Source organism: Strix uralensis, chromosome 1 (genome assembly GCF_047716275.1).
Source record: "Strix uralensis isolate ZFMK-TIS-50842 chromosome 1, bStrUra1, whole genome shotgun sequence".
Classification (NCBI taxonomy): domain Eukaryota; kingdom Metazoa; phylum Chordata; class Aves; order Strigiformes; family Strigidae; genus Strix; species Strix uralensis.
In genome coordinates, this window is record NC_133972.1 from 120,222,360 (window position 1) to 120,294,448 (window position 72,089).

Genomic DNA, 72,089 nt, shown 5'->3' on the forward strand with positions numbered 1-72,089 from the left:
CTGCTTGAGAAGCATTTGGGGCTGCCAGATAAGACTTCATCTTCTGCAGTGTTGATATAACTGTGTGGCCAAAAACATCAGCAAAAAGTGGCATCTCAAACAGCTTTATTGCTAGTGCAAATGAGTTGCATCTCAGAGTTGCTTGAAGGCAACATGTGGGGCTTGTTCTTCTGAAAGGGAAAGGTTGTAAGCAAGAGTAAGCACCAGAAGAACTTCAATTTCTATTTCTACGTTTGCTATTATGTTACGTATGTCTGGCATGAGATAGTAATTAGAAGCAAGCTAGTTTGAATAACTGACATTACAGACCACTAGAGTTAATTCTTTCTGCAGGACAGTTAATGCCTGCTTTAACCAAAGAGACTGTCAGTTCAGGGAAGAGGATACCAAAGTTATTCCTTCTTTTTCTGCACTTTTAATGACTGATAATGAAGATTGTATCTTTGTCCATGGGACTGAGAAAGTTGAAAAGCCAGTTCTTAACTCCTTGATGTTGTATGACAACAGGATAACTCTTCTAGCTTTCTAGGACCATTTATTCCCTCAAAATGAATCAAACGCTTCTCCAATTATCTAAATATTTCTTATTCTTGAACAGGTTACAGTCAATGATATTTAACAGTTCTGACAGAGCCCTGAGCTTTTTTTTGCCTCTAGCTGGAACCCAGCTCTGTTCAAATGTTTTTCTGTGGTTATGCTTTTTTTGGGTGATGTGTTTTCTGGTGATCTTTAATGACTTCACTCTTAGATGAGATGAGTTCTGAATTCTACTTTCGTTATCATAAATTTTTTTCCATGCTTTCCACAAATATTCAGATTCAATAGTGAGACCAAAAATGCAGGTGCTAACAGGCTAAAATCTTTCTGATCTCCTTGGGGGAAAGTGCTGACGAAGGCTTGAAATGTGCAAACTAGAACAGTCAGCGAATGTGCTCCTCATTCTAAAATTTGCACTTTTTAAAACTGAATGTTTATGGTTATTAGTAAATGATGTGCAGAAAACCTGATTACCTTTAAATAAAATGTCACACATAGAGCTGCGCAACTTGTTCATTGTATAAAGCTCTCCAGCTCTCTTTGAGCATGTGAATGCCAAAATATGCTCAAGTGCTTAGAAAAATGTCCGCAAATAAGTGTCTGCAATCAACTAGTGAAGAAATGAGCTGTATCGTCTAGTAGGAGCAGGCAGCTGTCTATCAGCAGGGCTTGATTCCTCTCTACTGACAGCATTTTGTGAGAGGTTTATGAATGCAGGAATCCTGGTCATTCAGTCTCAGCTACAGAATTTCAAGTATTTTGTGTAGCATGGAAAAGGCTCCATTTCCTTCTGTTGTTGTACGCTGTGTAGCTAGCTGATGTGAAACTATCAGATTAGTTATTGCTTTTAGTTTATTTATAGAGCATTAAATAACAAAAATAGCAATCAAGAGTTTAATGAGTTATTCCTGCTGTAAACAATAAAACTCTAACTTTCAGGATTAACAAAACATGAGGTTGACAAACAATGAGGTTGGAGGGAGACTGAGGGCTGTAGCTGTGAGACAACTGATTTTTCAATTATAGCCTATACAAAATTATGAGGAGCAGTTTCCAGTATTCAGACACAAGATAAAGCCTTGGGTTTTTTACAAAATAAATACATCACAGTAAACAGTACTTGTTTACATTTGGCAAGCTTGGCTCCTTTCAGAAAACGCAGCAAATGCCACGTCCAAAAATTCACATTGGAATAAAAATTAGTTTTGCATAGCCATGACAAGATCCATGATACCTGTGTAATCACAACTCCACCTCAAAGAAGAGTTAAATTGTTCTGCTCTGCCCATTCGCTCACCGGCAGACCACTCATCCAAAAAAATTTGTCTGCCCTACTTAGACAAACAAACTGGACATCACGTAAATAATTCACAGAATGGCAGTCTCTTCTATTAACTGCATACTGAAAGACTCTGCCTTGAATATGAAACATGGCTGAAACTGAAATCACCATCTTATAGAACCAGATGGTGTATGTGCTCTATAAATCAAAATTATACCTGACCTGTGAATAAGAAATCTGTTATTTTTTGATAGATTGGGCATGAGGAAGCTGTTATACTCTTGTGGACCAGTTGTTTCTTAGGAGAGTGTTCATAACAATAGGTAGGTCTGCAATACAAACAGGAACCAAGCACAGAAACAGCTCTTGTCTAGAGAATATTAACTAATTCACCAAAATGTCTTCTATTCCTCAGACTTAAAAGTCAAGAAATAGCCAGGTTAAGACTGAATCTCTAATTTTAGGCTTTTGTTCATTTGATACCACCTTTACCTAGGATGAAGGATCCAAATATACACGGCACTCTGTCTTTCTCCTCTGCGTCCTGTCAGTGTCCTCTTTGGGTGCTGTGGATGCAGTAGACATTGCTGCTCCCTAAAGCCTCTACCTGCAGCACTTCTTAGCTTCAGCACCAGAGTACAGGAGCACAACTGAATAAGGCAGGAAGATAATGAGTAAGGAAACAGAGAGAACACTGCAGGAGAGGAAGAAAAAGTGAAGTTTCATGACATTCTTCCGACACTTGGCATTGGAAAGTGACATCCATCCTTCTTCACTCACTGTCCATATGGTTCCAATCAAATAAGGATGTCAGACAAAATCAAGAACTGGGTCTAGAGCAGGGTAATTGACAGTGAAAGAGAAGAAAGAAAAGGAAAAATGAGAGGATGGTGCAGATATAGGGAATAGAGAAAAATAGTAAAGAAACGGACTGCAAACCCCACAACATAAAGAAATATACCCCAGAAAAGGGGGGAGGAGGAGGGAACAGAGACAGAGAGACCATCTGACAGGGACTGTAATAAGGTGTGTAAAATTATGCAAGTTACAGCTAGACCTGACAATTTTGCTTAGAAACAAAAAGAATATGGAGTGCCTTGTGCATGCACAGAGTGTGAACTGCTGTGTTCACATGGCCACAGCTCCTACCTACCATAACTTTTGACAAACGTGTATCATCATCTATTACTATATATGACTGTAGATAAACGCATCACAAGGTGTACTAGAATTAATTGGTAAGAAAAGTATATCATTAAAATGCTGTTCTACTTAGAATAGGATACCATTAAATAAGATTTTAGAGATCAGGGTCTCTAGAGAGGACTCGTGTCCCTTCTGGCAAAGGTGCAAACTGCTGAGTGCTGTTCAGTCATTCGGATGGTGAGATGGCCTCTCGCCATCTCTGTTTGTACAGCTTAGCCAGGGGTTGTGCCGCCGACCTCCACCACCTATGCTCTGCTCCTCCTCATTTGTCTCTACTATTCTGTCTTTTGTGGGGATACTTGAAAATACAGAAGTGAGTAAGTGATGCAAAAACATGACTAACTCACACACAAATTTCTGCTGGGAAATCTGCCAGGTTGCTATGGGAAACACACACTGCAAGGAGCATCTGCTCCCTGACTGTCCTCCTCTGTCCTAGCGCCATTCCCTTACAGTCTCGGGGGCTTACATAGACTGTCCTTGCTGACACGTGGGGATATGCTAACAGGCTCTGTGATTCCCTTTCACAAATATTGGAAATTTTGTATCTTCGCTTTCTTTTGCCCACTCAGCCTGACAAGAAATCCGACCCATCAAAAGTGAACACGGAGAATCTATGTCCTTAAATGATGACCGTTTCTGCAAGGCCAAGGTACAATCTGAACACATGAAAACTGGCCATAATATTGCGATGTGTGTATCATCACTTGAAACTCATACAGACTTTATAAACCTAACCGTCACAAACACACAAGAGCCCACTGACACTTAATATATGTTTTAAAACCCATCCCCACTTACAACATGTTAGATGCAAACCTTGAGCCTTTCCTGCATGCCAGCTCCGATGCCTCACACATGGTTGCAGAAAGTGGCACTTGTCATTCTTCGCTCCTGTTACACAATTTTCTAAACAAACAGGCGCATCCTACAAAGGTCTCTTTTTCCCCACAGATATTCTTGCAGTCCAAACAGTCTGGAAACAGCCTGTTGGTTCAACAGTTCCACAGTATCTACCGTCTGGTTCATCAGATAGAAAAAACTACTTCAAAGCCTGAATGTTAATCTGTGTTAGCTGGGTACAGGGTAATTTCACAGGAGGAGTGCTTCAGTCAGATATGTGATGGGGACATTCTTTCCTCCTTTTTCTGCAGAAGGGTATTTTCCAGTAGATTGAAAAAAATACTTGCTTTTGGCACCTAACATGACTACATATATTAGCCCACAGACATGCTAGTGGACATGTGTTTCCTTACTCTAATGCTTCACCTTCAGTAATACTTATTTTCAATCCCAGGTCTTATCAGTGGAAATTTCTGTGACCTTTACATTTTGTCTTTTATTTCCAAAACCTAGTGCAACATGCCCAGATTCAGACCTGTTGTCATGCTTCAGTTTTATCTATGCAGCTATTCTACCTGTGCTTTCCACACACCAGCACTTGAGACGACCTGTAGGCTCCTGTTACTCTTCCGCATAGGGTGCTCGTGAGGTGTATAGGGTACATGTTCATAGGTGCGCTTTAGACAAGCAGGTTTCACCGGAAACTTGGATTCTCATGTAACACTGGTTTCTATTTCTTGTTCACTTCAGTTACTTAGCAAAAGTAGTCACGGGGAAATGCGTAATTGTCTCACATGCAATAGTTTAAATAAGCCATTTATTAGGAGCTGCTTGAACTGCACCTGCAATTTTATTACTATTACCTGGTACTACTAAATTTTAACAGCCTTTACTTCTACTGCTCACTGTACACACTTTATAATACTATCTACAGCATCTACAATCTAGCGGTGTTCCAGCACTTCCACAGAGAAATGCAGAATTGTTTTTCTGTTTGCAAGATCACCAAAGAGCACTGCCAAATTCAGACCACACAGCAAATACCTGGGACATTACATGTAATGAAAAATATGACACAGTGTATTGGGTTTACATGGCAAGGTTTGGGTATCGGGAGGCTACAGGGGTAGCTTCTGTGAGAAGCTGCTAGAAGCTTCCCATGTGTTCAACAGAGCCAATGCCAGTCGGCTCCAAGATGGACCCACTGCTGGCCAAGGCCGAGACCATCAGCGATGGTGGTAGTGCCTCTGGGTTAATGTATTTAAGGAGGGGAAAAAACCTGCAAACAGCAATGGCAGCCAGTGAGAGGAGTATGTGAGGAACAACTCTGCAGACACCAAGGTCAGTGAAGAAGGAGGGGGAGGAGGTGCTCCAGGCTCTGGAGCAGAGATTCCCCTGCAGCCCCTGGTGCAGACCATGGTGGGACAGGCTGTGCCCCTGCAGCCCGTGGAGGTTAACGGTGGAGCAGAATCCACCTGCAGCCCGTGGAGGACCCCACGCCAGAGCAGGTGGATGTGCCTGAAGGAGACTGTGATCCCCTGGGAAGTCCACGCTGGAGCAGGTTTGCTGGCCAGGACTTGTGACGCCATGGGGGACCCACGCTGGAGCAGCCTGTTCCTGAAGGACTGTACCCCATGGAAGGGACCCACGCTGGAGCAGTTCATGAAGAACTGTAGCCTGTGGGAAGGACTCACATTGGAAAAGTTCGTGGAGGACTGTCTCCTGTGGGAGAGACCCCAGGATGGAGCACGGTAAGACTGTGAGGAGTCCTTGCCCTGAGGAGGAAGGAACAGCAGAGACAATGTGTGATGAACTGACCACAACCCCCATTCCCCATCCCCCTGTGCCATTCAGGGGAAGGAGGTAGAGAAATCAGGAGTGAGGTTGAGCCTGGGAAGAAGGGAAGGGGGGGGGGGGGGGGAGGTGATTTAAGATTTGGTTTTATTTCTCATTATCCTACTCTGATTGGTAATAAATTAGTTTCCCCAAGTTGAGTCTGTTTTGCCTGTGACAGTAATTGGTGAGTGATCTCTCCCTATCCTTACCTTGACCCACAAGCCTTTTGTTATATTTTCTCTCTCCTGTCCAGCTGAGGAGGGGAGTGACAGAGTGGTTTTGGTGGGCACCTGGCAACCAGCCAGGGTCAACCCACCACACACAGTTAGACAGTAACAATGCTTTATTCTTCATTCTCCACAATTCATAGTTATCTAGTCTGGATATCAAACATACGCTTCCTCTACTTTAGTATCTCAGTGAGAGCTACTAATGATACAGTTTGAAACATGCCCTACACATTCAGAAATAGCCTATGCCACAGAAAAGCAGAGAGAGAAAATGGATAGCCATACCTTTCCTATGGTACCATGATTTTCTCCCCCAGGAGTTTAATTCTGATTACTTCCATTGCAGCAGAACCTGGCTCTAGATATTAAGCATATCCATACTGTGACAGGCACTGTACAATAGAGCAGAAACAGGGAGCGTAAGAAAATGGAGAGGCATGATTTGCTGTTCAGCATGGTAAACTCAGCAGTTACATGTTTCTCAAGACTATTAATAAAGTTATTACAAGGCTATTTGAGGCACCGTCGAAGAAAAAAACTGCATGTCATGAAATTGCAAAAGGGAAGCTCCTTCCACACTGGAGGGAATTCTTGTACAGGATTCAGAAATACTTAACAGATTTAAGTCAGATCTGTCCTCTGAATGCAAATGTTACTATAAAAACAAGCCTGGCAGTTTTGACTGCTCGGGCAAAATAGGGATTTCATTTAATTATATCTAAAAGTGGGAGGAAAAAAATAAAATCTTTTAATTAATAGTTTAAAAAAAAAGAGAGTGATCCAGCTGGAGAGCGATTCACTACATATATTAGGGCATTACACAAAAACGTCACAGGGATGACTCAGGAAGGGACAGCAATTATCAACCTGATGAAAAAAAAAACTCACTATGTTGCTCCCAGAGGATGATTCCACTACTCCAGTAACTTGTTTATAATGCTGTAATTTTCAACACAAGTAATATTGAGACAATTTTTTTTCCTAGCAGAACTGCTGCATTTTACACTAACAGCAACATTTTAAAGTTTTATTTATCCACAAATTCCTTCAGTGAACGCTGTGCCATCAGGCTAGCATCTCAGGAAATGTTTTTGAAAAGAAAAATCAGAGGTGGAAGACAAGTCGTACAATATTAGCTTTTATTTCTTTCTAGCGATCGTGTTATTTCTCTAAAACTCAACCCCCCAGATGTTTAAACGAAGACTAAGTGATCGCCTACACCAGATTTCGGTAGGCAGCGTGCTTCCCGCTCAATGACGCGCGGAGGGCACCGCAGCCGCGGAGGGCCAGGAACGCTCCCCGAGCCTTGAAGCACGGACCCGCGCCATGTGCAGCAGTTGCCCCACAGGGATAAAGTGCGTGTGGGCACCCGAGAGCCGGGGGGGGGGGGGCGGGGTGGCCAACGCACACCCGCCAGACAACTCCTTTTTAAAAATCCCGCCTAAACCGCCCCCAGCCCCGCCCACCGCCGCGGGGCCCTGAGCAGCCGGCAGCCGCGCGCGCCCCTACCGCGCCTCTCGGAGCCGCGACGGCGGCGCTGCGGGCGCGGGCCGCGAGCGCCACCCCCGCCGCCGGGCGCGAGCGCCCCTCCGCTTCCCGCCCGCCGGGGCGTGCGCGGCGCGCGGCCCCGCCCCTCCGCGCGCCGCTCCAGAGGCCCCGGCGCCGGCCGCCTCGCGCCCTCCCCTCGCTCCCGCCCAGCCAGCCGGCTCGCGGCCGAGCCCGCGCTGGGGGCGCCGCCGCGCGCCGTCACGCGGGGAGGAGGAGGAGGAGGAGGAAGGGGCGGGGGAAGCGGCGCCGCCGCCGCTGGGCTCGCACACGCGGGCGCAGGCGCGGCGGGTGCCCGCGACGCGGCGGGAGCGGCTCCCCGGCACCCGTTCGGCGCGCGCGCCGCCGCTTCCCCCCGCCTTCTCCTCCCCTCCCCCCCAGGCCGGGCGGGCGGCCGCCGTCGCGCGGGCCCCCCGAAAAGGGCGATGGAGCCGGCGCGCTCCCCCCGCCGCCTCCTCCGCCTCCTCCACGCTCCCCGGCACAGGCGCGCCCTGCTCGCACCGCGCATGCACGTACCCCCGCCCCCGGCGCGCGCGCGCGCACTGAGTGCTCGTGCAGGAGGCGGCGGTGACGGCCGGAGAGACGCGCGCAGACCCCCCCCCAGCCCCCTCCCCAAATTCCCCCCTCCTCCCTCCCTCCCTTCCCCCCCCCCCTTTTCCCCGGCCCCCTCCCGCGCGGCGGCAGCGGCGGCAGCGGCAGCGCCCCGCGCTCCCCGGGAAGTGCGGCTCCGCGCGCGCGCGCGGGCGGCAGGTAAGCGCGAGCCCTCTCCCCATCCTCACTCCCCCCCTTCCCCCCCGCCAAGCGGCACGGCCGCCGTTGCGCTGCGCGCGCGCTCTCCCTCGCGTGCCCCCCTCCCTCCCCCCCCGCTCACTGCCGCCGCCGGCACCCCGGCTGCTGACGGCCACGGCCGTTACAGCCCGGGCAGCTCGCGCGGGGTGAGATGGAGGCGCCGCGGGCGCGCCCGCCGCCGCCGTCAGCAGCAGCAGCAGCCGCACGGAGCCGTCGCGCGCCTGCCTCCCGCGCGCGCGGCGGGCGGGCGGGCGGGCGGGGGAAGGGCGAGGAGGAGGAGGCGGGAGGACGCGTCCGGCGACGGATGCGCACGTTGGAGCGCGCGGGCCCCGCGCGGCGCCCGCAACAAAGGGGCGCGCGGCCGCGGCCTGGGCGGCGGGAGCCTGGCGCCGTCTCGGCCGCCGTCCCCGGCAGGGCGGGCGCCGCGCGAGAACCGTTGGGGCGAGGGGGCGGGGGGCGCCGTCCCTGCGCAGCCCCGTGAGGCGGCGCGGGGCGGGGGGAGCGCCGGGCTCGCTCCGGAGAGGGGCCGCCTGCTGCTCGCGGGCGCCCCCGACGACGGGCCGGGAGCGCGGGCGGCGCCTCTCAGCCGCAGGGCCGCGCCGGCAGCCGCGGGTTCCCGTGGCGGCGGCGGCGAGCGGGCCGCGGCGGCCCGGCAGGGCTGGTCCCCGCCGGGAACCCGCCTGCGCCGCGTCCTCGCCGGCGGGTTCGTGGAGCCGGCGTGCGCCTGGCTGCCTCTGCGGGCACGGGCACGGCGGTCAGCGCCGCGCCGCAGCGCCTGCGGAGCCGCGGGAGCTAACGTGGCGAGGCGCCGGGCGGCGGCAGGAGCTGCACCGACAGTTACAACCCCAGACATACCCCCCCGCCCCCTTCCTGCGGTGGTAAAAAAGTGTGTGTAGGAATAATTAGCCTTACCCCGAGGAGTCGGCAACCCAGTTGGCCATGGATTTCCCCTTGCCTTTAGTCTGTGCTGGAGGGACTCTGGTCAAGTGCCTGCCGTGCTCCACGTAGAACTTTGTTTCTTTCACCAATTCCACACACACCCCTGTGTACTCAGCAACACTGTTTTCAGCCAATGACTTCTGTGAGCAGTTCTTGCTTAGGAAGTCTCAACAGAATTGCAGCAAAATTGGGTAGTATTCAACAAAACAGGGTGGGTTTGCTGTTAGATTATTAGCAGTGGCGTTTTGCTGTTTGCTTAAAAAGAAAGCAGCGTTTTCCCCAGCTTGCAAAGAACTCTAAACGCGTCCTGTTAAAACAGTTGTTTGTCCTGCCCTCTTTGGTGCCGCACTGATACGTTTTCCCGGGACTGTAGACGCAGACAGCCCAGAAAAATACACACAGTGTTTCTTGGGTTTGTTTTCTTTTGTGTTTTTCAAATATTGATGCACCTCCTATATGGCTATCTTAACATTTGATTCTTTAGGACAAATACAAGAATTTTGGCTTTCCTCGGGTTTTTTTGTAGCCAGGGGCACTATATGCTGAGATGCCAGACCTGCAAAGGCATTTGTAGGGAGCCAGGTGTTCCTGTAGCATGTTAAACACCGAGCACCGAGTGGAAGTTGCATACCTGCCACCTATTTCTGCTTCATATATGCTCAAGGATAAATTAGAATTTAGGAAAGCAGTTCCCAGTCATTCTGTGTCAGGTGATGGAAGATTTGTTCTGAATCAAATACTAAATTTCCCTCCTCTCTGCAGCATTTCCTGCTTCTCTCATAATTAGATGCCTGTGGAAGATTGGGATTGAATAATTTAAATTAAGTGTTTTGCATTATCCTTCTGCTGTTCAAGTATCTCCACTGTTTGGAGATCTGGTATCCTTGGTGTCCCTTTCCCTTGTCCTGGATGCGCATCCATCCACAGCCCAGTCTGCTGTCCTTTGGGATGCTTGGTCTGCTTGCCAGGCCCTCTGCTAGACTTGCTCAGCTCACTGATTCAGCAGAAGGCTAATCACCTCTTTCTTGGATTGGTTACCGGGTTAACGCTAGTGATTCCTCTGGAGTTTTTTCAGACTTTTACCTGTAGTGCAAAGTAGCAGGAAAGTGGCGTCAGGGAAGTGAAGCAGCAGGATGAAAGTAAACACGGTTTATGACGCAGTGCTATTAGATCGATTTATGCGGTCATCTGTAGAACCAGTCAAAATAACTGGATATTTTAACAGTGCGTTTTGTATCATTTTAAATAATTGAAAGCGCTGTGGTTTAACACACAAATTTAAAACTTATTTTTGGCATAGATGTTATAATTTCTTAAAACGTTATTATCTTCCTGTCTTTCAGGCTGAAGGTGGCCCATTGTAAGGGTTAATCATCTGTCAAATATTTAATAATCATTTGTTCAGAAAATTTCCTGCATTGTTCATGGTAAGGCTTATATTTGATATTTCACATTTAGTTTGATATGCTGACCCATATAGAGTGTTTCTTATACATCTTAATATTAACATTTTCTTTAGCTATAAGAATGACTTCCTCTGCAGTTGGATCATACATTTACTGGGAATTGCAACTTTACAGAGAAAGTTTCCGATTTTGGATAACCGAATCAGTGGATATTTGCATAAATTAATATATTGATACAAGAAATTATCCTCTATAAATCACTAAGTGTCCTGTAAAGTATATAACCTAGGAAAAGACCTTTATGTGTTCACAATTTTAAAAGAAGTTTAAGAGGAATGCTTTTATAATTCTGGTCATATTAAGCCAAAAAAATTACTTGGCAGTTCTTTTAGCATGTAAATGATATCAGCTGTTGGGATTTTATGATTTAGGCTACTTTATAAAAATTGCAAAACTTTCCCGTGTTTTTTACAGGAGTTTTTCATCAGTATGTCTGAAACCATTAAATATAATGACGATGATCACAAAACTGTGTTCCTGAAAACATTAAATGAACAACGTTTGGAAGGAGAATTTTGTGACATAGCTATCGTGGTTGAAGATGTTAAATTCAGAGCACATAGGTGCGTGCTTGCTGCCTGCAGTACCTACTTCAAGAAGCTTTTCAAAAAACTGGAAGTTGATAGTTCATCAGTAATAGAAATAGATTTTCTTCGTTCTGATATTTTTGAGGAAGTTCTCAATTACATGTATACTGCAAAGATTTCTGTTAAGAAAGAGGATGTAAATTTGATGATGTCTTCAGGCCAGATTCTTGGTATTCGATTTCTGGATAAGCTCTGCTCTCAAAAACGTGATGTATCTAGTCCTGAAGAAAACACACAGCCCAAGAGCAAGTACTGCCTAAAAATAAACCGTCCTATGGGGGAGCCGAATGACACCCAAGATGATGAGGTGGAGGAAATTGGAGATCATGATGACAGTCCATCAGATGTGACGGTGGAAGGAACTCCCCCAAGTCAGGAAGATGGAAAATCACCTACCACTACCCTGAGAGTGCAAGAGGCGATTCTGAAAGAGTTGGGAAGTGAAGAGGTTCGAAAAGTGAACTGCTACGGCCAAGAAGTAGAGCCTATGGAAACAACCGAATCAAAAGACTTAGGATCTCAGACCCCTCAGGCTTTGACATTTAATGATGGCATAAGTGAAGTGAAAGATGAACAGACACCAGGCTGGACCACAGCAGCTGGAGATATGAAGTTTGAGTATTTGCTTTACGGTCACAGGGAACACATTGTATGTCAGGCTTGTGGTAAGACCTTTTCTGATGAAGCGCGATTGAGAAAACATGAAAAGCTACACACTGCTGATAGACCATTTGTTTGTGAAATGTGTACAAAGGGCTTTACCACGCAAGCTCATTTGAAAGAGCACCTGAAAATACACACAGGTTACAAGCCCTACAGTTGCGAGGTATGTGGAAAGTCTTTTATTCGTGCACCAGATCTAAAAAAGCACGAAAGAGTTCACAGTAATGAGAGGCCATTTGCATGCCATATGTGTGATAAAGCTTTCAAGCACAAATCCCACCTCAAAGACCATGAAAGAAGACACCGGGGAGAGAAACCTTTTGTCTGCAGTTCCTGCACTAAGGCGTTTGCTAAAGCATCTGATCTAAAAAGGCATGAGAACAATATGCACAGTGAAAGAAAACAAGTTACTACAGCCAATTCCATCCAGAGTGAAACAGAACAGTTACAGGCAGCAGCTATGGCTGCTGAAGCAGAGCAGCAATTAGAAACTATAGCTTGTAGTTAAAAACAGAAACTTTATCAGAAGTAATATAAGAAATTAAACTGAACAAAATCTATTGTTGGTATATGTTTAGACTGAGAATTATCTTTTCAAGAGAACATATTTTTAGAGGATTTGAATGCTACATAGGAACGCATAGCATTGCTTGGTTAGGTATTTTAAAATATTTCAGAGAGGGGTATTCTTAGAATATGAAATAGTTTTGTTGTCATTAGCAGTATCATGCACTAATACCCGATTTAATTTGAGAATATGATCAAGTTCTCTATAAAACAGGGATCATCACCAGCTGATGTTTTGTTTTATCCAGTATGGAATACTGCATACGACGTAGATGTCGAAAGCAGTGAGTTATATTTGAAAATGCTGAGATCTCAGAAAGTAACAAACATGGAAAGGAAATACTTGGGTTTTGTAATTGTGGAGGTGTTATACCTATAATTTTTGAGAAACAGACGTTGATTCTCTAAGCTTTTTAATTCTTCCTTTTTTCACCTAATGTAGGTGCTGGAGAGTGGTACAGGAGTGTAAGGGGGGGGACAGTGATCAAAATGAAATTGCTTCTTATTCCATGCCCTCAGCTATCCTCTTATTTTAATCAAGGTGGCAAGTTTAATGAAATACTTGCTTTCCTGAAAAAAAACGCATTGTTCGCAGTGGCCCTGGCTGGCAAAGCAGAAGGGTCGTGGCATTCACCAGTCCCTTCTGTGGGGAGAAGAGCCTGCCTCGTTTGTTTCTGTGCTCGCTCGTATGCCGGCCCCCGGAGATGGGACAGAGCCACAAAGGAAAAAGGGCGCAGCATGGAAAAGGAGCCATGTTCCTTACTCGGACCCAGTAGAAATTAGTTAAAGCTAATACAGCCTGAGGCTGTAGTTTTTATTATGCAGCTTTCGGTTCACCTAACCTTAGCGCAGTTAAGGCATAGGAGTGTTTGTGGCAGCACAGGAGGATTAGCTGCACTGGCGAGTGACCGGGTGTCACTGCCAGACCTCCGGAGTTGCAGAGCACGGCTGCGGGCTGTCGCGTACCTGCCCGCGGTGTTCAGGCTGGGGCTTGTGTCACGGCTGGTCACACCAGCTCGTCGGTCCTGTTCAAGTTTAAAAACCGCCTTCTGACACACCACCTCTCAGCGAGAGGGAGACTTCAGTGAGTGACTTCAGTCATAATTGATCCAGAATCAGTGTTCACTAAGAGTCTGTTACTTAGAGTTGCCTGGGTCTTTTTCAGACAAGCTGAGGTAGATGCTGCTAATTTAACCATTAACTCAAGGAGTCAACAAAGTAAGTGGTCTTTGGATTGCAGTCTGCTATGTGTAGTCAACAAGGGAAGACACAAAACCAGTGGTAATGTAATCCAAAGGGATATCATGCCTTTATTTTAAATTTGTAAATATTACAACTCTTGTGAAAACTTCTTTTGAAGTTGGAATGGGCAAAAAAACACACTCTTGGGCACGTGGTTGGATAACATTGGTCACCTGCGATACCCATAGCATATGAAAGTGTTAGAGCAGTTTCTGGTAAGTTGCTGTGTGGTAGATCACATCCTGCTTTTCTAAATAGAAATTGAAAATAGTGTTTTGGAACTGTTATATGGAACTTTGGTTATTGGTTGTTTTCTTTGGTTGGGTTTTTTTACAGCTTCATTTTATTCATGTACTCATCAGATTAAGCAGTTAATCTTAAAATGCCAATAATTGTTTGAAGGCTGGTCTGTAAATAAAACACGAACTTAATATTTTAGAAAATGTAAACTTTGGACCTTTACCAATATATTTTTTTAAAATGTTGCTTCATTTTACATTCAGTAATATTAGTTTGTAAACAAACTATACATTTTGTATCTGTGCAACATCAGAGGATGTGAATTCATTGCATTTTATTGGTTCTCTTGAGGAACATGATAAATGACCATTGTTAAAATGTTTTACTGTATATGATCATAGATATAAAGATAGTAGGTCCCAAGCGGGATCTACTTTTTTTTTTCTAAATGTATTAGTCTTGCTATGTTTTCTTATCTAAAGTTGTGTTCACCTTTTCTTAGATGATAAAATTGGGGTTGATAAGACTGTACAAAACAGATCTGTTGTGATAAGAGTTCACAAGTGTAAAAGATGAAGAAAGTAAATTTTCTCTAGGTCTCCTATGAAGACTGCAAAAAGTAATGAGTTTAAATTACAGCAGTGAATGTTTACATTAGAAAAAACTTTTAAAGGGTTGAATGATGAATTATTAGAGCAGAATGCCTGGGGAGGTACTGCAATCTCCGCTAGTGCTGATACTCAGGAACGGGTTAGACAAACATCTGTTAGGGATGGTTTAAATATAGATAATTCTGCCTTGAAGCTGAGGGATAAACTAAATAACCTCTCAAGAGCCTCACTGGGTTTTTTTTTTGAAAGTAATAAATGAAAATGGAGCTCACTGGGACAGCAGGAGCTTGAATGGAAAGGCAGAGCTCAAGACTTACAGTTAAAGAAAATTGCCCTCTGACATTCGAGCACAAGCAGTCAGGCTGTGAATTTGAAATTGTTACAGAAAAGCAGGCTTGCATTAAAAGACACAGTTGAAAGTGTGATAACATTGTGTTTTACATCAGAGTAAATTCTGCTGTTCTTAAAGCTTACAGCTGTAAGAGTTGCATGATGTTTGTAGCTTTATAAAACTGGGACAGATTGATATTATACATACTCTAATACAAAAGTGTGCAGAAACAGGAACAAGTGTTACTGTTGTACATTCTGTGGACAGACATGAACACCTTACATGAGACTTGATCTTAACAGTCTTGTCATGGGAACAAATTCAGTGAAGCCAATGGAACTGCCCACTTGTCAAAGACTTGGAAAGGGGCCTTCACCTCTTACTAGTTTTTAGCTGTTTAAGAGTCAGAAAACTGCTGTATGTTTGTGAGACCAAAAATGACAACATTGATCAAGAAAGCAAAGACTTATTTTTGTGAAGTTGGGAATTATATTGGCAGTTTCTACTACCGCTGTCTGTTTTTACCTTATTTTTTCTTTTTTTGAAAGGCAGTAGATAATTTTTTGTTCCCAACTGTTTTTATTCAAGACAGAGAGGAGGCCTAGAATACTTACCCTTAAAGTTTTGGAAAAGGTTTCAGAAAGGAATTGTGGAGGCAACCTTAGCTGTACGTTATTCTTAATGTGTTCCTGTTCATTGTGTACATTCTGAAGGGATGTTAGCTTATATGTTATGGGGGTCTATCTGTGAAGTTCAGGTAAATCCATCTGCATCTTAAGATGCTACTGCTCCCAGCTCTCTCCTGTCCGTGCCAGAAGATGCCATGTGCAGAAGCAGATGTACGTCAGCTCCAAGCCACAGAGATTTTACAGTGTGATAAACTGTAAGCTATGAGCTGTGTTGATCAAGAGATGGGCAAATTTTTATTTTTGCTTTTACAAGGATGGCAGCTTCTTTCAGAGCTTATGAGACACTGGGTGAGATTCTGTCCAGTACTGGGAATTTTGCTGTTATCTTTATTGGGGCCAGACTGATCTAATATTCCTAACAAGGTTTCCAACAGTGGGGAAATCAGCTAATGACAGAGTGCTGTAGAAACATAAATGGCTAAAATAACATTAGATGTGAATTAATTGTTTTTCTCAGAATTAAGTAGAAAAAATAACATGCATGGAATTAGTCCTAAACATACACTTCTCCATCTACGGTTTGTGAAATTGGAGTCAGTTGTGTCTTTAATATACATAAGTGGAAAAACCAGAGTTACTCTTTTTGGCTTCTGTCCATGTTATGATGTTATGTGACTGAGTGGCTTCAGTGGAACTCTCCATGTATTGGAATTAAGTATATGAATAGGTGTTTGCGTGACCAGGACTTACATGTATATAATGCAGCAACATGTTAGTTGATGTGAAATGAGGTTCCAATGACCCAAATGGGTCTATAAGGTCAACACCAGTTGAGATGCTAAACCAAAGCCTTTTCAGTTGCAAAAAGCTCTACATACTAAGGATATATAACCATTTAGTTAAAAGGCTTTGTGCTTTAAAAGACTAAATAACTTGGGAGTGAGAAGAAATATTTGAAATAAGAACTTTGCTATTCTGCGATCTTAACTGTGTATTCTTAAAAATAGTGTGGGTTTTTTGTAAAGAGGAAAAGAAACGAAGACATTTTGAACTCTGGTATCTGATTAATTTCTGATCCAAATTGTGTTAGCCATGGGTATGCTGCTGGGTATTTGGCACAACTCAGTTTGGAAACTAAAAGTTCAGGAAAGAATACCTTTCAGCCCTTTTCCACGCCCCACCACTTCTACACACCCTTCTTATCCATATTTAAACAAACATTAGAAAATTAAGCAATTCACAGTTGAGTACTTGTGTTTTCATTTTTCTCATTTAATCTTTTAAAAAGGTTTAGACCTGGAGATCAGAGTTTTAAAGGTTGTTGTGTGAAAGAAGATGCCTCATGCCGACTTGAGTAGCAAAAGTTTGAGGAGTTCACCTTCTGTTTGTTCATGTAAGCTACAAAATAGTAAATAGTCCTCAAAATCTTGCCATTTAGGAGTTCTTTTGAAGATCAGACCCCAACTTTCTAGACATTGTCTTCATGATTCCTGTGAGTAAGAATATTTAAATTAAGAGTTGGGTGAGATCAGATGATATCAGAAAGTCTACTTTGAGCTTAGAGTATATTTTTAGGGAGAGATTATCTATTATTAAGTCTTTCATCAATTTAGACACCTCTCTGTCTTAAAGAAGAGACAAAGCATTTCCGAAATACAATTACATCTACCACTAACAACGTATGACTTTCCTGAATGGAAACATTTGCAGATCAATACAAAATAGGTTAATTCTACCTAGAAGGTAAAGACAGATCTAAGAAATTTTCATCTTTTTCAAACAGTTAGTCTGTAGATCACAGTAATATGCCCAATCAGACAGAAACGTGCATGTTTCATCAAAAATTCCATTACGGCAGCTGATCTGTCATTTGTCTCCATATAGATCTAGAACAATTATAATAACATTCTTATTCATTTCAGAACAGATGGAGGATTTCCATGAATAGATTTTGTTAAATATGTGTCATAAGAGTCGAGACATCTCTTCACAGGAATGATTTTTAAATGTAATGCAAGAAACCTGAAATAATATGATAGCTAAAAATAGTGATTTATACAATATTGATATGTTTTTCAATGTATTTCTCTCCACCGTCCCTTTATATTTTTTTGCCCTGCTCCTTTAGATATTTATAGAACTCTCAAATTCTGTGAACCTCAGCAGTTCCACTATGACCAGAACTAGAGCCATCATTTTGAGAGCTCTTTAAAATAGAAATAGACTTTTGAAGTCTTACCATTTTTTAATAATCTGTAGCTAAGTATCTCATTTTTTATAGATAAACTTGAAACATGTAGACCGTATGAATAGAGTTGTTCCATGTCTGACCTGTTTGGCATACGGATATCAAAAAACCATGGCCAAAGCAAAACTTCAGGATATCTGTATCCCATATTCCTTCCTGCATATATGTATATATATATTTTTTTAAGTCCATAGTTCTTGAAAGAACACAAATTTATAAAATGAGTGGTACTAACAAGAAATTGAAATTCTTACTGAATGGAAATTCCAAATGTATTATCTTTTAATAACACTGAGCCATTTTGAATAAGTATATAAGACAATAGCTTCATATTACATATTATGCACATAAATAGATTTAAAGCTGTATTTTAATGCAGAAGTAAAAGAAATTCATGGAAATAATCCATTGAATATAGATTGTCTTTATGGAATCAAAAAATCATGAGAATTATGAAAACATGATTTCAAATTTTTTCCACCAAAACATCAAAGCACTATTCTATTTTAGAAAAATGTATTTTCTGATGTAAAACCATTCTGTTAACAGACACATTCTATTAAAAACAATAACGACAACAACAACGACAAAACATTGCTTGCATTTGTAGTTTTCTGACCTTCTAACAATGGCCTGTTTTTACTTTTAATATGAGTAATCTGCATCTGCAAGCAACTTAGCTGCAGGGAAGCTCAATCTTTAGAATATTTTTAAAGATAAAAATATTCTAGGTTTTCACTCATCACTAATAAAGACCCATTTTTTTTTCAGGGTCAAGGGTACTACAAGCAGTGATTACAGGAGCAAACCACTGTAGTGGCATTGCAGAATTGCTCAGACAAGAGGATGTAGAATGGTAGAGCTCCACTCTGAGATGCAAAAACTTATTTCTTTCTACTCTAGAAACTGGAAATGGTACTGACACGAGATGCTGTGTACCTTCAGGTGGGAGTTCCTCTTCGAGGGAAATTATCAGTTATCTGCAGATGATTTATGGCTTTTTTTACTCATCAGCAGCATAATTGCGATTTACAGACTAGAGTTTTCAGGACTTAAAGATATTAGTTGGTTCTATTCTGCATACTGTCAGAGCTTTTATACATGCTTCTGTTGTGTTCAAGGTTGCATGGACAAAGTTAGGGAGAACAGTTGAAGTAAAAACACGAATATACTGTAAAAATGTTCTAAATGTTGCATTTATTAAACTAATACAAATTACATACAGATTTTTATTTAATGCATTTAGGGCACGCTATATTTCAGAGCATGCTCTCACTTGCTTAAGTCAGTAGCCTCAGATGATAATTTGTTGATTTGTTTTCATTAACTCGACATCCAACATTTAGAATCAGTGTATAGATTTATTTTTCTTGGGTACGAAAGCCGTGAAGTATCTCTTCATACAGCTCTATTACACTAGAAATACTGAGTTATACTGACTGTCTATATCTAAGCAGTATTTAATCCCTTTTTATTTACACTAGGGGGATCCATCTTCTTTGTATCCCTAATAAGCCCATTATCATTCCCCATTTCCTGTTACAAAATAACTGGTTTTTATGAGATCTGCTTAGGACATTAAGAAATGTTTTCTCAGATGGCGGTAGGATTTGATCTGATTATTTTGCAAAGATGTAAAGTGAATAGAAAGTGGCTTCTTCTGTATGGAAAGTTAGTTTACAATGGAATGTTTCTCTATGTTTCTTCCAAAACTTAAGCATTGGTTTTTTATTTGTTTCTGTTTTGCTATAAAGCTTGTTTTTTGGCAATACAGTTTTCTAAAGGCATAGCAAAGTACTTTGTATGGTAAAGCTTAATGCTGCTGAAAGGGTGAATCTTGTTCCTTCTCTCCTCCTTTCCTGCTCACAGAGGTGTCTGGTGAACCTCTATGTCAATGCACGGTAGGCGATGAAGGTATTCAGGCGGGAGCAGGGATGATGGTAAAGGAGGAGGAAGGAGCAGGACTTTCTCATTTCAACTGTAGTGAAATGAGTGACAGCTCGCTCTGTCTTACATGGTCACCCCCTTAAAGTTTGTCTTGTCTGGACAAATGTCATTCCTAAATTATGTTCTTTTATTCTTATTGAATTCTTTCTTTTTGAAGACTTTTCAGGGTGGAGAGGTCTGAAAAGAATTTCACCTATTTGTGTAGAATTTACTATACGTAGAACTATGGTAGAGCTAGTATTCTGATTACTCATTAATACGCTGGATAGTATGTGCTATTTTGTTAACAAACTAATGGCTGTTGGCTTTGATCCAAAGATGATCTGCTGTCGGTGTTCACACAGGAACAGGCTTAGCGCTCTTTTTAACTCAAACCTATTTGTCTATCCTAGGTGATAACAAAAAGAGAGAAGTAACGCACCAAGGCAGTAGGCTTTATGTCCAAGGCACAGCTGAATCATGAGATGTTTCCCTGTTTGCAAGTTCGGGGGAAAAGCTAAATGAGGTCAGGGGATCAGATCCATGGTGATCTAAGACAACCAAAGTTGTGGTTGCTGCAATTGTTGTTCTTTTGCCGGCAGCAGCACCTATGAAATGTCTCAGTGAAGCACTTCATGGAGAGCTGAAGCACCTGAAAACTAACAACCATTTTGAGGCATTTTTTTCTTAACCTTCTTAGCAGCCCCACATGATTAACTCAGTGCTATGGTCAGTGGAAGACCAGCCCCAATTTAGATTGACTTTGGCTGTTGTGGAGCTGACACCTAAGACAGCAGCTTTCTCTTTCGTCTGCCATAGTAAAACTGCAAATTGTTGCTAGAAGGCATAATCTGTTCTCTTCTCTTGCTGTTACCTTTTGCACCTGTTTCTTCCATCTTGTTTGCCTCACATTTAATGGCTTTTATGGCTTTAGGATAAGCCCGTCAAGTGAGTTTCTATAACAAAGCAATTCAGTGCTCCGGTGAGTTAATCTTAGGTTGACCTACCTTGTCAAACCAATTCAGTAGATTTTGATCCAGGGTAAGTGGCAGGAGCCCATAGCTAGAGTTAGGAGAATGAATGGAGCAGGACTTGCCCAACTTTGGCATCACATTAAATACACGGTGACGAAGCACAGCCCTGTTTGCAAAGTGTTTGCGAGACGCGGCCAGGCAACAGAAAGGACCAGACAGAATTCCTTTGTAACAGCCAGTGGTGGTAGACTTGTGGGATTTTGAAGAGGGAGATGTATGTTCTTCATTTCTGCTTTTTCAGGAGAACAAAATTTGGGGTTTGAAGTTGTGGGGGGTTTTGTTTTCTTTTTTTTTTATTATGTACATTAATATGACCTGTTTACCTCTCATCCAACAATCCTATGAAGCCTTGAATGTGGCAAGTCGCTCAGGTTAAGGAGAAAAGAATAGTTATAAAAGACAATAGGTGTTTAATTCACTGGAGGACAAAACTGTAAGCCCAAAATGAAAAGTTATATTTTTGCAACATAAGTTAATGTTTGTAAGTTTTAGAAGTAGACATTATTCACTTTATACATATTTAGGTCTCTTTTAGATCGCTTACTGTGTAAAAAATGTCATGATCTTTGGTTATTGGAAATAGTATAAATCCAAAGTATAGGGATAGATTCTGTATTTCATTAGGTGATGTCAGCTAGGCTGTTTTCATGTTAATTTTTTTTTTTTTTTTTTTTGTCTAGATTTCTAGTTTAGGCTTCCGCAGTAAACTTGAAGTTTTTAGAATGATTGATTTTGATTTCTTTCCAGGTATAAATATGAATCCATTTGAAGGCCTGAATATAAAAATCATAGGTATTTTTAAATTTCCATTTGGTGCTTCAGATTAAGAAATTTTAAATGTAGTTCTTCAGTTGGGTAGCTGAGGCTGCGGAAAGCATTCTTTGTTGAGAGTTGTCTTCTTCCAGTGAAAAGTTCTTCCCTGGAAATACAGTTCTGTTCCCTGATATTTCTCATAGTTTTCTGTGCTTTACTTTTAACAAGACTTTTTTTCCCCAACTGAAGTAACAACATTTGAATATTTTCTTTTTGCAAGATACCTTATATTACAGCTATTATTTTGTTATTTTGCCCAGTAATATTTTACTAATTCATACAGATTTTCCAGTAAGATTTTTAACAATCATGGCCACTATATTCTTGCTCCTAAAGTGTAAAATAAGGCATAAACCAGGACTTTGAGACATAAACTTTGTAATGATGGTGTAAGGTTTCAATCTTTAACTTTTCAGCCCTGTATGTGAAACCTTATAGCCCTAAAAAGCAGTAAGACCTCATTGAATGCTTCTATTGGAGAGACTTGATTTTTTTAAAAAAATAAATATATTCTAACATTGTTTCTGGAATTCTTGATCTTAAATAAGGGAAAAGAGTTCAACTGTCTATTTGGGAAGTAGGAAGGAGCAGCTATACCCCTTTGTATTTCAGATGGGTTAGAGGTCTGAAGATAACTGGTCTTGTTTACTGGAGTAAGTTATGTACAGCTATATACATAGTAACAATTAAAACCTACAGTTTTTAAAGTGCACAACAGGCAAATTTGCTTATGCTAGAGTTTTGCCATTCAGTCTGCAAAAGAACTGCAATACATCAGAAAGTCATGCTTAAAGATGTCATAACTGCCATCATAAATAGACGTATGTTAGACAGAAGTGTTTTAATTAAAAGTCAACAATGACCCATTTTAAGAGTGTTAGTAAATATTTTCAATATGAAACATAGGTTTAATTTTCCACTTCAGTAATTTTTTCTTTTATCCAGTTGTATGACTTCATTGTAGATCTCCCATTGTTCCAAGGATGGATTAAATGCCTCCAGAGAGGGGCAGTGATTTGGTGGATGTGATAAATTCTGCTAGGGTAGGGGTGTCCTATTATAGTACTTTTCAGCTGGACACACAGATCATGCTCTGTGAATCTTACTAATGTAATTTAAAGATTTGATACTCTACTGTTTTAAATCCTTTCTTTTGTAACAAAATTGATGTTTTAAAACATAATTTAAAATTCATATATTTATCTTATTTGGCCAAATTGTTTAATTTTTAGTCATGCCTGATGAAATCCCCATCCTTTTGACTCTATGGGACAAGTTAGGAAACTGCCTTGTGTATTTACTGTTTGTATTTTGTATTGGTGTAATTCAGTATAGTTTCCCATTCTCAGTCCTTGAACAATCTAAGCTGTTTAGTGGAATGTTGAAATGATGATTTTGATATTTATATTTTACGTATCTTTGTTCTCTTCTTTGAGTGTTAAGCATGTAGTTTAATATTTAGGTTGTTTACATTTATCAAAATGTTATAACTGAATTTATTGAAGACTTTAATGAAATAGTATTTTCTTGCAAGTTTGGAAATGTCTTCATTTATTTTAAAGCTGACTTTTCTTCTCCTTAGCTCACGGGCTAGCAGTTTTGCCATGGGTCATACATGCTTCTTTGCTTCTCTCCTTTTAAGTTCTTTGAAGACTTGAGCATATGCCTAATTTTATGACTTGTGTCAAGTTACACCAGTAAGCTGTGGTATGATCGGCGTCTTAAAACCCTTTTTATAGAAAAGAGGAAGGCACATGCTAAAATATTCCTTTTAAGTCTAACAAATGTGTTGTCGTGCTGGTAGAAAAAGTTTGAAGATGAGAATTTTATTTGTGACAGGCTCCCGACCTATCCTATGTCTTTAGCATGGTGCAGAATGGTATGGCCTTGTCCGTGTCACGAGTCAGTGGCTGTATGTGAGGTCCTTTAAAGTCTATTCCTATGTTTCACAGTGTCTCTACTAGATAGAGTCATTAGCCAAGGACTTGACTGGACCAAATTCCTTCTGTGTAAAAAAATTCCTGTGTGATCTAAAGGCTCTGAATTTTGGACTGTGACTCATTCATCTGTCTCAGTGAAGGGACTGGCTGTCTACAGAGGTGTGGCAGGTCAGAGCAGCAATTACTTTGGCTCCACTGATTTTTGCACAGTGGTATATATAGTAATGTTTTAGGTGAATTATTCAGTCTTGTATTTAAACCTCCTAAATTTATCTAGGTCTTTGTTTCTTATAGGTTGGCTTTTGCTTTGGGTTCAGCTTCTCTGTAATTTTGACTCCCATCTATAACATAAAGATACCAATTTACTACTTATGGGACTGTTGGAAGGTAATCATTAACAGGTGTGAGGCATTCAAATATTATGAAGGCGGTGATGTAATCAGCTAGAGAGATTCCCTAGATGGAAGTGGGGCTTTTGGGATCTCCTTACATGCTCTGAGAAAAGTCCTGGGTGGACTCATCTTTGTGATACTTAAGAAACAAAACAAAAAACCCCAAAACTGTGCAGCTGTTTCTCCTAGACTCTATCTAAAATTTACCCATGTTTGTAAATCTCGGCCCTGGACTACGATGCAGCTTATCAGATTAATTAAGAAAAATTAATAGATTAATGTATTGAAATTTATCTTTAATGGCATTCACTTTTTCCTGTCTCTGGAAATGTTGCATGTTCTCGCTGCTGGCTTTCAAGGTCTCTGGCTGCTGGAAATCTGTGCATTGCTATTCTTCTGGAGTACTCACGGAAAGGTAACTGGCTTTTCATTTACTTCATTTTTCAGGGGAATGGTACTTCTGCCAGATTTTGATTTTTTTTTTTTTTTTTTCTTTCTGTGTTTATTCCCTACATCTGTCTGTTAGAGGCATATTAATCACAGAGGCAGTAATTTTTCTAGTCTATATCTGGGACACTGAATATTATCATCCCTACTATACAAGTTGCCATTTGACACTTCAAATATTCGTCTAAATAATTTTAGATATTTCTTGCTGACAGTCACAATTATTTCCTCTAAACGATTTCCTTGCAGTTTTGGATGTAATGCGTTGCACCTTGGCTAGTAAAGATTTTTATTGTTAAGCTTAACCACGAGACAGTGACTGTAATTGCTTTTTGAAGACGATTATGATAGTACCCAGTTTAGCAAAAGACATCAAGTAGTTCAAGCAGTTTACTGATCATATTAATCTTCCCTCCCAAAAGAGCTAGGTTTGATTATTAATGTTGAGGTGTGTGAGGAAATAAAAAAAAAAAAAAAAAGGCTCAGAGCTAATTCATTCTCAGACTTGGGGAGAAATCTTTTTATAAAATATAAAATCAGCATTTGATGTAGACATATGAAATCTTCCTGATTATCTTTTTATACCTTTATGTTATTTTATTATAAAATATTTTAATATATATTTAAGTGATTACTTCCAAAGGATTCTTCCAGAAGAGAGTGTAAAATGTAACATGTAAAATCTTAGCTGTACATTCTTGTTAACAAAACACTGAAACATTATCATCAGGTAAAAATGGCTTCTTCCTTAAAACATGTTTACTAAGCTTCTGCATCTCTGTGACCGAATAATTGTTTTCAGCTCCATTAGAATAAAGGATTTACTTCAGATGTAAAACCACAGAATTACGAGTAGCAATGGATGATTTAAAGTGACATCAGTCAACCTGATTTTTGTAACTGTCTAAAAATGTTAAATTTCTCAACAAAGTACCCTCTAAGTAAGTCAAGAGTTCTTAAAAAAATAAATCTTTGAAGATACATACTAGAGAATTTTTAACTCTCCTCATCTTATACAGAAACTAGTAATTCCTCTCTCAAACAGTAAGAACTTAAATGATACACTAGGTGGGGACTGTATAATTACTGATAAAAATATATACAGATGTTTTTGTAAGTGCTTTCATATTTTCTGTTTCATACAAGTTGATGGTACATCTTTAAATGAACAAGGCCTTGTATTGTATTTTATTGATATAACCTCATTTTTTACCACTGTGCTTCATTCTCCAGGGTTTTTCTTAAATAACTGGGCATAACTGATGTTGTTTTCCACTGATATGAAGTTGAATGAGAATAATTATTAGTGCACTGTTTTGTTTGGTGGTTGTACTGCGTTAACAGCACATTTTTTCTGAGGTGACAATTCACAGAACTGTCTTGTGCAAGTATTTCAGTGATTTTTGTGCATTTGAACTTGTGACTGAATCTGAAATTCAAAAATTAATTAAATGAAAAAAGAAGCCCAAAATGCTTTTTGATAACATATTTTCCTCTGTCAGAAAACATTTAACTGCTGGTAGCTTTTAATTTGAGCAAGAAAACTAAACACTCTAAAAAAAAAAAAAAAGTGCCTTTTTTGAGTAATTTATTAGTTTAAACAGAGATAGCAGTTAAAGCAAGCTGTGCGTAGAACATTATAGTTGACGACCTGTACTCTTTCACCGAAATGGCGTAGATTCTGTCACCAAGTTGCAGATACCCACCTAGAGTTGTACAGGTTACTTACAGACTTTCAGATCACCGAATCATATTTACTGTTTTGAAAATCTTTTGACAAGCTGCTCCGTCATCTCAAAACCCAATCCCTTAGAAACACACACGTAATTTCTTTCGAGGATGTATGTAATAGAGATATATCCAATGGATTTCTTTTTTTTTTTGAGAGAAGTGGATTAACATCTTTTTTTTCATGATGGCTGAATCTCCATTAAACACATGAATCAAGTATGTAGGGGCCACATAAGATACATCATAAAAAATACCAGTGTAAGTTTTCCTACAGTCTTTCCAGATTCAGTCGGGATTTTCTAAAGATTATAGGGTATCCTTCACCTTTCTCTTAAGTATGCTGAATATTGCTGACCATAATCTTTTCTGTATTTTATGTGGAATACTTCTACTAGAAAGTGTTCTAATTCAGTTCATAGGTATCCTGTTAGTTCTCAGACTTAAGGTGAATGAGAATGATGACAGATGAAAAAAGGTTAGAATAAAGATTTTTGAAGTAACATTCTTAGAGGGAACACCGTTTCTGAGCAGCCAGAGGTATAATGGTTGGGTTAGTTAATTCAGTTGCCATCTGAGAGAAGTGAAATTGAATATCTGAAACATTAGACAGGAGAGAGAAACAAATGGCAGTAAAGAAGCTGAAATTGCTAAGGGGAATAGGGGGATTATCCAGAAATCAGATACTAGAAACGGTAGGTGAAGGTAAATCTGGAAAGTATTCCCAAGGAGAAATGATCTTGCGTAGTATTCCAAAAAAAAAGGAAAAAAAAACCTGTCACCAGTTTATGAAGTAGATACCAGTTTATGAAGTATATAGGCAGAATTATTTAAGCAGGTCTGTGCTTTTCTGTATCTGTATTTTAAGAATAAAGCCTTATTTGGAGACTTACAATATTCCAGGTTTAATTGGTGAATTCTGTGTGTATGAAATGCTTGACTATGAAGAGAATGAAATAGGCTTGTAGGAATATCTGTGGGTTATGAACAAGTGATTGGGAAATGTATTGCATATTACAAAAATTTACATGCAAACACTCCTGCTTTTTTTTTTTTTCCCCTTAATCTACTTTCTCTAATTTACAATGATAATCAATAGTTTTCAAAATACCTCTTGCAGGTCAGGTTTAAATAGGAGAGTCGGTTTCTCTAAATTGTGTCCCATCTGGCGGTTGTGCCTCTCACTTCTGTTGTAGAAGTTCAGGGTCCACAGGAGACCTGAGCATGGCTTTTACAAATAAAAGCAAATTAAACATGAAATGTAGGAGCTGGTGGAAAATGTTTTGTCTTCTCCTGCTGCTTGCCCTCCTCTTCTTTATTACTTACTCATTAATTTATTTACCGTGTGGCCCTGAGGGCATCTTTTATGTGCTGAAGCTTTCATGTTCCCTCTTAAATCAAAGTACTTCTGTTCGGTACGGCAGGGTTAACAGGCCTGTGAAGTCACAGGTATAAATTCCTCGGCATTTGAACCTTTGAAAACTGGAATACTGTGATAAAGTCCGGTGTCGCTGGAGCCTATTAGCAGGGCTGTTAGCTTTGTGGGGAAAGCGGCGCTCCCCGACATGTCAGGCAGCGGGGCTGTTGCCGAGAGGTAATTAGGAGCAATTAGCCGGTCTCCCTGCTGGGCAGGTCGCTGTTACCTCTCTCCTCTTTGCCCTTCCCCCTGCTGCCGCTGCAGGGCAACGGCTCGTGGCGGTGACGGTTCCCTGAGAGCGTGTCCCCGGGCTGTGCCTGCGTGTCCGTGCGGGCGGTGGAGGCGCGGGGCCGGGCGCTGCCCCCCCCCACCCCGCCGCAGTGTGGAGGGAGGGACCGCGGCCCGCCGCCGCCGCGCGGGGCCGGGCGCTGTCCGCGGTGCTGGGCCGGGCGCGGCGCTGTCCGAGGTGCGGGGCCGGGCGCTGTCCGAGGTGCGGGGCTGCGCGGCGCCCCGGGGGCACCATGGTGTTCGCTCCAGGTAAGGGCGGCCGCTTCCCGCGCTCGGCCGGGGGGAGCCCCGCGGGAAGGCCCCGGCCGTGCCGGAGAGCTACTCCGGGGGCTGCGGGGGAGGGGGTAACGGCGGGACAGAGCTGCCACCCAGCAGAGACAGGCGGCTTCAGAGAAGGTGGCTTGGCTGAGGATGTGTTCAGCTGTGGAGCCAGAGGTTGTGAGGGTCACCCCTGTGGTTACCGTCAGGGACAGGAGCCTCCTATGCATGCGTGCAGGGGACTGTGCTTGTCAGACTGCACAAAAGGGTGAGGAAGGGGGATGTGGCCTTGCAGTGACTGGAGAGTGAGTGCGTGTGTCCCCCAGAACCCACCCCGGTGGCTGCCAGTGGGACAATCTCTGCAACTCAGGGACATATTTTACAAATTTCCATTCCCCACCCTCTATGTATTTAAATGGAAGAGAACAAAAAGTTTGTTCTGTTCAGTTTTTATTGGAACAAAATTGAAGACTTCAGCAGGAACTTGTGTCTAATGCAGGACCTCACTTTACGAGGGTGCAGAATCTCTGCTGTGTAATATATATGTGCTACACCATAGAAGAAAGGAAGCCACAGAGAATCTGCATTGGTCTTGGTACATTCTGCTTGGAAATAGGCAGTTTGCTGTTTGGAAAGGGATGAGAGACCCAGTAGCTCCAGGATATAAGTGTAAGTCATGCGTGATATCTTCTGTAGTGAAATGACTTGAAATTAGCTTCTTTAAAGATGTATAATTGTCAGTAAAAATATTGGGTCAACAGACAAGGGGAAAGTAAAGGCTGCAGCTCAACAATGAGTAACTATTAATACCTTCGTTTTGCAAAGCTAACAGAAGTTTTGTCTTCCTTTGAAATTCTATATCCAGTCTGTGAAGGGATAAGAATCCAAAAGCTTTATACCTTCATTGAAAAAAAATTATCTTGGGGTTGACTTTGCTAGCTCAATAACTCAACAAAGTCTATTTTTCTGAGAAACTAATACCCTCTTTCAACAATCAGAAGCTCATTTTGTCTCTTTAACTGCCCAGTTGCTATCTAATTTGATACTTTCCCGTACACCGTGTTCTGAAATTGGGACCAAGTTATTTATCTTAATAGAACCAGGCACTCTTTTTTTTGTAGTACACCTTTCAGCATCAGTGGCTCTTTTCTGAACTCCTTTTATCTGACAGTCTGTCACCATTAACTGTACTCATTTTTTGAAGTGCACCATGGGACTGGAGTACTTCAGGAAGAGATTACCTCTAAAATAATGAAAACATGCTTATTTTCCGCAAAGGCTGACAGTGAACAAACCCCAAATCTCATTAATAATTACATTAGTTGTTCTTTTCACAACTCTAATCCGTAAAGAAAAAAAAAATCTGTCTTGTATAGTCATTTTTTTTCTGTCTGCTTTCAGTCAAAGAAAAGCCCATGGTTTCCTTGCAAATGTTGTCATACCATACATGGGGTACCTAAGTGGGAATTTGCAAAAGAGATGATAAAGTAATCAGAGCGGCTTGGTAATCTCTTGTATTCAGACAGAGCAAGTCTGAGTAGATTTTTTTAATCGCTTTTCTTCATGTTCATCAGCCCTGGCCTGGCATTGTCTCTTCTCCAGATACTTTAAAAAAAAAATCAACAGGGTTTTGTACATCTTTAGCGTCTTCATAGTACTTAAGGTTATATGATATAGGAATTCTGTAAGTTTACTAAGAAATTGAGTTTTGTTTCTTGAGTCAACTTTCTGATTTTATCTCACTGTGATGAATGACCTTATTTTCCAGTTCATTGGGGGGGGGGCAAGGAAGAAAAAGATTTTTCTAACTGTAAATGGTTAGACTCAGAATGATAAACATCCTTCCGGGAGGGTGGTAGAGAAAAGAAAAGAAAACAACAACCAGAAGGAAATTCTTCAAGAAAAATAATAGAATTTGTTTATCTGAAGATAAAGATAAGACTTTGCATATAAATAAGATGATGCTCTCTTCCTTACGGCAGTGGATACATTATTGCAGAGTACTGAATTATCGTACTATGTTTATAAACTGTTAAGTAGAAGCTTACCAAGTTTAAATATACTTTTTAAAAGGTGAAGCCGACTGTCTGTTGACTGAATAGTTTCCTCTTCAGCTCTTTTCCCTAAATCTTAAAACCAGCTACTATGTAAAAAATACCCAACCCTACACCTCCCACCAAAACCCCACAAAAGAAACAAATAAACACCATCACCACCACGTCCCACCCCCAAAACAAGCCTGGATATTACTGAACTAGATAAGTCAAAATTGTTACAAGGAGGCCACTATTTCATGTTCAAAACTGGACTTTTTGGTTCATTCTAGACAGTATATTGCTATTTACAGGTATACAAAAAGCTGCTATTCATATGTGATCTTTCTTCATACCCAGTTCAAATTAACTTTGAGTCTGTTTCAGAAAAAGGAACTGAGAAAAGTACATTTTTCCCTACTTGATTTAATTTGACTGGGGCTTGATTGCACTTCCTTGTACTGTCTGACTGATGATAGGCTGCTGTATAGGAAATGCAATGCAAACTCTATGAGATCTCTGGGAGCTCATTTTACCTGGAGGATTCCGACATGATGTGCTACCCTTACAACAGGGGGTGATCCATATGATGAAAGTGCAGACAAAGTACACATTGCAAAATTTAGCTTCTTTACTTTTCCTGAATTGAACTGCTTTAGGCAGCCTGAGAAGTAGGCAAAAAAAGTGTTGCTGGTTGTCGGATGTAAGGATGGAAATATGCAGGGGACTGCAGTAGAGAAGCATCAAAATTGAAGGTTTTTGGATTTGGTCAAAAAGCAAAGAGACGTCATCATTGACGTGGCAGATTTTCTTAGCAGACTTCAGAAGATAGTGTATTCCAGAATTTAAAAAATATCACTGCCAAATTAGCTTATAAAAGATTGGTAACTATAAATAATTCCACAAATTAAATATCTGTCCTTGTAAGGTAAGTAGAGTTATTAAAACATTTACTTGTTCTAAATCATCGGCAAAAACTATAGAATGCAGCAAGCTTTCTTCTGTTACCACATCATTAGTTTACAAAGAAGTGATTGCTTTCAGCATCAGGCTATCTGATCATTAATAATCCTATTTTTTATTTTTAAAGGAACGTGTAAGATTTAACAACGATTTTAAATGTTGCTAATCTATATCATACTACTTCACAAATTACTTTATGTTACTTTTCCCAAAAATTACCTTGGCCATATTCCATGCTTATTTTCAACCCTAAAACTTTTTCAAGTCGAGAGGTAAAATAAAATTTAAAGTAATACTGTTTACTTCTGACTTGCCTGAATAAGCAGGATACAAAGGTGTTTTTCATGCTCCAAGGATTTTTTTTTCTGATTCTATTCTGCACATGAGTCACTCAAACACTTATGTCTTAGACCTTTGCCCTTATGTGTATGTACTGATATAGCACAAAGATGGCCTGCATTTTTAAAACTAACTTGGGAATAAAGTTAGAAACCAGTTAAGGATATTTGAACTACCTAATGGGTTTTCTAAGGAACTCTCACTAGAGTATCAGTTCAGGAATTATTTTAGTATACTTTGAGAATTTTAGTCTATAATATTAGACCATAAAAAATTATCAAATTATAGAGTCTCATCATTGCAGGCCATCATTGTTTCACCCAGTCAGTACTGTACAGAGCTGTGTTTGCTTGAATAGGAATTTGTAGTTTTGGCTAAATAACATCTTTCAGAAAGGAATTGGGTTTGACCTGAGTACATCAAGAAAGATTGCAACATTTACATTGTCAGCTTGTTTCAGTGTCTGAACACTCCCATCCTTTAAGCTTCTATCTGCTTTGAATTGTGTAATTTCATCTTTCAGGTGAATCCTGTTATTTTTCAGTGTAATTTGAAGAATTCCTCCTTACCTGACATTTTCTCTATAACTAGGAACACACAGGCTTTACTCATGACCCTGCAATCCCAAAAGAAGGAGGAGGAGGTAGAACTCATTTTTGTATCACTATGTAAAAAAAGATGTGTGAACACACTTAAAGTTTAAAGATAGACATCAGAGAAGTCAGAATATTCATGGCTCAGCACCTTTTTCTTACAGTAGCAACGCCAATAGCTTTTCAACTAGCTTTTCAGCAGCACAGCTGTTCTTAACATTTTTAAGCTAGGAGCAGTATAGCAGACTTGCATAATGACACTGAAGATCAGAAGCGCATCCTGGACCAAACATTTTAGGAATCTCATTAAACTGCAATTGAAGACTTAGCAGCTGCACACTGAAACAGATGTGTTTGCTTGTCTGAATAGTCCTTATCTCTAGTGGAAAAGTTGGGAAGGCAACAAACCTGTTGTGCTGCGGGATGTGAAGACATGAAATTTCTTTGCTATCTTTTTTGCTAACTATTTTTCTGAAGATAACCTGTTCTGTGATATGTCCAGTGTTTGCACGGAGTGTGGTACTCTAGAGCTCTCGGTTATGAAGTGCATTTCACCCACGAGAACAATTGTAGAAAAGCAGGGCACAGTCCTTGTCCCTGTTAACTGCTGTGCTATGTTCTGCCAGTGCTCCAACTTCTGCAGTACCACCCCACCCCCCAAGTTATAATAATATATACATGTAGGATTCTTTCTTGTGAGCTTAGTGTTGACAAAGACCATGTCATGGACATAATTCAGAGGCTACAGGCAAGACTATTTTTCAGATCTTATGCAGTCTGATACAATGGTTTCCTTGTCTCCCCAGAGGGACCTGGGGGTGTTGATTGACAGCCAGCTGAACATGAGCCAGCAGTGTGCCCAGGTGGCCAAGAAGGCCAATGGTATCCTGGCTTGCATCAGAAATAGCATGGCCAGCAGGGACAGGGAAGTGATCTTGCCCCTGTACTCAGCACTGGTGAGGCCGCACCTCGATCACTGTGTTCAGTTTTGGGCCCCTCACTGCAAAAAGGACATTGAATTACTTGAGTGTGTCCAGAGCAGGGCAACGAAGCTGGTGAAGGGTCTGGAGCACATGTCGTACGAGGAGCGGCTGAGGGAACTGGGGTTGTTTAGTCTGGAGAAGAGGAGGCTGAGGGGAGACCTCATCGCCCTCTACAGCTACCTGAAAGGAGGTTGCAGAGAGCTGGGGATGAGCCTCTTTAACCAAGTAATAAGTGATAGGACAAGAGGTAATGGCCTCAAGTTGCTCCAGGGAAGGCTTAGACTGGATATTAGGAAGCATTTCTTTACAGAACGGGTTGTTAGGTGTTGGAATGGGCTGCCCAGGGAGGTGGTGGAGTCCCCATCCCTGGAGGTGTTTAAGAGTCAGGTTGACATAGCGCTTAGGGATATGGTGTAGTTGGGAACTGTCAATGTTAGGTTAATGGTTGGACTGGATGATCTTCAAGGTCTTTTCCAACCTAGATGGTTCTGTGATTTGTGGTGGCTGGTATGAGTATGCAGGCCACTTGCCCCCCAAATGTATCTGACTGAATGTATCTGCAGCTAAGAGCTCTCAACAATACTTCAAAGTGTTTGCTGCCTTGTAGGAAGAAATGATATAGGAGGAAATTTCTTGTTCCTTTTGCTGAGGAAAAATTGTTTCTTGTGCTGACCTCTCCCCAGTGACACATCAGTCTTTCCCCTGCTGTGAAACTCCACTAGCATATCTCATTAGTGAGGTGAAAGAAAAAGTTAATTCATAGGTATTCAGAAATGTGATGAAATTAGGAAGTTTAAAAAGTAGTCAGCAGTCCTAGGTGCAATATTTCTTTATGAATCAACATAGAGTTAAAAACTGGCACAGAATTTACTTTTTCAAATTATTTTTAACATAACTGAAGGCTTAAACAAGTGAGGCTGGCACCTTTCACTTGCATGTCACTGGGTTGAATCCTATTCAGGTTAGCAGTGAAAAGAATTATGTCTTCACAGTGGCTATGTAGTGGCCTATATTGAAGCAGTTGTTCATAGTTGGGGGATGGTGGTAATGTCATACAGTCATTATTAAAATCCTTACTGGCGCTGTGTATGGGATCCGTGTACTGAGCAGGAAAATCAAATGGTGAATGTGTAAAAAGAATGACTTACACTGACCTCTAAGGTTTGCCTCTCCAAATCATTATTCTTCTGGATTAATTTCTCTGTTGTACTTGTTATAGACATAAACAAGATGATTCCAACCTTGTAAGCTTTATCATGATAATGGAAATTAAATGCACTTACTGTAGAATAGATTTATTCCTATACCTTCAATCTTGTCTATTAAGGTTTTTATGAAGGACACAATCCATGGTATTAAGTTTACAAATACTAAGTTAAGCAAAAATTCCTGGCAAGCAACATATTAATAATTTCTTTATAGGTTTCCTGAAATTATCTGAGTACTGGTTATCCATTTGTAGCATGTTCTTTCCTTAATAATTTGCAAGCTCCTGCAGAACAAGATTTATTATTTTTTGAGGGATTGCAATTGGGGCAGAGTCTTTACTGATGTTAGCAGAAATGAAAAGCTGACCTGAATAGCCATAAAATGCTTCAGGTTCCTTTAGAATGCCTTGCCAGGGAATTCAGGGCAGGTGAGCTCTGTGCTGCTGTCATCTGACCCTGCAAATGCCTGTAGTCATGTTATCAGAAGATGCTGTCTTCCTTCTTCAAGAGAGTCTGCAATTTTCTGCCTGAAGAAGTAAATTGAGCCATATTCTACTCAGATATCTTTCTAATGGTAAGGCAAATATAATCTCCTGTGGATTACTTACATTTGCTTCACTTTGTAGTATGCATATTTGATATGATGACACTGTATTTTTGTACTTTGATCAGTGAATCCACTCACCATTTGTCAGTTCGGAGGGGATGCATATCCATTACTACTTCTGTTAAATACTTGCAGATTGACATTACAGTTTGTTTTGAAGTACATTTTCTTAATAGAGTGGAAAATATTTCTCTGGGAAGTTAAGAGAATTAGCTTCAAGAGGGGAAAACAGCATGTCATGGCATCTTGTTGCAAACAGATTCCATCAAGATTACAGCTATGAAAAAATCCTGGTTTTTACTCTTTCAAAGTGCACTTTAAATTTGTATAATCTTTGATTCACTTTCTCTTGTGAATTTGTGTATATACATACGCATATAAAATCTCAGCTTTAATTACTAATAGCCTCATGTACAGCTTTCAAACTCCGCTCACATTCTAAAATAATCAGGGAAGTTTCTATACTCTTTTGTGCATGTGCAAATATAGGGTTTGGGGGCGGGGGTGTTCTGGTTTTTTTAAAGACGAGGAAGGACTTTAGAGATAAGGAAGGGCTCTGCTTCAGCTGAGGTTTAACGAGACAATTTCTGAAATTAGACTCTCAATAATCTCATATAAATTGAAACACATCTAAAATATAGCAGGATGTTTTCACTGATTTGCTGGCTTCTGACAGGTTACATAACCTCTTCCTTATTTTCTTCACTTAAGAAAAAAAAACAGGTTCAGATATTGCAAATTTTAATTAACCTGTACATAGTTCTTCAAGACCAAAAACCATAAAGCATTGCAGCTAGCAAAATAACCCTTCACTAGTGGAATATGCCCCCATTGAAAACTTTCCTTTCACTTTGCTATAAAGTGGTGGGTAACAAAAGTCTTCTAACACCTAGCAAAGCTAGATATTTCAGTACAAGGTTTTTGATACAGATTCAGAAGGCCTAAATTTTGCCTACCTTTCTGTGCTTTATGTTTTCTTTTTGACTAGGAATCTCTGAGCACCTAACAGTAGAAAATAGAAGGCAGAGGGAGTTAGATGACACGTGGGTCACCTGTATCTGTGCCATTGGAGCTCTCCCTCCATGGGAGAAGCACAGCATTTGGTGCAGAGTGATTCCTTATTTCAGTATTTGAAGTGTGTTCCCTAAAAGAAATGGTGAAATTGTACAGATGAAGAGAACTAAAGTTTTTCATTAACTTCGGAGTAGCTGGTCCCAGATGCTCTTTAGGAAGTATCTTATTTACACTGAATACACTGAACTCTAGCCTAGGAATTAAAAACCCTTCTCTGCATTAATGATAGTTTACAGAATTAGATCCAGAAATTTTCCTTCTGGGACCAAAATCTGAGTATCATGCTTATGGGTTTGGGTGTGGCAGAATTTTCAGTGACTACTACTGTGAACTAAATCGAGTCTTCAAAGCTGGAAAGACAGAGTCCTTAAGGAGTGAATTTATTGCTATATGTGAAAATATCTAGAAAATATATAGATTGAAATGTATAATCTGGTTTTAGTTAATCTTATTAAGGTATGGCAAGAAATCTTGCTAAAACATGTTGAGAAAATGCTTAAGAATAGATAATGTATCTGTAGATTCCAACAACCTCTTAATCTAATAAACTTTGGAAGCTTCATTTTGGCTGGTATATTTCAAATAGTATTAAATAACTCACTGGAGTCTTTAAAAAGATAACTTTTATATAGCAAACAAACCAAAGAGATTTCCAGATATTGTTTTCTTTTAAGAAAGCAGAACTCAGTGGAAAAAAAAAAAAAAGTTTACGAATACTCAGTTTAGATACAGCTAATGTCTGGATAAAAAAGGCACCATGAAGTATTACTCTGGAGATATTATTATGTCCTTTGAAACAGCCTATCTGCATTTCTGCTCTTGTTCTTCACCCTTCCATTCATCCTGGATTTGTGTTCAGAGCAAGGCTGTTCCTGCTTCATTCTTCTAATTTGTTTTGAAGAGCAAAGTAGTCTGTGCTGGCCCCCTTCCTGATACAGTTCCTCTTTTGTGCTGGTTGCACGGCAGGAGTTAAGGAATGAGATTAGGGCAGAAAATATAACTTCACTAGTTTTCTAGTGAAAGTGGGTGTTAAAATTCCCTACACACCTTTACAATCCTACATGAAAGTACTTTTAGCTATTCTGATACATTCAGTGTCATCCCTTCTTCCTCAAAGAATCAGGGCAACTGAGTATTGCCCTCCAATACTTGATCAGTCAGGACTTCACAAGGATCCATTTTAGAGCATGAGAAACAGTACTGGACAGAATTAACTCTAATACAGTTAAGAATGTATTTCTTAATTTTTTTTAAGATTATATTTAAAACTTCGTTGTAGGACCTTTTCATGAGGTCTCTGAACTGGCATCATTACTGACATTGAGGGTCTCTAGTCCTGTAGATAGCTTAATGACACTCATGCGTGAAGTTGGGTTTGTGCATGTGTTGGAAAGCCTTCAGCCCTGGCCGACTGCCGTGTCCATTCATTCTGGATATAATTAACATGACTCATCAACATTTCTTGATTATGGATAATATACAGCCTCATATTTTATATCTCTTCTTCAGATTAGGCTTCTAGTGCTGAAATCCTAGCACGAACCTATAAAGCAAATCAAAGAAGGAGACTTCTTTAACCATTTCAATTCACAGGTTACAAAGTATTTGCCAGAAGAGGCTCACATGGAACTTCCATGCTGTGGCTGTAAAGACGGAGAGATATGTCACTGCCAAATACCAATGGGGGGAGGTTAAAGAACTGAACTTCATTTCTTGTAGTAGAAGAATATCAATATCAATGAAAAAAAATGTTACTGGTAATTACTACAACATATACACATACATTATGTCATTACAAACTTGCCAGGTTCTTTAATTTTTTGAAAGATCTACAGTTTATAAACACAACTTAGGTAATACCCTGTAACTTTTTTCCATAAATACAGCTCCCATGCATCCATACTGGATCTTGTGATGAAGTCTTATCATCACAGTCTTGCTTACTTATACTTCTATTCCGTTTAGTCCTGTGAGTTGGATTATAAAATTCACAGTAGTAATTTTCAATAGAATTGAAATAGATTTACTGGAGAACAGTATTTTCATTGGCTTATTATTAATTTTTATTAATAGTGAGAAAAATAATTCTAATGTTGCAATGCTGCATAAAATAATATAATGGTTAGCTATTTCAATCCAAAGCAATATGTTGATAAAACAAACAGTAAATTTTCTGGTTAAAGGCTATACCTGCATAATCTCATGTAAAAAATGAAGAAAGAATATTTGCTTCAAATATTTGCTTTCAGCTTCAGAAATTTTGCATGAATTAAAATTGTAGCTAATGGGGGAATACATTTTGGGTAATTGTGAGTTCTGTATTTCTCAGAAGTTTGCTTAGAGGAATGTGATTTTTATTGTTAGTTTTAGATATGGTTAAGCTCAAAGCTGTTTACACAAACAATTTTTTTTTTTTTTCTGTAAGAACAACTTTAGTGGTATTATTCATTTTCTGGAATTAAACTGCATTTGTTATTCCTGTGAAGCAGAACATGAACTTTTGACCTCTGGTGCATTGCCCTTAAGATTCATGGAACCTGTCATATAAGCTAAGCTGTTATCTTCAAATGCAATATTTGTATTTTGTCTCAAGACAGAATGAGACCTAACCTGCAGAAAGACATGATGAGCTGCATAAATGTTACATGCTTTGAGGAAAGTTGAATTAAAATTAAAGGCATTCTTTTTCATCTGAGAAAAGCAGTAACATCATACAGGTGAAGAAGCAAAAGGGATAACTGAGGGACAGTAGAAGTTTCCTGAGACTGGATATACAATCATGGTCATGCATGGTCATACATGACTAATGTCTTCTCAAAAGTTATGGAATAAATTATTTCTAGTCTATGTTCTCCAAGAATCTAAAATTCCTTCCTAACACAGCTCATTCACTGTTCAGTCCCTGCTCTCTTTCCATGTGAGAAATTTTGCTTCTGCTTCCTTCTAAATCACTGATTCTGCACCCAATGAAAGGTGTCTCATTCCCCCACAGTTTATTGCCAGCACTAGTAGATCTGGGATGGACTTGAATCTTTGCAAAGGCAAGGTCATGCCTGTGGTAGTTTAGCTTCATGATAGTATTCCAAACAATCCTGTGAAAAGATATGGTAGAGAACTTAACTGCTGATTCAAACAAATGACCTGTTGTTGAATGTTACTTAGTAGGAGTGTTTATAAGGCATATTAAATTTAATGTGTAGCAAGCTGAAAGGGAAGAAGGCACAGGGGATATCAACAGAAAGTGCAGGAGACTACTTTGATTGCAGGCTGGAAAGGAAGTGACTCAGGATGCTTTGAAGAAAGTGTAGTGAGTAAATGAGAGAAGGTCCATGTGCAACTGGAGTGAAGCTCTTCAAGACTTAATCTGTGCTAAATGTTCTTTCTCTATAGCTATCATTTTCCATTTATACTTTTCTAGGCATATTCCATAGTCCAGAAATATCACAGAGAATGTAAAGGCTTTCACACAAGATGTTTTTGGATTTAAACTAATATTAGTTCTAGTAATTGAAACGAATACTTGGAGTCTACTTTAAACGCTTTTATTCTTTTTCCAAAGTGCTAGCGTATTTTTCTTCATGGGGAACATCTTCAAGCAAGCCAAGGGAATTTCAAGGTACTGATACTGGCACTAGTTTTAAATGAAAGTGGAATATGTGACTGATTCCTGCAGTCAGTCTAAGATTTTGAGGTTTTTTTAAATCTCTCAAACTATACTTTAGATTGCAGAACCAACCGGGAGTTTGCAAATTACTTTTCATCTGCTATGTTAGTGGCATAAAACTTAACAAGTGAAAGATAAGGTAATAAAAACATGCTAAAGAGGATTTGTTATGTCTTAATGATAAAATTGCTACCTTGCATTTAACATCACATAACCTGGATTTTTCGGTTCTCTATTTACAGAATTAGGGTGATGGGTTCCTGTATAAGCCAGGTGAGCATTTAAAGATAGAGAATAAGTAGGAAAGATTTTCTGACATCAAGAGAAAGTAGTAGTCATTAGACTAGGATAACTAATAGGCAGAATGCTGTTTCTGCTATCCTGAAAGTTTTCCCAGCAATTACTTCAAGTGACCTTTTGTCATGGAATTTTAATTAAATTAGTTATTCTTCAAATCTTAAAAGAATTGTGGCTAAAAATTAATTGTATCTTGTTACTCTAGTAACTCATATTTTGATTAGGTAAACATCAAGTCTAAGCAAAGACAACAGGAGTGATGTCTCTGTTTTACCTAATTGAAAATATGCAGTTCTTAAAATGCCTGATTAATTCTATAAGCACTCAAATTTCTGCCTTTGTTTATGTCCGCAGCAGTCTGTATTTCAGCAAGGTGGAGTGGTTTGATAGATATGTTCCAGCTTAGTCCCTTTGGGATCCTTGCATGAGTCATCTTTGCTTTCCGTAGTCAGTCCCTCTCTTCTTGCTCAGAGTAGGTCCAGCATATCAATAAATGAGCTTCTCAGAAAACAGCTTTGTGTCAACTGCTTTCCTTGAAATTAATAATTGGAAGAAGAGGACATAGTGGAGATACTATTCAGAGACTTCTGTTTACTCCTTCAGAAAGTGGAAAAATGGGTTTTAGGGCAGTCTCACTGGCTAGAATCACAGGAATGCAGAAGGCTTGAGGTTGGAAGGGACCTCTGAAGGTCATCTTGTCCAACTCCTCCTCAAGCAGGGTCACCTAGAACCATTTTCCCAGGATCATGTCAAGATGGGCTACCTGTGATGGGCACCACACACCCAGGGGAGCTGGATGTTCTTGTCCAACTGCTTGACATGTCTGGATCCTGGCTGGCAGTCCAGCTCCTACACGTAATGGTCCCAGTGCAGGCTCAGACCTCTTCACAGTGTCAGATATCCTCCTCAAAAAGGGCTGTTATTTTCACTGTTGCTTTCTAATTTAGATGGTCAGCATGAATTGCCAATGACCTCATTGGTCACGTCACCCCAGGCCAACACCTTTGACTCTTTACGTTTCCAAAGCCAGTTAGCTGTTGTTACCTGGGTTACTATCACCCTGTGTTACACAGATGTAAAATTATTAAGATTTTGTTTGAGCTGCCTTATTTCCTTTCTGTGCATACCTAAACCATCAGAAGCAGGGCAGAAATAATCCAGAGGTTTTTGGTTCTCTGTTCTTGATTTGTTTTGCCAGCAAATAAAACAACCATCTAATGAGTTAGAGGTCTCACTTATCTGAGTGGTGCTTTTAGGCAGGCATTGCTCCATGATAAACTCAGGTAAAAATTCACTGGAAAACTGTCCTTTTTTTCAACTGGGTGTTGCTGTGGATGACCTTCCGAGTATAAAAATATTTAAAGTTCAGATTTTGTAGATCAAGTGACAAGAACCAAATAAATAATAAGGCATACCTAATGAAAGAAAACTGAGTAATTTTCAACACTAACATGCTTAATGACAGTATATTTTTAACAATAAATTCAGGGCGGTTTTATGGCTATAGGGGTTGGCAAATTTTTGACATTTTGTATAACCTCATAGTCCATACCACCATACTAGTCTGTATTTGCAATTTCATGTTTATCCATGCTTTTGTTAATATATTATCTCTGAACATCAGCTGAGTTGGCTGATCTTTTTCAGTCCAGCAAGAAGACTAATTTGTTGTATAATACAAAGTGAGTACATATTTGAATAATAAATATCTGTACTTTACTCTTAAGTAACATTGAATTTTATCAAAGATTCACTGTTTCAAGTGCTGAGGAGTGGAACAAACTGAATCAGGGGAGCTGATTGTGCCAAGAATTCAAGTGATTCCATTCAGTCAGCTTTTCTAGCTTAAACCATGTTTTCTAAGTTTTCATGGTTTTAACCTCTTAATTGTAGACAAACTTTGTTATCTCAGTATAGTTGCAGGGTTTTTAAAAAATTATTCAGTTTCAATAGAATTAAGCCACATTTGTATTTTACTTTTAGCCAGAACATGTATAATATGAGCACGATAGAAATAAGTATATTTTTTAAAGTCTTTTCAAAGAAACATGGGAGATAATTAATTATTTCTTTCTCACGGAGTAAGCTGTGATCATTCTGCTGGTGGTTGGTTTAGGTTCACAGATCATGGAATCACAGAACCACAGAATGGTTTGGGTTGGAAGGGACCTGAAAGATCATCTAGTTCCAACCCCCTGCCATGGGCAGGGACACCTTCCACTAGACCAGGTTGCTCAAAGCCCCGTCCAGCCTGGCCTTGAACACTGCCAGGGAGGGGGCATCCACAGCTTCTCTGGGCAACCTGTTCCAGTGTCTCACCACCCTCACAGGAAAGAATATCTTCCTTATATCTGCTCTCTTTCTGTTTAAAACCCCTGTCCCTTGTCCTGTCAGTACAGGCCCTAATAAAAAGCCTCTTTCCATCTTTCTTACAAGCCCCTTTTATATATTGAAAAGCCACAATAAGGTCTCTCTGAAGCCTTCTCTTCCCCAGGCTAAACAACCCCAACTCTCTCAGCCTGTCCTTAGGGAAGGTGCTCCAGCACCCTGATATCTTCATGGCCCTTCTCCACTTGAACAGGTCCATCCATGCCTCTCTTGTATTGGGGGCCCCAAAGCTGGACACAACACTCCAGGTGGGGTCTCACAAGAGCAAAGTAGAGGGGCAGAATCACCTCCCTTGACCTGTTGGCCACACTTCTTTTTATACAGCCCAGGATACAGTTGGCTTTCTGGTCTGTGAGCACACATTGCCGGCTCATATCCAATTTTTCATCTACCAGTATCCCCAAGTCCTTTTCCATAAAGCTGCTCTCAATACATTCACCACCAGGTCTGCATTGATATTGGGGATTGTCCTGACCCAGGTGCAGGACTTTTTCCCTCTCCTCAAGTATCAGAACTTAGTAGTGTCTTTCTTAAGGTAAACAAGTGATTCTATTTTTTGTCTATATCTTAAATTTCCTTGCAAAAAATTCTTAAAGAACATTGGGAATTTCTCACAAATCCACATGAGGACTTCTCATAAAAGCAGCTGACCTTTAATACGCTGTTTTTTTTCTCTGAAAACATAATTCTTAATATATGGCTTTAAAATAGACAGTAAAATACAAATCCCGTTTAAAATACTTGAGCACAAGTCAATTATGAAATAAGTGAGATGAGTATCTTAAAAAACTTTTAAATCAAATCTAGTGATGTAAATAAGCACCTAGCCTAAGCATTTCAATTAGCAACTGAGTCTACATTTTCCCAAATGACAATCACCTTACATTACCTTAATTCAGAATTATTTTTTTTATATCAAGATCAACTTAGAACATTACACAGCATTCTTTGTTGTCCTGCCAAATTGTCATTTGTGTTAGGAGTCAAAATACTTCCAAAGAGAAACCTCTTAACATAAACTACTCTTCTTCATTACCAAATGTCAGGACTCACAGTACATTACTTTGTTTTTCTCCAAACTTCAGAACTTTGGCAAACCAAGGAAGTGTGACATAAGAAATACATATTTGTCAGGTTGCTATAGACGGTGGGATATTTTTTTTCCTATTTCACCTTTGACAATCTGAGCATTTTTTAATGCTTTTGCAAATATGTATTTTGCAAATGTAGCTAAGGGTTAATAGACTGACACTTGACAAAATTTCATACCTTGAAGTCAAAATGGAATTTGATGGATGAGGGCTTTTAATCTGAAGGAAAAGTAAATAGAAATGTTAATGAAACAGCTTTTTCTTTGTATGGTTGTGAGGGAGTACATGTCAGGCTTGCAAAATGAAGTCCAATTGCCCATCCAGAAGCACAGCTCAAGTCTAAAAGGATGTGATTCACAGCTGGATGAGAAAATCCTCTTTCCCTGTCTTGCTACAAAATGCAGATGTGCTTGTTTCAGCTGTGAAGCCACAGCTGTCCCCAGAGCTGGGAAGTGGGTAACTGAGCTGGATGACTCAAAGTCTCCCCCTTCATTCAGTCCTGTAGTGCTGAGTACACAGTGGCACTTTCTACCCTACTTCATCATCTACTGTATTAGCAGGTTCCCTATATAATAAGCTGTTCCCAAGCACTCTGTGGGTTTTGTTTAGTTGTTTTTTTTCTCCTGTTTTTCTGTCCTTCAGGTGTTTACAGAGTAGCCACAAATGCTTAGTTGCCTTTCTTTGTCGTTTGGTTCTGGCAGGTGAGAAGCCAGGGACGGAACAAGATGAAGTTAAGCTGCAGAATGCCAGCAAGCAGATTGTGCAGACTGCTATCCTCCGAGCAGTGCAGCAAGTTTCCCAGGAGAGCCAGCAAAAGGAGAAGCGAACAAACAGCGGTACAAGCCTCCAGCTAGAAAGAGGAAAATTAACCAAGAAGCATGAAAAAAAGTAAAGGAGTGGGTTGGTTGTTTTCAGTCCTCCGGTCTGCAGTGTTTTCAGCCTTCTCTTTAGTATCAGCTGTATTGCTAGTGCAATGTTACTGTTGTAAAGCAAACCAAAGTATAATCACACCTAGACATAGGGTAAAGCTGCAATAGTCCTCAGCTGAGAAATATTAAGTGCATTAGATGACTAACTCCATATTCATGCAGTGCCTCTTGACAGAAACAATAACCATAGCTATAAAAGTAGTTTCAAGCACAAGCTCTTATGATATGGACTTATTCTCAAAAGCTTGTTGTCAGTGCACTTTCATGTAAGTTCTGCGTGCAACATCTATGTCAGTTCAGCTGAACGGACTCTTCTCTGAGTTACTGGGTTCACTGAAGCTGTCTTCACCGAAGAAATAGTTTACTGTTGAGTGTAGCAGAATGCTTTCAGGCTGCCTTGAAGCACGAGTTTGTACTTTGCTTTGATTAAACATGGACTGTGTGAAATGGCAGTATAAAGGGGCTTTGGTAAGTTCCATGAACCAATTTTTTTTTTCATCTTGGGAGAAAAAAAAAAATAGTCCAGTAAGACTGCTGTGACTGTGATCTATGACTGTGATCATAAACCTATGATCTATGTCTTTTTTAAAAGAAGTTAAAAGAAGTACTGAAGCTTTAGTCTACTTATTTGAAATACTTCTATACTTCTGCGTAGAAATCACTTGTGCCTCAACTATTCCTTTTAATTTTCTTGATATTGAAAGAAGAGAAACTGATGTGCTGATATGGACTTTGCCAGCTTTTCCTTCAGTTTTGCAACTTTGCTGGGACTTGATTTATAGAAAGTGAAGACTGGAGTGGCTTAAAAAAAAAAAAGGGGGGGGTTGAATTTATTAATATCTTAAAGGATGGAAATATACTGTGTCTGAATTCTGTCATGGTAGATATTTCTCACCCGCTGGCCATAAAGTGACTTTAGATGTTTGCAATTGTTACATAGATTCACCTTAAATAGCACTGCTTTAAGCTGGTAATCCCGAATTTATCCTTTAACTGCTCTATATAGCTGAAGAAATCCATGATGTTCCTAAAAATACAAATTAAATAAATGTAGCTTTCACTTTTACGCTCCCTTACTGTAATGATGATTGCACTATTATACATCTGAAATGAATAACAATATATTTAATTCTAGAAATGGCTTGTAGCTGTACTTCAATTGAATTCTTGTAGTAATGCACCTAGAAATATAGAGAAGCAGGTGCACAGGATCTGCAAAGGAGACAAACTTTCTTACTTGTTTTTCTACTCAGATGATTCTCAAAGAGACTTGTTTAAGTAATAGGCTATTACTGCGTCCTACTGCTTGTGTTAAACAATTTCAGGATTTTTTTCTCATAGCTGGAGGCTTAGTCATAAATACCCACATACTGTAATATTAAGCCTTTGAAATTTGCTTGGTTCCCTTTTTTTTTTTTTTTTTTTTTTTAATTTAACAGCACTGACTCATACCAAATAATCATTTAGCTCAATCTTCTTTCACTTAAAAATACAAAGAAGAATTCGACATGATTAAAGTTCTAAATCCTCTAATAATGAAAACTGACTTGGATTGCAGCTACAGAGTTGGTTCACTTCTGTAGACACTGGGTGAAATTTTCCAGCCAAGCAAACCTTGAAAGGTGGAAGTAGTTGCGTCTTGAGGCCTGTGTGTGTTTGTCATAATAGTAATTTTTTTTTACCATTAGCTTTTTCATCAGTTGACCTTGGTTGGAAGGTAGCCTTTTTCTAAGCACTCTTTGCATCTTCACTTTCCGAGAGCCTAAGAAAACTGGTCATGATTAATTATTCAATTCTGAGGCTGATGGGCAGGCAAGTCTAGTGGATGAGGCAGAGCAAGCCTGTTGTGAGAGACTCTGTGGTGCAAAATGGTCTTTGCCATGGACTCACCTATAGTGCTGTAGGAAGGAGAGCTATAGAACAGCAAAATCCCCATTTCTTTGGGATTATTCTACTTTTTTTAACACTTTTTGTCTCCAGAAATTTGCAGTGTGTCTATTTTTTTTTATGTTCCTGGTAATTATTTTAATAATCTTTGTGTAGTTTGGAAACTTGTTTGCATGTCCAATTTTGTTTTTAAATCATCATATTAGAAAAAGAGGAAATTCAAAAGCTGGTGAATCCAGGCTTCATATGAACTTATTCCATTCCTACTCCCACTATGCTCTTCTGCAATATCCCCTTACTGTCCTAGCCCCTTTAGACACACTATTACTCCACCATTAAATCATGTCCCATCATTTTTAGTGCTGTCAGGAGTATAATATCTCGGAAAGATAAAAATGGTAGGAAGCCTAACAGAGCCTTGAGGAAGTTTTCTATGGTCTCCTATCAAGTAAAAACAAAAACTGTAGCTTAAATAACAGTTTTCCCTGAGAGACAAATCACGTGTCTCCTATCTATAGTACATATGTCCCTAAATTAAGGCATGCATTTAGTATCTGCTATTGACAAAGAGTGTTCTGCACACCACTTGTAACCAGGATATGTAGTTGAGATCTGTACCGCATGTGAGAGAACTGCACAAAAGAAAACTTTACCCTTGGCTTGTTATATGCTTACTACATGGTGAAAGCGGGTATTTTTGGTATATTCACTGACAGATTATATTTTCTGGAGAAAATACAGACTATAGAAATTATTACAGATGTGATGCAGGTCTGATTACAAATAAAAAAACTCTTAAAGAAACTCTTAATACCTTACATGTCTCTGGTTTCTCTTGTCAAAAGGAGGGAAGCAATTTTCAGATTCACTAGACAATCTTATGAAGCAAGCAATGTGCTCATTAAGTTTGTAGTAATGACTGCATTATTCAGCACAATAATTCATACCTTAAAAGTACAAGACAATCAAAATGCTATCCGTTGTATTTAAACTCACCACCTTTTAGCACTTATCAGTGGCAAGTAGAAGGATGCACAAACATGTGAAAGCCCATTTATCACAACTTTCGTGAAGAAGAATTGGGAGTCTGTGGCTATCTGCACTGTGTTCGATATGTCTTCATTCAGGTTGATTATCTCAATTTTAATACCATACTTGCGGTATTCTTTGTAAGGTAATCAAGCAGCAACGCCTAAATGGAAATTCATGTGGCCACAGCAGGATGTTGTAAGAGATTACTAAATACTATTCTTTATAAAGTTTTTGGTTCTGCATGGTTACAATTGGAAATCCCTGCTCTAAAATAAATTTAAAAAAATTCAATTGTGACTTGGAAACAGCCATTTTAATTTCATAATTTCAGAAAAATAAAAGCATTCTGTGATAATATTATAGTTAAGACTGGAAATCCTTGAATATTTACTCAGTATTAAACAGTGCACCTAAAAATCTTACAGTCTCTACTCATGTTGTGTCTGATTTTTTTTATGACCTTTTTTAGTGTCTCAGAATGTAGTATGTCTACAATGGTAGGTATATAAAAATAACTATGTACCTATTCTCTATATGACTACCATGAAATATGCTGCAGTTGTTCTTTAAATGTATCATAATATTAAATACAGGGGTTAATGTGTCATTACTGAAGGCTTTTCTAAAAAAGTTTAATCAGGGGAAAAGATAAGAAGGGGTAGAATAAATTACTGAAGGGATGTGGGATTCCCTCTAACTCTCTTGGTTACCCACTCAGGTCTGAGAAGAAATTAAATTAATGAAAACCTGAATATTGGCATAGCCTAATTTCTCTCAACAGGCTCCTGCAACACAGGGATCAACTTGTTCGAGTTTGTGGGAGTGAGGGGGAAAACCCGAGCTGCTGGTAATGTCTTCCTCACCTGACACTCAGTGAGGAGCAAACAGCAGTATTGATAGAGTCTGGTTTCTAATGGATTGGTTTTCTCATTGCTGGCTTTTGGTGCTTCATGATAAACCCTGGTAGAACATTTTTTCCTATTTTGAGTTTTCCAGAACAAAGGGATTCTCTGAGGCCTAATAGATATTAAATTTGCACTATCCTGCCTTTCAAGGGGAGCAGAATTAAAGTCTCTTTTCTCTACTTCCAGAGCTTCATTCACACAACCTGGTGGATGCACACACAGGCTTTGGTTTTTAAAGACCACTGTATCTGCCCTGGATTTAGTCAACATGACCAACAATTTCTTTAATCCTTAAGACTGAATGGACAAGCACACATACCTGCTGTGTGTGAGTGCTCTGGGGAACACCAAGAAATAGATACGTATTTTAAATGCATTTGCTTCTAAGCTGTTCGCGTCTGCCAGGCAGATTTTCTTTGTTTAATTAACATAAGCAGCTTTTCTTTTTTAATAACTTTTCCTCCAGTGACTTGCTACTTGGATTTTGTTATATAAGCTTGCTAGTTTTAACACTAAAACATGTTTATTTTGGATTTGATTAGAACCCTTGAGGAATTACACATTCCACTGTGGTGTGGCTTTTGTCTTTCTTTCACTAAAGGTGAGTAGCAACAATAAACAATGTTCTGAAGAAAAGGAAGTGGGTTTTTTTGTTGTAGTGGTGTTTTTGTGTTGGCCTTCTTTCCCCTTCAGTTGTCTATAGCAGGAGGCCACAGGGGGCAGATCATCATGAATCATTCACATGCCTTGTGACAGTAGCTGAGTGTAGAACTTGTACTGAAAGAGAGAAAATTAACTCTTATGCAAGCTGGAAACTGAACCCACCTAAGCTGATTCTAAAACATTAGAGTAAGACACTCCTGATAGCTTTAAGGAAAATGTTCCATGTGTGCTTTCGGAGTTGAAATCCATTTAGAAACACCAACTAGTGAAGACTGTATTTGGTTGCTTTGTGATATGAGGTGAAAAATGAGCACTACTGTATTGTTCTGAAGACTTAAATGCTACCTCCTTCTGTTTACAGAAGACTTTAAATTGTGTCCATTGGCAGGGTGACCCATGTGCTCCCACCCTAGGGAGTGAATAGCTGCTATTCTTCGCACGCGTGCATCCATGTGTGCACATGCATCCCAGAAAGTTAAACACCTGTCTCCAGTTGCTATAGTAGATGTGGACTCAAGATAGCTTGCCACGTATTTGCTTAGTAAACATACCTCCTGCTAACACTGTTTCCCCTCATTTCTTTCACATGAGACAGCTCATTCTGAAAATCCTCAGCTACAAGATGAACTATGAAAGCCTTCTGCTTCCAGAACAGGGAGAGTGAATAGAACAAATCTTTTTTGCCTCATTGGTGGGACATCGACCCTTTCCCACAGCTCACTGTTCGTGTTTATTTCCAAGGAGGACAACTGTGTCAGACAGTGCATACTTGCCCTCTCTTGCTGAGAGATTACCCATAAAGCAGCGATCTTTCATATTTCCTTCCAAGGCAAAATCTCTTCCTGGGACATGGTTTGCCCTGACTTGTTACAATTTACTAGGTCCAGCTGACTTCAGATTTCCCATAGACCGCATACCTGGTTTGGTTTTTACCCACTGTATTAGAAGAACAGACTTTCAGATCTGAATATCTACAGAGGTGAGGATCTAACAGTTTGCTTGGTACTCCACCAGCTGAATATGTGTGTAGTCCAGCAACCTTTAGTAAAATATGTTGTCAGTTCTTGTAATTTGTCCCATTCTATTTCCCAGAATTATAGGTACTTTTATACAGCTACTTTGTTTTACTGAGCATTAAACTTCCTAAATCTATAGACAGGAACAGGGGGTCTTGTCCTCTTCTGTTTAGATCACTGAAACTTGCAGGGAACAACAGAAGATGCACTGTTTGGGAAAATGACCCTCTCAGTGCTGAGCTGCTTTTGTGTCTCTTCTCTTGATTTCATATGTTTCTTTTTTTTCATGTATTCACTTCCAGACAGCAGTTAAATCAAGAGATCCACAAAACAGATATCTGAGATACCTGAGGTACAAGGACCTAGTGCATCCTTGCATCATCCTCAAGTTTAAAGAAATCAGCCCCATGCCATGCTTCCCTCTGGTAACTGGATGAAAGAACACAAGGCTGCAAATTTCCATGTTTCCTCAGCACTTGAGACACTGCAATGCCACCAAGTCAAGAGCTGTTTCAGCTCAGGAGATACACAAACTCTTCCTTCTATTTGCTAAAGCTGGCCTCAAAGATCAGTGCCTGAGCCAGATGACAGCCTGCTTCATCACTGAGCTCAGAGGAGCTGGCTGGATGAGAAAAAAGCATTTCTTAAGCCAGGCTCCAAGGAGTAAAACTTTGCAGAAGGCACTGGACTTCTACCTGACCAGGAATATTCCTCCACCAGGTGGAGCAGCTGAACAAGTCCCTCCTTGTATGGGGTTATGTTGGCGATTTGTTTATTTTTATTTAATTTAAAATAAATAAATAAAAATTTTAAAATTAAAAAAAAAAAAAAAAAAGGAAGAAGAAGCCTTGAGTGCTCCATGTTCACTACCAGGCAGGAAAGCAAACACAGTACTCCAGCAAACAAGTTTGGAATTCAAGACCACTCTTCAGGGTACCTGAACTCAGAAAAAAACATTTTCTTCAAGGCCAAACTGGCACATCTGCTTCTGTAACATGACTTGTGCCTTCAGCCTTTTCTTCTCTTCCTTATAACTCAAGGAAACACTGAAGTCTGCAAAATATAGTTAACCTCCACTGGTTGGGGGGTTTTTGCCTGCTTTTTTTACTCCAATTAACCTGTACTGTTGTCTCTCAAGGTCACCATTTTCCTTGCTCCAAAAAAAATGCTTGAGAAAAAAATATTGGATCAGTCCTGTAGTCCCTGTTTTAATATCTGTTCCACCATATCTGAGGAAACATGTTTTGCCTTGATTTAGGTAAAAACCCCTGTAATTACTGCATCTTTCATTCTTTAAACAGTTTTCCCTGTACCTGCATTGTGTAGGATTGTAGAAACTACTGTCATGTTATGATTCTGAAGCTGCAAAAACTGCTGTATATCATATATACTAAATGCCTACTTATATGAAAAATCCCTTACTCTTAGAAATCAGATTATATAACTCCATCTGCCCTAGTAAGAACTAGGTTAACATCTATTTTTCCTGCTGGCAGGCTATAAGACTTTTTCTTCTTCTTTTTTTTTTTTTTTTTTCACTTTCAAATATCTACATCTTAGTTTATTTACTTGATTATTTGGAAAGTTAAACATCCAGCTAGGGAGAACAGTGGGAGACTGAGAATTAGGATCCTAGCTAAGGTGAGGGAACTACATGCAAAGCTGATGATGTATAACTCCAGGATCTGCTTGACCTGCGATTTGGAGGTACAGTAGTAAACAGCCCTTAACAGATTATGATGTCAGGATACTAGCAGCTTTCAGTGTGCAGATGGTGATGCTGTCAGGAAATGTCAGCCTGCGGTCTCTAAACGTCTGTCACATTTCATTAGGGTACACAGATGACACTGTTCCCTCCACCACTGAGGCTCGACAGCAGATAACAAATAAGTTCTGCTGGTAATTGCCCCTTTCCTTATTATTTTGTGGTCCATTCATTTCACCCAAGCACCCACATTTACAGAAGCAAAAAATGCTTCCACGTAGGAATTTTCATGTTGTTGGTGACAACAAAATTGTCATTACTCAGGGAGATGCCAAATGCTCTGCAGAAGGTCAAAGCAACCCAATTTCCTTTCAGTATGCCTCTCTAGAGAAACAATGCATCAGCCAGAGGATTCAGTGTATGTTTGCAGACACCTATGGGAGACAAACAACTCCTCTTTGTTTTGCAACAGTCACTCTGGGTATTAGACTACACTATGTCTCTCCTGCTGTCATTTTGCCTCCACCTTGAACTGAAAATCCAACAGTGCAGACGCAAGGAGAAGAACATGTGGTATTAAAGGGACATGAACAAGCCATGGTTTTGCCCTAGCAGTACAAGTGCATAGCTAAAAACCCTATTCCCTCCCCAGTCTTTCTGGCATGCAGTAATGGAGCAACACCTGAAGTGTTCTGAGGACCCTAACCTCTTCTGTTACATAACCTTTTCGACCAAAGTATAGGAGGACCCCATCAGACCACCAATGCAGGAAAAAGGACTAGAAGTGGGCATTGAAGACCCTTAAGAACATCAGTCCGAACTCTGAGGTGATGCTAGAGCTACAAGGCTGGCCTGAGGAAGCAATTTTCTTACAGGTTTTTCCTATAGATCTTTACCCCTTATAATGTAAATCATGGTATATTTTTGCAGAAAACATTCTTTTGAGTGAAATGAAGCAGCAGTCTCTTTTGGGGAAATAAATTACTTACCAACAGAAACTTACCCAGCCCAGAGCAGATCCTCAATGCTGTCTTTCTTGCCTGCTGTCTTTCTTGCCTGCTTTATGCGTGTTTTATACATTAAAGACACCCCCAAACAACACAGTAATTTTGGGATGAACACTCTGTGACAGATGAAACCTATTGACTGTGCATGATAGCAGAAAGCCTGTGATATTACATGACATGAAGCCCACAACTGAGCATTATGTCAGACTGTCAGCACTGTTTTCATAGTCCAGTACAACTACATACCAAAAGTCTTGCACACTATTCCTGGTTGTTTCTGGTTTGCTGATTAAGCTTTTGCGCGTATATGTGTGAGAGAGAGAGAGACAGGTTGATACCATGCTTTGTCTTTTTAAAAAGTCTTTCTTTTGTGGTTAATGGAAAACCATTAACTCACCTGGAAGCAAAGAAAACATGTTCTGGCTGCAGCTGAAAGAAATGAAGGATTGAGGGAGCAGCTGCACTTTTGTGTTCATGTTTGGTACATTGATGGGTTCAGAAACCATTAGTAACTTCAGAAAACAAAGATTTCCAAGGGTGTTTTCTGGAGCATGTTAGATCAGGATTAGCTAATAAATATTCAATAGGCTTTACTTTTAGCAGGCACCTTTCCTGTGTACTTATAAATGAACTTACGATTTTACTCTCTATCATCCACAGTTGTCCTAAAATCTCATGTGGGCAGCTTCTGATTTTACATACATTCTCAAATGCATCTCGTAGAGATAAATCAATGACAGGGAGTCATTATTTTCTAGCAAGTGGGGTAAGGGATTCTTATAATAAGTCATCTCTTTTCACAGACTAGCTCTACCTGTCCCTCTGCAAAAAGGCAGTCTGCCAAGTTAACCATTATACATCACTCTGTACCCATCATGGCAAATCAAGAAAAAAAGCCGCAGGCCCCAGCTGAGGTTTAGAAATTTTAGGTGCTTATGTTTTAATTGTGTTAAAGGCACATGATGTTTCTATAAGAACAGCACCTGGAGGAGCACTGGCTCTAGCTCATTCCCATTTTTCAAATCTGCAGTATATTTATTTTTAAAATTATTATTATTCTGGAAGAGTTATATAAACAAATCAATACTTTGAACGAGGTGTAGAAATTTTTTCCTATGAGCTGAGGAACTCTTAGTCATGTTTACCTTTCCTTCAGAACCCAGTTGCCATTAATGAGTTCAAGCTCCTAAAAGTTCCTGGCAGGATTCTCACCGTCTTGAAAGGAGTCTGGATTTCACCCAATTACACTTCTAACACTGGCTTCAAAGCTGCTGCTGCTGCTGCTGCTGCTGCTGCTGCTTACACGTTATACAAATCACAGTCCATATCCTGGCAACAAACCATATGCAACACTGCGCAATGAGCTCAGCTGAACCTGAGTTACCCATTTATGTGAATGTCTGAGGTCAGTGGTGGAGTTTTTTTTGCCTGACTTCCTAAGAAAGCAAGGTTTACATGCTCACACTAGCTATCTGTGTTTTGTGCCTCCTGACAGCTTTTATATCTGTTGGCCCATGCAACAAAACCTGACGGAAGTGTCTCAGGATGCGACACCCCTTCCTGCATGGAGCATCATGGGAAAAATAGTGGGGAAAGCTTGATTTTGAGGGACACTTTAAGGTAAAAACATTTCCCCTCAGCATGTCTGAACTACACACTGTTAGTCTCAGATATATATAACTCAGTTACTCTAGGGTTTATGTTATTATTTATAATAAGTCTCAATTCATTTTAAGATATTTCAGTGCAGCTGGGTTTTTGGAGTTTTGGGTGCATTTTTTTAAGGTTTTAAATTCTTTACATAAATTACAGGAGCACTCTTTATTTGATACCTAGACAGCAATATTTGACAGATCTGTGCTATCTAAACCAATTTGCAAAAGGAAAATACACTCTTCGTAAGTGCATTTGACAAAGGACTGGAAATAAAAAAATTCACACATTTTACAAAAAGGAGAGGACAAAGAGTTCCTAAAACATGGGAATTCATTCACTTCACACAATATTCTTCATATAAACATGATATACTCAACTTCTGTAAAATTTCATACCTTCAATAATGCTTAAAACTTTGTGAGACACACACAGAATATCAGAAAAAGTAGCTGGAATCAAACTTTGAATACAAGTACTTTAGTGCTAAGATACAAAACCAGATGAAACTTCCTTTCTTTTCCTCTACTTTGCCATTATGTTTTTTAGCTAAAAGATACATTTATGACCAAAGAACTTGTCATTTATCCTTTGTTGCAGATTACTCTTCAAAGAATGCATTACATTATAAGCTGCAGCAAATAATACAATATCTGATTGTTCTTAACATTCAAACCATATCATAAGAAACTCATCGTATCGTAAAAGAAATATTAGTATTATATATGTATTCACTGGAGGTTTTTCTCAGTCTTTTAAATGTATAAAATACAATTTACAGCTATACAGTCTTCACCTGACACACAGATAGAAATCCCCAGAACACAGGAAAAATAGAATCAGCACAGAATCGTAGAATCGCAGGGACACTTTCCACTAGACCATGTTTCTCAAAGCCCCATCCAGCCTGGCCTTGAACACTTCCAGGGTGGGGACATCCACAACTTCTCTGGGCAACCTGTTCCAGTGCCTCACCACCCTCACAGGAAAGAATTTCTTCCTTATATCTAATCTAAATCTTCCCTCCTTCAGTTTAAAACCATGACCCCTCATGCTATCCCTACACTCCCTGATAAAGAGTCCCTCCCCATCTTTCCTGTCAGCCCCCTTTAAGTACTGGAAGGCCACTCTAAGGTCTCCCTGGAGCCTTCTCTTCTCCAGGCTGAACAACCCCAACTCTCTCAGCCTGTCCTCATAGGGGAGGTTCTCTAGCCCCCGGTCATCTTCATGGCCTCCTCTGGACTCGCTCAATCAAGTCCATACCTTTCTTGTACTGAGGGCTGCAGAGCTGAACACAGTACTCTCAGTGGGATCTCATGAGAGCGGAGTAGAAGGGGACAATCACCTCCCTTGACCTGCTGGCCACAATTCTTTTGATGCAGCCCAGGATACAGTTGGCTTTCTGGGCTGCGAGCACACATTGCTCGCTTGTAGTCAGTTTTCCATCCACCAATAATCCCAAGTCCTTCTCTGCAGGGCTGCTCTCAATCCGCAAATCACCCACTCTCTATTTGTGCTTGGGATTGCCCTGATCCATGTGCAGGACCTTGCACTTGGCCTTGTTGAACCTCATGAGGCTTTTATGGGCCCACTTCTCAAGTCTGTCCAAGTCCCTCAACCGCACTGCACAGCTTGGTGTCATCGGCAAACTTGCTGAGGGTGCACTCAACCCACCGTCCCTGTCACCAACAAAGATGTTAAATGGCACTGGTCCCAATACCAACCCCTGAGGAACGCCACTTGTCACTGGTCTCCACTTGGACCTTGAGCCATTGACCACCACTCTTTGAGTGCAACCATTCAGCCAGTTCCTTATCCATGTTAAGATCCCTTCAACTACAAATACAAAATTAACCACTTGGTGAAGATACGCCTCAGCTTTTCTGAACATTCAAGTAAAATATCCCTTGCAGTCTGAAACACTTTAAAAATGATTGAAAATTCAAATGATGACAGCATACTTTCCCATGATAATGCTTTCCTGCATTATCAGCCACCAGTGTGGCATTCGCCAAAGTCATATCACTGTGGTCAATCTCTACATTTGTAAATATTCCCAATACCCCTTCACTGTAGTCTGAAAATATTCAGATGATGGAGAATTCCCCTATCCTTCTAATGAGCAGTAACTCTCAGGAATATTTGAATAAGTCCTAGGAGTATTCGATATTTCCGTGAATTGTCACATCAGAGGAAAAACATGTCTTTTCTAAAGAAGTCTTTGATTCCTTTCTACATAGAGATGCTAGCAATACAAGAAGTTTTATTTTACCAGGATATATAGCTTTGGTTGTGTGTGGATGCTAGAAAACAAAGTTATTTCACTAGTGGTTGCCGTCAAGCAGTGCAAAAAAGTTCAGTATCTCAGAGGGGTTTTTTTGCAAAAGTTTTCCATTTAGTTCTCCTTCTAAACATTGCTTTAACCTCAAAAACAGCACCTTTCCATTTCCATCACAGAGCCCTGCAGCTTCCTCAGCCATGCAGGCAGCATTGCACTCTGCCGTGCTGTGCCGTGCCACACTGCAGAAACCCCTTGAGCTGTCTCATGCATCTTTACATGGCTGGTAGCTCTGCATGGAAACTTCAGGGAGCTCTGGTGGTGGTGCTCCCCTACAAACAGCTAGACTTCTCCAGAGGGTCTTTACTTCTTCACTGATTGTTTTCAATAGAACATACTGAACTCAGTGTGTGGCAAAGACTTTCTGCTTCAAAGCCAACTTTTGAGACATTTACTTCCTTGTGTATTTTTTTACCAGGATTGTAACTGCTAAAACAGTGCCTGGGAAATATAATGCAATAGACAACTTCTTATGGGGTTGTGTTAATTATTTTTGTTTGAGTATTTTTAATTCAGTCAATACAAGCTGAGAATTTTGAACTTTATCATAGGTTTTCTTAGAGGATTTGATTGTCAGTCTTGCTTTCTACACTGAATATAAGGTTTAATCAACAGCTCAAATACAGTAAAAGGCTTTTGCAAGAGAAAGGGGAAGACCAATTCTTTCTAAGAGAAGAAGCAATGAATTGTTTAAAACTGCAGTGGGGAAAAAAAACCCAAAAAACAAAAAACCAACAACAACAAAACCACAAACCACCAACAAAATCCAAAAAGGAGTTTAACAGTAGAGAAACTGCAAGTTTTCCAAGTTAGGGTGGAAGAGGCTGTCAACTCTCCATTCCTGGAGAACAGATGAAAGAAATGCCTGTCAAAAACAACAAGGTGTAACTGCTCCTGTTCTAAGATCATGAATGATTTAGAAACATTCCCAGTAACCTTTCAGACTTTTTTTTTAATCATTCTGTGATTGTTTAATGTTGTTGTATACATTATACTGTGAGGGTGACCCAGCACCGGCACAGGTTGCTCAGAGAGGTTGTGGATTCTCCATCCTTGGAGATACTCAAAAGCTGTCTGGACACGGTCCTGGGCAGCGGGCTCTGGGTGGCCCTGCCTGAGCAGGGAGGTTGGAGCAGAGGATCTGCAGAGGTCCCTTCCAACCTCAGCCATTCTGTGATCCTGTGAAATTTGATTGATCCAGTCTCTTTTTCTTTCATATAAGATGTGAACAAAATAAGAAGCTAAAGAATTAAGGAACTGTCCTTGAAATAAGGGATATATTACAACAGGCAAAAGAGTGTTAAAAGAGACCGTTCTGAAAACCTCACTCCACAAGAGGCCTCAGTGTGAGCTCAGCTCCTACTGCATGCTAAAAGTTTCCTAGGGCTGCAGGGTAAAAGATTTAATGGATTTAAGGGGGAGAACAGTCATGGAGAAATCCATTGAGGGTTATTAAATACAAAAATACTTAGAGACCTGTGGAAATTGGAGGTGAAAATGGTTAGACTGGGAGAATATTCAAAAGCTCAGCTTTGCTTCCTTGGTTGTTACTCTTTCCTTGGTGTTTGCATGAAGGCAAGACCTCAAGGTGAGGGGTGGTTCTTGCCACAGCTTCTGCCTCCATGCATGAGCCAGGGGAGGACCAGCCACCTCCTCCCCCTGCCCAGGGAGGACCTTGGCTGCCAGAACAGACACTCATGCAAGAGTCAGGAAAGTTGTCACAGTTGGTGGTAACAGGTGAACATACGTGCAGCCCCTGTGACTGTATATAAAGCATCTATCAGCAAGGAACCACTCAGACACAGCTAGTGATTCTCCATGCTGCAATTTAGATTATAAGTCACTGTTTAAGTCTTTTCAAAGCAGATGATGTGACAGGTCAGTTATTGTAGTTGTTAATGTTTAGTGCTCTTATTCAAAAATCAGGTTGTCTGCCACCACAGGTCTCTATTGTTCCCCTTTGCTGATGTAGAGCAGAACCCTTTTAAATCAATCAATTATAAGAAGAATATTTGCCTGTATCCTGTACTAAGGAAATGTATTCTAACTCAATGCAAATGGGATAAAACTATTAAAAAGAGATTTCCTGTTCCAGACAAGGTTCTTGGCTTTCATTCAGTCTTACGGTACAGTATTTTATGCTGAAGTATGAGCTTTGTTTCAGGAAATTAGTATATTCACAATAACAGAGTCCAGAGGTAGAACTGAACAAGGAATAGCACAGAACTCATTTTGGTGTGTGTCCTCCTTATCTGTGCTGACTAAACTCCTCCATTTGCTAAAGTTGCATCTTTAATCTGTAACTGCAAGGCGACTGGCATCTGCTATGTAAAACACAACATTGCACGATGCACTTGGAAATCACTGAAGGGGCACTGCCATGTGATGCTCAGTGTTATCCATAGTGAAAATTGGTCCTTCCAGTGAGAGTCCGATCGTAAGGAGACGAGTGTCCGTGGGGAGTGCAGAGGTGAGAAGATGAAAGCAGAAGGACAAGGCTCAGCCAAAACCCGAGTCACAACCCACACCAACCCCTCCCAGGTTGTTACATGCAAAACACAGAATGAAAACAGTCCTGCTTCATGTGCACCACCAGTGGCCCAAAGACAAGATAAAAGAATGGCTGAGCCAGAGGATCCTTTCCCTCAGCGTCCAGCACTCTGCCTCTGGAAAGGAATAGACAGAAATGAGAGTGGTGCTACAGAGGGCTGGTGTTGAAAAGCTGATATTACAAGGCCTGAAATAAAGTTTCTGATTTTAAATTCCTGCTATGTAGGAAGAACTGAATATTATTCAGTGCATTTTTTGTCAAAAATGAAGAAAAAATATTATTGAAATGCACAGTTTATGCTAAATGTGTTTAATAAAACCAGTGACTCAGCTTTCTGGAGGAAAAGTCTTTATACAAATCATTGATATTCCCTGCAGGGAAAAAAAAATAAACCAGAAGTTACATGACAGAAATAAAGCTCTGTGCAGTGGGTTTATCTTTCTTAACATTGTTTTCTTTTTGGCCACTGTAAGCCATGTGTGAAGTCTTAGTAAGTATTTGCTTAGCACAAATATTAAAAGATAGTAGAGAATGGGAATCTTTTCATAGAGTGAAAGATATTTTTTCAAACTTCCCACAAGCTAGCACTAGAAGTGAAAACTCTGAGATTATTGGAGTTACAAAGTTAGTAAAGACATTTCTGAGATATTGTTTGGTGAAAATGTAAAAATCAAAACATAGTCAATTTTTTAAATGAGAAGTTACTACAAAAAAGAACAAAATTCACTTTTAATGAGTGGGCTGAAAATATTCAAGAAGGAAACCTACGGAAAGTCCAACAACTACAGATGCATTTACATGAATCATACAATGTGTTTAATTTCACAATAGCAGGGGCTCTGATGCAAAATATATAGTTTGTGTTAATGAAACTCATTTTAACACTAATGTGGAAGTAAGTTATCTGTATGGTAATATAACTTATTTGTCCTGCTGATTATAATTTTCTCTGTATTTGTCCCTCCCCCACCATAGGATGATTTATCTCAATTTCACTGTCATCCTCTTAATGAAGTTAGCCAAGATCCTCCAGTATTAAATTACAGAGAGCACACAGGCCGATGATTTGGAGCTCTAAGCTCTTTAAACTGGCAGTTCCTTCTTGGGGCAAACCTCTTTATTAAAGATTTATTTCATCTGCCCTTTGAAACTAGTGAATTACCATCAATTTGAAAGTTTTGCTAAGGTTATTCCCTGGCAAAAGAGGGGAAGTCGAATTAATCTCTGTTGCTGCAGAGCTGTTTCTTGTGATATCTGTATCAGGCAACCTTTAAAGAAATTGGATTGTAGTCAGGTTTCAGACACAGCCATATTATATCTTTTTTTCAACATGACTGCAGTCTGGTTTATTTTAGAGCTGTTTAAAATGGGATAATTAGTGCACCAATTAAATGGATAGTGAAAGGCTACTGCTGCCTGCTGCAGAGCATGCTGTGCCCTGATCTGCCCCAGAAGGAGCTGGGGATGCAGGATGGACGTTCCCATGAAGTGGGGAATGGCAGTGCCTGCTTTGGTTTGCATGCTTGATTGGAGCAGCTCTAACTGAGCTCCTGCTCTTCAGATGCCTTGGGGATCCCTGAAGCTCTCTGCTAGAGACTCGGTTGCCCTTGCAGCCCTGGCATTTTCTGAACCATTTCCTGGGATGAAAACAACACTACAAACGAGGGTGCAAGATCACTGCTGCTACCCCAAGAGCTTTCTTGATCTGACAACTCAGTCATCATAGGTGGCTCGTGTCATTTTCAGTGGCCCTCCCTTCCATATTGTTCAGTCCAAATGTTAAAAATTTACTATCTTCTCAACATTTAAATGATTTTTGAAGCTGTATGAGGCAATAGTTGAGGTTTTGAAAGGGGTATAGCTTCTCTGAGCACAACACCCACATTGAGGTGTCCTTAATTAGATCCCTAAAGTTAAACTGTGATGTGAATGCCTTCCCCTGAGCTTCAAACATGTGAAGTTTTAGCTTTCCTCTGCTCACCCCTGCTGTGTGTGTTTTTACAGCATAATCTGGGGCCTTGCAAGCTCTGAACATTTTATAGCAGTAAAACTGCCTGGGTATCCTCAAACACTTGCATGGTAATCCAGACTTTCCCATCTTTTGGCAGCAGGAAAAGGCAGCCTCTGAGCAAGCAGCACTGTCCAGATGATCTCTTCAGCCCATGAGAGGTGAACAAGCTGCCCCTCTGAATCAACAATGCAGATGAGCTTTGCTTATTTTTCTCCTTCAATAAGCATATTATTCTGGGCACTGCAAAGAAAATGTCACTCAACCAAATTTTTTATTCCTTTATCACACTTCAGCTAATTCAAAGCAAGTGGTATTTTAGATCTTCCTTCAAAAAAAGAAAGACTATATTTGACACAGGAAAACTGACCATAAGCAACTGTGTTTATGAGGCAATCCATCTCCCCATATGGTAGTGGTTAGGCAGGAGTCACAAGCAAATTAATTTCTATAATTTCTGAAAGCTTTCTATTTGATACTTTTATCTATTTTTTCCTATCTGGTACCTGAGTACAGGAGAGGTAGCAGGGCAGCCATCTACATGCATAGACCCAATGCAGAGGGGGACCCAGGTGCTGTGGGCAGCATGGTTCAGTGGCAAAGGAGCACTGTGGCAACTGACCCCACACCAGCACCATCTTTGCTGGCTGGTTGAGAAGGTTTCCTGATTCAAATCAGATGGAAATCTTACACGTAGGGTTTGGAGCAGAGAACTTGCCTCTCCCATGAATGTTGCGAGCAGGAGTTTCTGCTCTTCGTCCTGCAGTGGTGCACACTGATCAGGAAGGCGTGCTGGAATTAGGAGAAAGGAAGCATTTTGGTTACTCTGGCTTTTCCTGTTGGCTGGTGTAGGTGCCAATTCAGTATATTCTGACTCTTCTGAATTACAGCATCCTTCTGCCAACACACTGAACTAAGCAGAGGTTGTCCAGTCTCTGACCTGCTGTGGCGGTGTTCTCCCACCCACCCCAACCTGACCTGTATTTCCCATAACCCTATTCAAGTGATAACCACCAGTGGTGATTGATACAGAAAATGATTACTTGCTTTGTGACTTATTTACTTATAACAAACTGCTTTGCAACTTATTTATTTATAGCAACTGCTTTGCAATTTATTTTCTTATAGCAACTTATAGTGGTTTTGAATATTGCTAATATTGATTAACAATCCTGCTTGCCCAGACTGTTCTGTGGAATTTTACCAAGGACTACTGTGTTCATCAAAACAAAGCAGTTTTCTGTGGAAACCTACCAAAAACTACAATGTTCAGCAAAAATAAGAAACATGTCTTTGGAAAGCAGATGTGCTCTAACTAGTTTAGTCTTTGTAATGAATAGATAGCCATATATGGATGGTAGAAATTGATATACTGGTGCTTTTAGATAAGATAGAATGGGTAAACCGGCTGAAACCACTCTTGTTGTTCAAGAAATTGGTTAAGAGAATCTGCGCATGCTCCAAGGAAAAGTACAAGGTGAGAAAGACTATGAGCCTTTCTCCAAAAGACCCCCGAAGACAACCACCAGGAGGCAATGTGCAGGTGCAAAGATAACATAAACTGCTGACACCAGCCTTTTGAACTAACCCAGCCTTACTCATGCATATGTATGTTTGTATTATGTAATTCAATGAATGTGTATATCCACACTCTGTAAGTTTTTGGTAAAATGTGCTGTTGGTGTGCAAGCTTTGTGGAGAAATCCCCTTGCACCCCACACCGGAGTAAACATACCTGCTTTATAACTGTATCCGAGTTGTAGAGTCTTTTTCCGTGAATCATGATCATAATAGATGCATCTGGTCATGATGGCTGCATACAACTCAAAAGGCTAATTTGAAGAAGGCTCACCTAAGTACGGTGCTGGTCAATGTCTGACTCAAACCAAATTTGGAGGAAACTCACTTCTGTAGTCACTATCTAAATATGACTATAAGTAAATTATCTTACTCCATAAATAGTGGACAGCCCAGTGAAACAAAGAGCTGCAACTTCTCTTCACAGGGCCCATTGAGCTCTCCTGCACTGCAGTGGGCTGCATGCCAGGATCTCCCCTTGAGTACGGACATCTCTCAAGGTTACTCCTCGAGGCTGAGATATTCCTTGCTGCAGCGGATTCTCGGTAAATGATTAATAGCATGCTAAACTTTGAAATCCTAACTAAGTGATAGAAAGGATTGATTGTGCACATATACAATCCTTTAGATATAAATTGTTGACCAGGTCTGGGACTAGGAACGGATCCAGCTCCACCTAGACTCCTCTCTAAGAAGTTTAGAAAGCCAGGGTGTCCATTCTGAACCTCATGATGCAACAAAAGGGTCTTCCTGACAGTTTTGTCAGACCCTGTCCTCTATGCCGTAAATATCAAGTGAACCTTCTCATTGAATCTTGTTAAACCACTGTCACATTTACTATCAAACTTTGTTAAATTGCTGTTTTATATCAGTAAACATATTGCTACTTCTCTCTTTCTAGTGGATGCATACTCTTTCTGTGACAAATTGGCATAGTATCACTGATTATTTACATCTGCACAAAGTGAATCTGAATCCCAACTTCTCATAAGAATGGGCTCATGACAACTGGCATAACTGGGAAGCTTTTGAAGAGTACTTAAAAGTAACTAGGGGCCAAAAGATGGGAAAGAGAAAGGAGTTATCTGCAAGATACTAGGTGATAACACTCAAAGCGCCCACAAGCAACAACCTACATGGGCAGAATTAATGAATGGCATTGTTAACTACAGTCCTGAAATAGGCTGGGACAAATGCACAAGCTGAAAAACAAAATCTGGGGAGGAGAACACAAAGTGAGATCCGTGAAACAGGGAACAGAAACTAGATCAAAGGTAAACCCAAAACCAGAACATCAAGTATGGAGGAATGAATTATGGAGGAATGCATTAGCCCTAGTCCTTACCAGAGCTGCAATTCAAGGTTAACCTACTGGCATTATCTTGAGTCTGATTGAAGCATTCCAGAAAGGAGGGAACAGTGAAAGGAAGGAGCATATTTGTACTCCTTCTGTTGGAGACCCTAGAAAGGGAGACAACCCCTTCCTCCCCCTTAGGGAGGAATTGCAGGATATGAAGTCAAAAAATGAGTAATGTCCAGAAGGCAATTGGGCCTGCCTGTCTGGAAGGTGGAGGCTTCTCAGTGGATAAGTGATGATGGCCCATCATTTAAATTCCTGTTGGTCCTCAGAGACAATTAGTGAAGTTTTTAATAGGTATGGGAGCACAAATTTCAATATTAACACAACAAGATGCCTAGAGCTGGGTCTGTGATCTGGACAGCAAAGAGCTAAGATTAGCAGTGTGAATGGAGACAGCATTGTGTGTCAAACTGCTAAGGTCAATTTATGGCTGCCGGGCGAGAACCTCGCTTTGCAATTAAAGATCACCATGAAAATATTTCAGGTTTCAATGTTTTAAAGGGATGAAGCTGGTGCCTGCTGAATGGCACTGTGTGGTCCTTTGGCTAAAACATCAATCTTAACCCCCGTAGAAACCATGAGGCCACAGTGCTGGTGCTTTGCACAGTCCCTGCACTCACTGATTCAAAAAATTACTAACATATTGCAATATCCAATTTCTGCTACGGCATGAAATGGAATTTTGGAAGTCACAGCTGATTTGGAGAAATCATCTCCAGAACCCACTCCCCATATAACTCACAGTTTGGAAACCATATGGGAGGTGGTGTTTAACAATTGATTGTCGACGCCTGAATGATAATACAGCCCAGTTTACAGCTGCTGTACCAAACATTGCAAACTTAACAGCTACTTTGCAAGCAGCTGCACACCCATGGACAGCGCTGCTGGATGCAAAAGTTATGTTTTTTATGGTTCATTAGAAAGAGGAGGATAAAGAGAAATTTACTTTCACTTGGGAAGGAATACCTTTAACAGACTTCCACAGGGGTATAAACATTTACCCACAATTGCTCATGCCGCACTTGCTGAACTTCTACAGACAGTCTCACTTCCCCAAGATGTGAAACTATACCAATATATAGATGATATTCTGATTAGAGGAACTTCCCTTGAGAAGGTGGGGGAAGCAGCAGCAGCAGTGTGGCAAATGCTAAATAAAGCAGAAAATTAAGTTCCACATGGAAAATGTCAGGGACTAAGTAAAGAAGTAAAATTTATAGGTACTCAGAGGATAGCAGGCAGTGCAGTGATTCCTCCAGATAGCTTAAGAAAAATCAAAGAGCTGAAAACGCCCCAATCAAGGAAGGAGATACAACAATTAACGGGAACTTTAGGATAATGGAAGAAGCATGTACCTGGATTTTTCTGTCATTTCACATCCATTATAATCACTCTTACAGAAAGACAAGCCCTGGGATTGGAAATCAGAACACAAAGAGATGGTCAAAACTCCAACTGAAGAATTAAAAACTTAGCAGTCACTGGGACCAGTACACCCTTGTGATCCTATTATAGCTGAATGGGGTTTCCCTGAACATGCTACTTACTGTGACCTGTTCTAAACTGGCCCCTCTGGGCCAAAAAGACCTTTATTTTTTAGTCTAACCACATTTAAAGAAACAGAACAAGGATACTCTGAATGGGAAAAGGGAGTTTTATCTCTAGTCAGAGCAGTTAAACAAGTTGAGAAAATACATCAGGGACAATCTGTGCAAACTAGAGGACCATTTAATTTACTAGAAGCAATCCTAAGGGGAACTGCTGCCGCAGAAGGAGTTGCACAGAAACCCACTATAGAAAATGGTATGTCTACCTAACAGGAGTTGCAAAAAATATGCAATAAACTGAAGGACACACTAGGGTCTCCAAATTGCAGATTCCCATAAACACAGACCCTTTAGCATTACAACAACCTTTTAAACTTTCATTCATTCTGGATGCACCACCCCTCACTGAGGGTGCACCAACAGAAAACATTCGGTTTACAGATGCTTCAGCAAAAAGCAAACAGTAAATGGCAATATAAGGCCTTTGCATTAGATATGATCACCGACAAACAATAGAAGGTGAAGGCAACACACAAGTAGGAAAAATAAGAGCAGTTGTTCTGGCAGCACAGAATGGAGCAAAAATCATATATTTACATTCATATGCTGTGTGGGCTGGTGTCACACAGTGGCTCTGTCAATGGGAAACCTTGAATTGGGAAGTAAATAGATGCCCAGTTTGGAGAAGCAAAGATTGTCAATTATTACTAGATATAGCCAGCAAAACACCTTTCAAGATGGGATGAGTAAAAGCTCATGCTAAGGATAATCAACTAGCCACAAGGCGGAATCAAAAGGTACATGAGCTAACCAAAATTAGGAAAGAAAATCACCTTAAATCCTGAGTGGTATCAAGTGGGAGAATGGTTACATCAAAACCTAGGTCACACGGGTAAAGACACACTCTACTTGGCTGCACAAAGTAAAGGCTTGTCTATAAACAGAAAAACTTATGAAACTATTCTTACAGAATGTCCCCAGTGTAGACTGAAATTACAAGCAGATCATCCTGCTAAAGCATCACCTCTCCATAGCAATGAAGGGAAAACTTTATGGTCTACATGGCAAATTGATTATATCAGGCCATTCAAATCCTCTGTGGGATATCAATACATCCTCACAGAGCCAAAGTAGTCTCCAGCTTGTTTGTGGCGACTGTCAGAAAGCCAATGGGCAAAATGCAGCACAAGGGCTAGAGTTTTGATTCCCAAATCTACCTACTCCTAATATTATCCAAAGTCATAAGGGCTCACATTTTTCATGTAAGGCAGTGCAAGATTAGGCAAAACAAGAAGGCATTAAATGGGTATTCCACACCCCATACTACCCTCCATCAAATGGGATGGTAGAAAGAGCTAATGGCTTATCAAAAAGGAATGTCAAACCACATGAGGCTCAACGGGACACAAGACTTTCCAAAGTACTCCATCAATTAAATTAATACAGGCCCACTGGAAATCTTGTAAGACAAGCAATCTTTGTTAAAACTAAGCTTAGCACTCTACTATTGGGGAGAGAGAATATCTGACAACATTACAGCCAGGACAGCCTGTGATGGTCAGCCTACCATCCATCAGTACTGTGCCTCTGACTTCCACTAAACCCCATGTCCCACTTGCCCGGGAAGCTACAGATAACAGTGGTTCAAACACAGAATTAGTGCACAATGGATTTTTCCTTCTTTTTAATGGGGTAACCTCTTCTGACCCCACCAAAACAAGTCTCTGTTTTCTCTTACAGCGCCCCGCAGGATGGCAAACAGAATTGCTGTGTTCATAGTACTATAAACTGAGCACAACAATTAATTTAAACAAATTAGAGCACCCATTGTGCTCTGCTCCACTAGCACTGGAAACTAACCAATGGTTCTTATATGATACACTGTCTCAATGGGAAAGAATTAATAGAAGGGACCACCAACTGATTGTGGATCCATTTGGTGCAGCCCAAAATAATGTTTCCCTAGCTCTTACTTTCATCCAAACTCAATTATGGATACAAACTATGGTAGCTGCAATTATAAGAGAAGGTGAAGAGGGCACCTTATCCAATGAAATTTGAAAGGTAATTTGGGATAATGCAGCTAAATTTGAAAAATAATTCCAATCTTGGTGGTATTTAGTCAATTTTACTTATGACCCCATCAACAATAAGGCCAGAGCTTTTTTCTTAACAGTACACAATGCGTCAGTATAAACCATATATCCAATAATTGTGCTAGGAGTAAATCACAATGCAGCTATACTCTATCCATCAGAGCACAGAACATGGGCCCAAAGAAATGGAAACAAATGGCAAACTATTGATGGTAACACATGCGTAGTACGGGAACAACATGGATTTATTTGTGGGAGTAATACTATCAAAGTCCAAGACATTTATCTTGACACTGAACAAAATATTTGCCATTTTGAAATACATCCCAGTGAAATCCCTGAAAATGTACTTGTATATATTGGAAAAGGACGTGTTTTTATGAGAACCCTTTGTGATCTTATATTGATAGATACTATTACTGGAGATACAAGAAATCACTCAAATATTTGTGTTTGTAACTTTACTAAAATTATGGGATGCGAGAATGAATCTTACATTGGTGAAGAAGCTACTACAAAACGATGACTTGTGTCAACTGCTAGAATGCATCCAAAACAATGGACACAAAAACCTAATCACTGTCCATCATGAGACAGAAGAGATACACCATGTCTTGGAAGGAGTAAAGAAAGATGGAGAACACCATTGGTGGGAAATTCCTCTTGGATGGTCATCGAGAGCAACAGGAGGTTTTAATTTCATGCTTCAGTCAGCTGTGATTTTACTAACTCTAATATGTATATTGCTTATAATTATATTGTATATAAAGGTTTGGTACATGATAAAACAAATAACCCAACTCCAGCCACCCAAAACATACAAGCTAATACATAGCAAATATCAGTGCTTCACTATCTACTTACTGTAGATCTGTAAGTGTACAAACTATCAAAATATGGCACAGAGGCAAGAGGTGACCATATCACCACTCTGTGAGGGTAAGATGAATTGACTATAGCCATGGGGTGGAGTGTGGGGGTGTGTTCCCCCCACCCCAACCAGACATATATTTCCTTTAACCCTGATCAAACAATAACCAGCAGTGGCGATCATAATAGATGCATCTTGTCATGATGGCTGCATCCATCTAATAGTGGAATCAGGGGAGACAGATAACAATACAGTAGCCAAGGGCTAATTTGAACAATGTGCCCACCTAACTATGGTGCTGGCCAATGCCTGACTCAAACCAAATTTGGAAGAAACTCACTTCTGTAGTCACTATCTAAATATGACTATAAGTAAATTATCTTACTCCATAAATAGTGGACAGCCCAGTGAAACAAAGAGCTGCAACTTCTCTTCACAGGGCCCATTGAGCTCTCCTGCACTGCAGTGGGCTGCATGCCAGGATCTCCCCTTGAGTACGGACATCTCTCAAGGTTACTCCTCGAGGCTGAGATATTCCTTGCTGCAGCGGATTCTCGGTAAATGATTAATAGCATGCTAAACTTTGAAATCCTAACTAAGTGATAGAAAGGATTGATTGTGCACATATACAATCCTTTAGACATAAAACATTGACCAAGTCTGGGACTAGGAGCAGATCCAGCTGCACCTAGATTCCTCTCTGAGAAGGAGTTTAGAAAGCAGGGATGTCCATTCTGAACCTCATGATGCAACAGAAGGGTCTTCCTGTCCTCTATGCCGTAAATATCAAGTGAACCTTCTCATTGAATCTTGTTAAACCACTGTCACATTTACTATCAAACTTTGTTAAATTGCTGTTTTATATCAGTAAACATATTGCTACTTCTCTCTTACTAGTGAAGTGTGTCACTCCATCCGCAACACCTGCAACCTGTTTGATTTGAAAGCCCGCTTAAAAGCCTGTTTAATTTGAAAGCCTGTAGCTTTCAAATTAAAAACCTTATTGCCAGCCGCCTGCAGAAGCAGGTAAGGGTAGGTTTGGAGATCCCTCTGAGTACACTTTTAATAGCTACCAAAGGTTTGAGCCTGGGTTTCCTGGGATCCCTGTAGCTCTTCTTTCTGCAGGGATATTTCATCTAAAAAACTTTCACTTGGCTCATCAGAGAAAGGAAAGTTGATGGAGCGGTTGGGTAGGACGGTGAAAGCACAGTACCACAGTCAGACTCACTCATGGGACCATGCCTACATGTGAGGAACTCCCAATAGAGGCAGGGTAAGGAACGGGATATCATTTGGGAAAAGGATGCCTGCAATCAGATGTGAATTCTTCCACTTCACTACTCTGAGCAGGTTGCCTAAGAAAGCAAAACAATGATGCTCTCTTAGTCTGTGGTTAAACAGAGTTTTCCTCCTTGCTGCAACAGTAATAATAAGCTCATTTCTGGAGGTCCCAGCTGAATGCTAATGCAAATTCCAATCCCAACAAAGGGAAGCAAAATACGACTGCAGACTTCTCAAAGATGAAATCATGTGATTTTAGAAAGACATGCCATTAGGTTTGAATGATATGCCCCAATTTCATTGTTAAGTTTTACAAAGAAACAGCATGGGACTAATGGGTTTCCACTACTTAATCATCAGTTAGTTTAGCTTCTCCTCAGTTTACATGAGAATTCAATTCAAAATTTGACTGTCTAGCAAGGAGGGGAAGATCTCCTGCAATTTTTAAAGTTCCTTTCCTACCTTCCTTTCTGAGGCTATTTCTTTTTTTCCAGAGCACTTCAGCCACCTTCTCAGAGGAAGGTATTTATAACAGCAATTGTCTCTGATTCCTGCAAAGAGTATTCAACTGGCCCAGAGGGGAGAGGAATGGTATAGTTGTCTCCTTCCTCTTTGACATCTCCCACATATCTCCATCTCGTCTTTGCCAGCCTGCTCCAGCAGACCGAGGGTGCTCCCCATGCCCTTGGTTACATTTCTGGGACTTGTAATGGTCTCTTATGGAAATCTTAGCATGGTCTACAAAGTTGGAAGAGAGGTAGTAAAAGGCTTTTTTAAAAGAAACCAGCAACAGGTAGCAATCACGATAACAAGCCAAGGGTTCATTTATTTTACGCAGGAAAAAAAGAAATAAACCAACAGCAACAGAATGAGATGGTGTGAGGAATATCCCTCACTTTTGTCCTTCATCTACTGTTGTCATCTTAAATAAGAAATGAGTTGGATCCTTTCTAGCATAGAAAACCAATGGAGGAAACACAGATTATCAGTGATGCTTGGTACAACTTTTCATCACTCTTAAAATAGAAGAACTGGTGCATTATTTGACAAACAGAGAAGGTGCTTGCAAGTTCTCTCAATATAAAATGAAATTATTTTGATATTTGGGAACTATGTTCTATTGCCTTTTAGGGCAACCACTCTGGAGATGAAATAATGAATTTGACATTTAGGGATACTGATGACAATTACTGTGCTCAGTTACTGAGGCTTGAGAAGCCACTTGCTTTTTCTTTTTTGTCACGGAGGACTAATAGCTTAATTTTAATTTCAAGTCAGAGGTAAGTATCCTGTTGGAAGGAGGATCAATAGTGCCCATCACAATTTATACTGCAAAACTGTTGCTCATACATGCCATTCCGTGACACAGAACTGAGGATTTATAGCACAGAGAATACATGAGGATATTAAAGTCTTGCACAGTGAGCTGAGGAGGGATCAGACAGAGAATACTTACTCAAATGTTAATTAAGAATTTTCCACATCACAGAATCACCTTTTCTACTTCTTGCCATTGCACATTGAAATATTGCAGGATACTTCAAATCATTATTTTCCTTTTGCATATTTATCACAATCCTGAATATTTATTTTTAATGTCTTCTGTAGATAAAAGATCATAAATCTTCCAGCTGAAAATGTTTTCCAAACAGAACATTAAAATATTTAGATAATTTTGACACCATTGGGCTAACTCTTCTGAATGATCTTTTTTTTCTAATCCTGATCTATGACTCACACTGAGGATGAGGGAGAGAGAGGTCTCTTCTTCTTCTTGGAAACCCAAGAAACTGGATTGGTAAAAGCACGTGGGGAGAGGGGAGAGGGCCTTTGGTGATAAGGATAAAGGAGACTGTCCTGAGGTTAGTGAGAATTACATGCCCAAATGAGTGGTAAATATCATGACAGGAAAGACTTGTCCTCAGGCACAAAGTTGGCAGGAGTGTAGTTAACAAAGAGATCAAGGTACTTGCATTATTTCTAGTAGAAGCTGAGTACCTCCAGAAATGACAAGAGAGACATTTGGAGAGTCATTTCATCTATCTAGCACATGTTGAATAGCTGGAACCTGCATTTCTAAGACTTTCACAGGGTGCCAATGAAGTCACTACATTACCCTGAGAACTAAAATGACATCCCCGCAGAACATAGGCCAGGACTTCTCAGAAGTTATCTAAGGGCTTATTGCTGGAGGGGAAAATTCTAGAGCAATGAGGTAGTGTAAAACCAGAAAGTAAAAGTTGTTCTGAAAGTGCAATCCTAACGGGAACTGGCTTCAGAATTGGAGTCTTACGGCTGATATATTTTAAAAAGTATTTTTCTTCAGTGATGGCATCTGGACAAATCTCTCTCAAGTGGATTCTGCAGTGTCTGGTAATACACAAG

The 72,089-nt window shown here is 40.2% G+C and overlaps 2 protein-coding genes across 3 annotated transcripts; both read left to right on the plus strand.

The window, feature by feature from the left end:
* Positions 1–8,182: 8,182 nt before the first annotated feature.
* ZBTB14 (zinc finger and BTB domain containing 14) lies at positions 8,183–23,097 on the plus strand. Of its 2 annotated transcripts, XM_074878740.1 has the most exons (5): positions 8,183–8,229; positions 10,551–10,634; positions 11,088–15,797; positions 16,832–16,936; positions 18,563–23,097. In XM_074878740.1, exons 2-3 carry the CDS (start codon positions 10,632–10,634, stop codon positions 12,429–12,431), a joined length of 1,347 nt encoding a protein of 448 aa, XP_074734841.1. In that variant the 5' UTR covers positions 8,183–8,229; positions 10,551–10,631; the 3' UTR covers positions 12,432–15,797; positions 16,832–16,936; positions 18,563–23,097. The 2 variants fall into 2 exon arrangements, with proteins under 2 accessions (XP_074734841.1, XP_074734834.1); XM_074878733.1 differs by having other exon boundaries at positions 11,088–16,936.
* Positions 19,700–46,901, plus strand: AKAIN1 (A-kinase anchor inhibitor 1). The gene is made up of 5 exons (XM_074858643.1): positions 19,700–19,705; positions 21,432–21,498; positions 23,609–23,672; positions 24,256–24,311; positions 43,976–46,901. The coding sequence occupies exons 1-5, from the start codon at positions 19,700–19,702 to the stop codon at positions 44,164–44,166; spliced, it is 384 nt and encodes a 127-aa protein (XP_074714744.1). The 3' UTR covers positions 44,167–46,901.
* Positions 46,902–72,089: the final 25,188 nt, after the last annotated feature.

Excerpts from the sequence above, each read along its gene's own strand:
- AKAIN1 (XM_074858643.1), top strand. Across the intron at positions 21,499-23,608 it reads TGATTTTGATTTCTTTCCAG|TTTTGGACTGTGACTCATTC; the intron begins GTATAAATATGA and ends AAAGGCTCTGAA. Across the intron at positions 23,673-24,255 it reads TGTCTACAGAGGTGTGGCAG|GTCTCTGGCTGCTGGAAATC; the intron begins GTCAGAGCAGCA and ends CTGGCTTTCAAG.